Source organism: Neltuma alba, unplaced genomic scaffold, assembly GCF_004799145.2.
Source record: "Neltuma alba isolate B1F8T4 unplaced genomic scaffold, ASM479914v2 tig00010317_pilon, whole genome shotgun sequence".
Classification (NCBI taxonomy): Eukaryota; Viridiplantae; Streptophyta; class Magnoliopsida; order Fabales; family Fabaceae; genus Neltuma; species Neltuma alba.
The window spans coordinates 249,989-322,077 of record NW_021635230.1 but is presented as its reverse complement, the minus strand read 5'-3'; the positions used below and the strand labels follow the sequence as shown (position 1 = coordinate 322,077).

Here is a 72,089-nt window from a genome sequence, read left to right as displayed (position 1 = left end):
GCAAGAGGATGGGAGAAGAAATCAAGAAGTGGAGTAAGAAAGAGAGGAAAAGAATTTAAGAAATGTATTACATTATGTTGTACACTTTGCATACCAATGTATGATGTAAAAGTACCATTGATGTAATGCATCTGTTTAGAATGTTTATGGCATGAATGGAAAGGTACAAGAATGAATGGGAAAGGATAGGGCCAAGTTACACATGTCAAAAGAATAAAAAGAATTGTCTAATAAATAAAACATAGGTGTTAGAGTAGTCAACTTCCAGCTCTAGTTTGGCCTATCAAATGTATGGGTTAAGCCATGAAACTTGGCATACATATTATACACATCCCAAGCTTTAAAATGATAGGTAGATTACCTTAATTAGATGTGTACACTAAGAGATACGAATTTTTAAAGTTGGACCTATAATCTAGAATTTGAACAGTGAATAGTAACCCAAGAACCAATTACAAATTTTCAATCTACAAACTTGGTTCGTGAATTGATTGAACTGTAATGCTTCCAAATGCGTACTCTAAGGGGTTAAAGGTAGGATGTTTCATTTTGGTATCAGAGCCAGGTTGCACTGAGAGGAAAATTTCTCTCTCTAGAATTCATATCTCCTTGTGTACACATCTAATTATTCCTATGGTCAGAAAATAAGGCAACTTAAGAAAGGTAAAGTCAGGCAGGATCCCCCTTAAGGATAGAATTGAATGAAAATAGATAAGCATGTGATAGTTAATAGATATATTGGGAACGAATATGTCATGAGGGATGAAAAAGTTCTCGATGATGCCTAAAGCCTAAGGATGTTAGAGTGTGTAACCTAGGCACCCAGGCTAGTATGAAATTCGAGAAACAAATTTCCCAATAAGGAATGCAACTGTCTATAGATTTGTGTAACTCTAAGTAGAGAGGCCCCCTTTTTTATAGGGATATGGAAGTGAGGAGTGTACCCAAACAGGAATTGAATATGAGGAAAACTTGACCACGCAATAGCTCTCCGAAAGTGGATGTGATTCTCCATCGCAAGGGTTATATTATGTTCGCAAGAGCGAACCATGCCAGGCAAAGGTTACAGTGAATAGCCGAATAGAGTTGATAGAGGTATATCCTCCATCGGTGGTACGGAAAATGATGGGCTGCCAATTGCTTTGGCAGACCAATACAGTACCCACGAGGGCTAATCCTCAAATGAGAATAATGAGAAGCTGTTGAATTAAGGCGCGGAGTAAACGTGATCCTGAGGAGAGCAAAACTGGTCAAACATAATGGAAGGGTACTGTGCGGCAGAGGTATATAGCTCCTCAAGTTTAATAAAGTGATGGCTAATGACAACATAATGATATAAGCCCTCTCCCAAAGTTGTTTAAAGGTAGTAAGGACTGTAGAATCCTAAGGCAAGACAGATTGGCATTGATATGAGGATAAGGTCATGAGCTCGATAAATGAGTAAATGCTTAAGCCACCATCAGTACTTTAAATTGGCTAAGCTTAAAGACTAAGGGGACATGGAAAAATAAGTTGGCAAGAAATATTAATTGAGGTCCAAGAAGACAACTTTGGTGTCTATGAACAGTCTTGGGGAATAATCGGTTAAGTTACCAACAAAGTGGAGGCAGCCTATCACTCAATCCCGTGGTTAAAGATCTCTTAAAGATCTTAATGTGGCAAATTGATGCTGATGATGATGCTGCTGCTGCTAATATTCTAGGGTTAGAATGGATCCTGAAGAGGCTTATAATGGAGGACAGATGCTCCCAAGGTCATATTAGACCAAGCAAAAGGAATTACATGTTTAGCTGAGAGGATGATGCCTCTCAAAGAATAGAAATGAGATGATATGCTGAGTTAAGAGAGTAATACCTCTCGAGACATGGGATTAAGATGCCATGTTAGGCCGTGAGGGTGATTCCTCTTGAGGCTTGATAATAGAATGACTAGGGATGAATTTAAGGTATAAAAGCCGCTCTAATGGTTAACTAGTACCGAGAGAGTACCCTTGACTTTTTCACAGACACAATTGTTGTTAATTAGGCCTCGAGCTGTAAGTCCTGAACAGTATGCATTCAAGCAAGCTATATATGTAAGAATGTAAAAGAAAGGAGATAGGCCCTTAAGATAAAAATGAGAAAGGTAGAGTATGCTGAGAAGAACAGATAAAGGCAGTGTTAGAGGAACCTGGAATGCCATGGTTCAGGGAAAAGCCATGAAGATAGGTACATTGCTACGGCATTATTACGAGCTGCAATGATAATATGCGTAAAAGCAAAGGTCATGCTCGTATAATAACAGAAAAGTAAGAAAAGGAAAGCTATGTAACTATAGATTCCAGGATTGAAACCTGGTAATGAGGCATAATAAAAAGCTGAAAAGGAAAAAGTTGAGTATAAGTAGGGATATTCTTCTTAGTTGACCTCTCACTAAAAGTAAGAATAGTGGTTTAACATGGAAATTTCGAGGACGAGATTTCTTTTGAGAGGGGGAGAATTGTCACATCCCAAATTATAGACCTAGAAGTACCAAAATTAGCCTAAAATAGGCAGGTTACTAGACCTTTTTTGGCAGAGGTCTCAGAGATTTCCTGGAAAGACAACAGAATTCACAGGGACTAAATTGCAAAGGGAAAGTTTTCTGGGACTGAGAAAAGAGATAGAGACTCTAGTAAAGTCTCAAGGCCCAAGAATGAGAAATAGAGATGAATGTAGGCCAATAGTTATGTTAAAGGCCTCAATGAGGTGAATTTTAAGGTTAAGCCAAACTAGGGGCAAAATCGTAATTTTGTAAAGTTTTGGGCTGGTAAGGGCAAAAATGGAAATTATGCCCGAAAATCCCAGAAAAATCTCAGAAAATGGGAAATGGTAGGTTAAGCCCTGAATACCTTAGAAAAATTTTAAAAAATGGGAATAACGTTCAGAGGCCTGTATGAGGCTAAAAATGACGAAAATGCCCCTAGAAGGAATTTGTGGAATTCTCAAGGTTTTGACTGATTTAGAATATTTTTAAAAATAAATTATTTAAAGTATAAGGATGCCTCAGATAGTTAAACAAAAATGGGAGAAAAAACTCAAGGAATTATCACAGGTTTTAAAAATAATTCCGTCCCCAGAAAATGATAAGGTTGGCTTTAATAGAATTTAAAACCTATTTATGTACTATTCGGAGAAAGTCAAAGTTAAATGTCTAGAGGTTGACTTTTGACTTGAAAAAATTTAGACGAATTCCCTGTGATGAATAAATAGTATTGGTACTCAGAGGTAGATTCTTGGAGTTGTGGACCAATAGAAAGAATTCGGTCAAGATCCCTCCGAAATAAATATTATTAATTATTTTATTTTTTTATTGGAAGAACAAGAGAAGAGCATCACTCCCTATTTAGGCATGTTATATAATGCCATGTGGATTTATTAGAGGTGAGAAAATAGTGCCATAACATGTCCTAGTGGTCCCAGGAAAGTCAAGACCCTAAAAAGTACCCTATGCGGTACAGAATGGCAAGATAGGTGGAGGAATGCCCAAGGATTGTATTTTACACTAATTTTATATTAATTTTCTTCCTATTTTAATGTCTTAATGATGAAGAAAAATAGAAGAGACAAGTGTACGATTAGATGAGAAAAGAAGGTATTACGTGTACGGCTGGATGCAAGACACGTGTACGATCGAATGCAAGACACGTGTACTATCAGATTAAAAGCATGTGGATTGATGATGTAAGATGATGATGATGTAAGCATGATGTCATCATGATGAGGTAAGCATGATGTCATGGGATACTTGTCATCATAAGATTAAAAGAGAAAATGGATGGTCCAAATCAAGCCACATGTTTTTAAGATCAAAGGCCCAGATTCAGTCTTGTTTTCTATAAATACCCCCTCCCCTCCCCTCCCTTATTTTCATCCTAACCTCATGGAAACCTTGGGGAAACTCTGGAAAAATGGTTTCTAGAGAGAAAAAGAAGAGGGAGAAAAAAAGGCCAAGTGGTCATATGCAAGATCAAGCTCCAAAACAAGGTATGTTCATGGTTTTTGATGTAGTTTTCACTACCCTTGTTGTTATTGAGCTTGGTCATGGATTTTAATCATTTTTGGGAGCTTAAAACTCTAGGGGGACATGCTGCATGAAATTCTTAAGAATAGAGGAAGATGAAATTGATGTTAGAATAATGTTTAAAGGCTTGAAAGGAACAAGAATCAAGTGGTTTTATATTGAAATTGATTGAATTTCTTGATTATGTAACTTGAGTAATATTTCAACCAGAGTTGGTTCTTGGGGCTAGGATTGGATTTTGATGCTTTCAATATGTTTAAAATGAAAAATTGTGTAGGGTAAAGGTGAGAAAACAAGTTTGGAAGCATTAGAATTGAAAGTAGAATGTTAAGCCCTAAGACTCTATGTTCGACCAGATCAAGTTGGGTAGGGAGGAGTTTGATTTTGATTATTTTGAGCTTGGAAATGGATTCTACATGCAAAATTGTGTGGGAATAGTATGTGGAATTGATTTTAGAAAGGTTGGAAATCAAGCTCAAAAGTTAAAAGCTAATATAGCTCAAAGAAAACAAAGTATTGATGTTATTAATCACCATGGCTCTAATGAATGAATGGAAATAATGTGTTAGCGTATTTAAGGCCATGAGACAGCAAGGAAAATGAATGGAAAAGGTTGAGCAAGCAACCTCAATGGTTGGAAGCAAAAAGGAGCAAGTTGAAGAGCAAGAAGAAAGCTTAAGGATACAAGGTAGCGAACTTACCTTTCTTGTGTGCTTGATGTGTTTGTGTGTATGTGCTATTAATGCTATGATGTAACTAAGCTATGCTGCTGAATTATGATTACTATGTTTAGTTAAGCATACCTTGGCATTATGTTATCTGAATATGAATGAACTGGCTTACTTTCCATGGTATTTCACTATGCATGAATGATAAACTTATGTGCACAGTTCTTACTCTAATTCTCCCTTCATTCGAACATGCAACAACTAGCTTTATGGGCTCCTATTCATTCATATTCACATAACATAATGCTAAGGCATGCATAACTAAACATAGCAATCATAGTTCAGCTGCATAGCTTAATCACATCATGGCATTTATAACACATACACATATACACATCAAGCACACAAGAAAGGTAAGTTCGCTACCTCTAGGTATTTATTTTGAATTTTCTCTGATTAGGCTTTTATCAGTGTCACTGCGAGAAAATAAATTCCCTAAAATTAATTCCTGAGTTATCAAAGCCTAAAACCAATTTTATAAATTCAAATAAATATTTAGATGAATTGTCCATCAATCCTACAAATTTATTGAGGCCTCTAACTAATTAAAACAATTATTTTCCTTTATTTTCTAAATAATTTCCTAAAAAACCTCCGTTTATGGAAAATTCCATAATAATTCATTTTCACAATAATTCCATGTTTCAAGCCTCAACCAAATTTTCAAAACCTCTACTCTTCACTTTTCCCATTTTTTGGAGATTTTCTGGAATTTTTCTCAAATTTTCCCGTTTTGCCCTTCCTAGACCGATGATTATGAAAATGTTAGTCCAAATCTTTTCAGGGTTTCATATCAAAAGTTGTTTCATCTCCCCGTCTAGTTCCTACATTGACCCTCATCCCAATTTTTGATCCTTTAATTTTGTATTTTATTTAATTAAAATTAAAGAATCTGGAAGCTGTACGAATTGGGCCTTTAATTGGGTCTATTGTGGGCCCTACTAATGGTTTAGGCTGGCCCAAGATGGCCCACAGACCAAATCATTATCTCAAACCAATTAGAAACTTTATCGGTTACTATTCACTAGTAACATTACATAATTTTTCCAGACCTCCAAAAATTTATTTCTCTCCATGATAATTTACCTTTTAATATGACAATATGATCTGGAAATTTTTATAATTTTTCCAGCATGTTTCCAACATTTTCCTAAGAAAAAATCCCTGTTTAATCAATGTAAAACTTTGAGATATTGATGCTTGGACATACCTTAGTGTTTCCTTGGTATTTGTTGGATGATTTCTTGCCTAAAACTCCTCAAGAATTTCGTGTAACAAGGCTGGATGAACAGTGGCAGTTTCCCCTTATTTTTCCCAATTTTCTAACATTTTCATTGTATTTTCAAGGGGTATTTATAGACTAAAAATTCTGCCACTTCCCCCCTAATTAGCACGACCAAATGATAGATAAGGAGGTATGTTGGCAGACATCAAGTGCCTCAAACCTTCAGATCTCACTGTGTGGCATTTCTCTAGTTGCTATGAAAATATGAATTCTAGAATTGAAACTTGACAATAAGGTATAAAGAAAAGTTAAAGAGGCCAAAGTTGAGTATAAGTGGGGATATTCTCTTCAGTTGACCTCTCATTAAGGGTAACGATAGAGGTTTGACCCAGAAATTTCGAGGACAAAATTTCTTTTGAGAGGGGGAGAATTGTCATATCCCGAATTTTGGGTCTAGAAGTACCAGAATTAGCCTAAAATGGGCAGGCTACTAGACCCTTTTTGGTAGAGGTCCCAGAGATTCCCTGGAAGGACAAAGGGATTCCTAAGGACTAAATCACAAAGGAAAAGTTTTTTGGGACTAAGAAAAGAGAAAGTTAGAGACTCAGAAGAAATCTCGGGGCCCAGGAATGAGAAATAGAGATGAATGTAGGCCAATAGTTATGTTAGAGGCCTTAATGAAGTGAATTTTGAGGTTAAGCCAAACTAGGCTCTGATACCAAAATGAAACATCCTTGCTTTAACCTCTCAGAGTACACATTTGGAAGTATTACAGTTCAAGCGATTCACTAACCAAGCCCGTAGATTGAACTTTATGATTGGTTCTTGGGTTACTGTTCACTTGTTAAATTCCAGATTTTTCATCCAACTTTGAGTAGTCATAACTCTCAGCACACACATCCATTTTAAATGATCTATTACTTGTTTTAAAGCTCAGGATGTGTACTTTAATCATGCCAAATTTTATGCCTTAACTCATTCATTTGATAGGTCAAACAGAAGCTAGAAACTGACTACTCGAGGACCTATGTTTTATCCATCAAGTAATTCTTACCTAATTCTCCCTTCATTTGAACATGCAACAACTAGCTTTATGAATTCCCATTTATTCATATACTTTGAGTTGCATGCCATTACATTATACATCAAACATTACATCACATTTCTTGCTTGACATATCTACAATTAATTACATAATTAGCGATGTCAATCATTACATTGAAACGCATGTAAATTCTCCACTTTCATTGCTTCCACCTTCTTGCTCTTCTTCATGCATGCCTTCTCTTTATCATTTGACCTACTATAGTTGGTTAAGGGAGGGTGAGATTTGAGAGAATCTCAGTAGCAAACAATAACCACTCAAACATATATGGCAAGCTTGACATTCATAACATGCTTGCAACTTAACATTTCTATAACATAGTGACATGTTTGGAAATCATCATGCATTAACCATAAAACACATAGGCCTATGACACATTTCAAATATATTCACAATCACAATGCATGAGTTCATAAAACCATATAAACACAAAACATGTCATACATGTAAGCAAATACCAAGCATATAAGAACAGGGTAAAGTTTGCTATCTTGTGTCCTTAAGCTTTCTTCTCTCTCCCTTTTTGTTTTCAACAATTAAAGTTGCTTGCTCAACCACATCCAAACCTTCTCTTGAATGCCTTAAGGTCCTTGTTTTGGAGCTTGATATTGCATATGATTGCTTGGCCTTTCTTTCTCCCTCTTCTTTCTCTTTCTAAAAACCATTTGGCCAGAGCTTACCCAAGGTTTCCATGAGCTTCTAGATACCCTCCTAAGGACCTAGGTGTGGTAGGAGAAAGTACAAAGGATCCACAGCTACTCCGTAACTCACACCTTTTATCAGCTATTAGAGGACTTGGAAGTTTTTATTGCTGTCACTTTTCCTTTTTCTGCTTCTATGGTGTGACCTTAGATTATTGTATAATGTGATATGTGGTTGTGATGGGCTGTACTAGGGTGAGGACAAATATTTTACTGATTGTGCCATATGTATATATGGGAATAGAAAAGTGATATAAAGTGTAGTTTATATAAATGATGATTCTATTCGTCTTGTAGTAAAGGAGAAATGACATGATGGCAAGGACAACACAAGGAACACAAGCGAGGGAGCCAGAAAGAGAAGCTCCTATTAATTCAATTCAAGTAGTTATAGATCAGCTAAAGGAACAGTGGAAAATGATTCAAGAGATACAGGTAGCACAAGCTCACCAAGAACAGGAACGCAATGCTGTTATAGCAGCCGCAATGACTACAGCAGTAGCGTAGCTGTAGCAAGCAAGGCCAAGGATGGCCGAGGCACCACAAACAGCCCAACATCAAGAGTCAGTAGCTGAGCAGGTACAACCAGCTAGGGACCCTAATTCACTAAGAGAGTGGATTGTTCAATTTAGTAAGCAGAACCCCCCAACTTTTAAAAGGACACTAGATGTCCAACTAGCCGAGGATTGGATTACCCGGCTAGAGAAAATCTTTAATATATTGGAGAGCTCTTCCGAGAGAAAAGCCCAGATGGCCATATACAAATTGGAAGGAGAGGCGGATCGCTAGTGGAGGAATACTAAGATGATCATCTAGGCAAATGCAACCCTTATTAATTGGGAGGTATTCAAGGAACACTTCTACCTAAAGTATTTCCTACAGTCAGTGAGGGATACAAAGGAAGTGAAATTTCTAATGATGAAGTAGTGTCTGCAAGAATCATTTGATGAGTATCTAGAAAGATACGTGAGACTGTCCCGCTACTCTAGTTATCTCCAATACCATAATGATGAGCGGTGGAAGACGGAAAAGATGGTGAGGGGACTAAGGCAAGAGCTGAGGGAAAAAGTAGCCCTACAGTAACTGGATGAGTTTAACAAGGTAGTGGAAGTTTGTCGTATCACAGAGAGTACCAATTGATGTCACATCAATTACTCGAGTGACTTTTGATTTGATCGGCTGTGGCATTTGAAGTAATTTTCAATGGATTACCTTAGAGGAGCTTATAGACATTTCAAACAAATTGACGTATGGCCCAATGCACAAGAGGTGTGACACATGAATGACGAGTACTTTGTTGACACAGAGTGACATCCCTATAAAAAGAGGTGTGACACTTTTTGACTAGAGATGGATTAAACTTCGTGAATGGCAAAAGATTAGATGATATTGAATAAAGAATTGATGATGAGTTAGGTACCTGACCTAGACACAACACAGCAAGGTGATTAAATATTCATTGTGTGAAGTGATCAGTGTATGATGGTTAATACCTAACCAGAGGAATGATTGGTTAGAAGACAAAGGAAGTTAGAAAGAGTAGAGTCAGGCAAGATCCCTCTTGAAGATAGAGTTGAATGGAAATAGATGAGAATGTGATTGTTAATGGTTGCACTGGGAATTGATATATAGAAAGAGATAAGTAAGTTCCCGATGATGCCTAGAGCCTAATGATCCTTAGACATACGGTGACGTTTAGGACTAGTGAGTATTCCTTTATGTCCCTAAGGCATTAATGAGAAGTGTGACCATAGCACTCAAGCAAGTAAGGAATTTAAGAGGTGAGATTCCTATAGATGAATGCCACTGCCATAGTGATCGAATGAGTCAAGTCAAGAGGCTCCCCTAATAGGGATTTAACATGCAAGAATGTACCGGGATAGAGATTAAGTAACTGGCAGGTCTTGGCCATAGAATGTCCCTCAATTTGGGAGGTGGTTCTTTGGCTTAGGGTTGATGCCACTCTATTGAGAGGGAGCTGTTCTCTAAAAAGGAAGTAGTTCTCCGATACACGGTTGACGCCACTCTATTGGGAGTGAGCTGTTCTCTGAAGAGGAAGTGATTCTCCAATGCAAGATTGATACCGCTCTATTAGGGGCGAGTTGTTCTGTGAAAAGGGAGCAATTCTCTGACACGAGGTTGATGCCGCTCCACTGAGAGCAAGCTATTCTCTAAAAGGCAGGAACATTTATGAAGTTAAACTTACCCCAATGGGAACGAAACTGACCAAGAATAAGAAAACAATGGAAAATACTCAATGAACAGTAACCTGAGAACCAATTGCAAATTTTTAATCTACGGGCTTGTTTCCTGAATCGCTTGAACCAAAACGCTTCCAAACACGTACTAAGGGGTTAAAGGTAGGATGTTTCACAATGAATCATAATTATCATGCAATTCATGCTGTGTAAAAATGTGACATATGAACATAAAATCAACATTATTATGCAACATTTCATGTGCACATCATTTGTTATGGAAAAGAAGCAATCAATCAAGCCATTATGCCATTCCTCATAACATATTGCCAAGGCATATTCATCATAGAATTTCATATATAATCACATAATTTGCTCAATCATATCATGACAACATAAATCAAACAACACATACACATTTAAACAAGGAAGAAAGCATTCAAATTATGAGTTCAATGCTACCTCTTAGTTGCTTAATCAACTCAGCCTCTTTGGTATTATTGTGCTCCTCATTGATTTCTTGCAAAGTGCCTATCATTCCAAGCACAAACACATTCCAGTTTACTAACAATCTAAGCATAAACACTAATGCTTGACATTAAACTCAATTAAACTCCTTTTTCCTTGATTTTTGATATAATTATTTCCTCTTTGTTTCAATCAATCTCTTGGGTCATTCCTACACAATTTTTCATGTAGAATCCAAATATCAAATCACATTTAACAAAATCACATTCCTTCTCTTGCATCTTGACTTGGCTGAATAAGTAGGGCTAGGATTCCAAAATTTCTATTTTTGATTCCAATAATTTTAAACACTTTTCCTTGGTGTTTCCCTACACAAAAACACCTTTTAAACTCATTGGAATCATCAAATTACATTGAAACAATTTCTAACCCTAAGAAATCATAGTGAACAAATAGTATCTATATAAACCCTAACTTTGATTTTCTTCCAAACCTCAATTAAACATGTAGTTCCAAGCTCATATTCATGGTTTCTATCCTTCCCTGATGGTTTCTCAATCAGGCTGAAAAATCACAGCAGGACACCTTAGAGTTTGTCATGAAATTTCAATCAAAACAAACCTTAAATCTAACCAAAATCAAGTTTAGACATACTTAATGGATCCTAGCTTAAAGCTTGATAGTTTTTCTTGAATGTGGAGGGTTTTAGGTGCTGTTTGGAGGTGAGTTTTCAATTTGGCAGAATTTCCCCTCTATTTTCCAATTTTGCTGAATTTTAGGGTATTTTAGGTTGTATTTATAGAGCAAAAATTTGACTCCTCTCCCGTCCATTGTGGTGCCATTTTTTGCCATATAAGGAGCCATATGGCCCTTATCAAATGCCTCAAATTTTCATATCACGCCAAGTGTCTTTCTTCTTGATTTTTCCATTGATTTTTGGGTTTAAATTGGGCTTAAGCCTCTTCAATTGTTGGCTCATGACTTGCAGGAAGTTCTTGGGTCCTCTTGGCCTAATATGAGGCCTAAATCTGATTTAAAAAGGGAGAAGTGTAGCCCAATCACAATTATCAATTTCTATCCAAAACTCACTATTTTGGTTACTATTTTTAAAAATAGTTCTAGGCCTTAAAAAATCATTTTCCTCCATCCAAAACTCCTTTTTAATATAGGAAAGTACCTTGAAAATTTTTGAAATTTATCTCAACCTCTAACTATTTATTTTGAATTTTCTTTGAAATATGGCTTTACCAATAAGATTTTAGTAATAAATATTCTAAAATTAATTCATTCACTTTCAAGGCCTAGAATCAATTTTATAAATTCAAATAAATCCTTAAATAATTTTTTTCATATTTTTTCAGAAATTATTGAGGCCTTCATATAATTAAAATAATTATTTTTGCCCAATTTTCGCTATTTTTCCCAAAAAAACCTCTATTTTTAGGAAAGGGAAAACCATTTTGCAAGTACCTATAGTTTCATCCAATTTTTAATTTGGTACCTATATTTTTTTTCTTTTTTTAAAATCCCTTAAGTTTCTCCCGTTATAACCGTTAGTACCTACAGTTTAAAAAATACATTGACAAGCCAACGTGAGGATAGACGCTGTTAAAGCCTATAATTTTTTACGGAATCATAGCAACCTGTGTAAGGAGATCTTCGACGGAATCAGAGCGACCCAAGTGAGGAGGTCTTCGACGGAATCACAGCAATCTTCTTTTTTTTTGGGTCAAAGAAATCAAAACAATCTGGGTGAGGACTGTGGAGGTCTTCGACAAAATCAAAGCGACCTGGGTGAGGAGGTATACGACAGAATTAGAGCGACCTCTGTGAGAATATTGGCTTTTGGTGGAATGGAATGTTAAAGGGTTTAAATCATGGCTGAGGTCGATCTGGTGACGGTGATTTTTTTCCCTCATGCAGGCTTGTTATGCAATTGTTCTTCCTTAGTTCATTTTGGGTATGTATTTGGACGGTGATTTGACTTTTGATTAGTTTATTACTACAATGAGTTTTTGTGAGGTTTGTTAATTCCATAATAAGCTTTTTTTCATGCTAATTTCACCTCCACAGTCTCAAATGGGGTTCTAGAATCTCTAATTTACCAATTTTCCATTTTTAGGAATTTTTTAGAATTTTTCTAAAAATATTCTCATTTTGCCCTTCTTAGATTGATAATTTCGAAAATATTAGTACAGACCCTTTCTAGATTTTATGTCATGTATGGCTTCTTCAACCAGTCTACCTTCCCTATTTGGCCCTTAACTTAATTTTTCATCCATATTATTAGTGTTAAATTTTGTGGGATGTAACACTAATTATACCATGAATTATCTTGAGCAACTTACAGGCCTCCTCGTGAGTGAGGATGAATACTCTACCTTATGTTTGAGGCCTTGAGTTGTTGGTACCTTTCAGACACTTCCTAACAAAATGTTCGAGTCTTTTGCATTGATAAAACACGTTTTGACCCATTATGTACGGCTAATCATCGTGATTTTTATAGCAAACCGCAGACTTTTTACCTTTCTTGGTAATATTGAACCCTCCTTGTTTGTTCGCTCTCATCTGCCTCCTGCTCTGGTTAGGCCTTTTCCTCTTCTTGCTATCACTATAAGAAGTTCCTTCCTATCTAATTCTCATAGAGGATCTCTCAATCCTAAGGGTTGCCCTAGCTGAATTGTAATGATTTTGGCTACTCACAGTAATTTGGCAAGCTTCCCTGCCTTATTGAAAACTTCAATCTATCTTAGGGCTACCTTCTCTCTCAGCTCAGGTTTCAAACCCCTAATTATTTTCTTTGTGAACCACTACTCATCATTCATATGTTGGAGATAGATGGAGTATTGAGACAATTTAATGTACCTTGACAAGTACTCGTCAAAAGATTTATTCTCTGCCTGCCTCGCAGTAAGGAACTCTGGCTCTTTCTCACCCCTTACTGATCATAGGAAATACTTCAAATAAAATTTCTCGTTAAACACCTCCCTGACAATAAGGGTTTCATTAGCCTAGAGGATGATTTCAGTGTTTCTCGACCACTTATCAGCTTCCTTTTCTAACTTGTAAATAGCCATCTTAACCTTCTTTTCTAATAAACACTCTAGGACTTTAAAAAAAAAAATTTAGCTGAGTTATTCAATCCTCAACCACTTACACATCAAGGGTTCCTTCAAAAGCCGATGAATTATGCTTGCAAAAGTACATAATCCACTGTTACATATTGTCTTATTCTATTGCAAGTTGCGCCTGCTCACCTACTGGTTCTTGGGGTTGGACTGGTTAGGCTACCCTAACCACTCCTAGCTAATGCATTTGGGCTATGGCTATTGCTACTACTATTGCTATTACAGCATCCTGCTCCTATTCTTATATCCTCTGTTATTATTCATCTAACCTATTTAGTATTATTTGAATAAGATTAACAAGGGGTCATTCCTATGCTTCCCCTTCTTAAGTATTTTGTCTTGTTCTAACCATTTTTAATTACCTTCTTAACTACAAAAGGAACATAACTGGCATTTACATATAAATTTATATATCTTATTCATACTTATATATTTACAGCAGCATAGCCAAAAAGATTATTCACAGTCATAACCAGTCATCATAGTTATACAGTTATTAGGCTAGCTATTTATAACCCAAAAAAAAATAGAAAAGTAAACACATAAAAAATCTCTAGGGCATCTACTAACTGTTAAAAGTACATAGATCAATATTGTCACAAATCCCTTTTACCTTATCCTGCCAGATCCAAGTCTGTGGGAGTGTTGCAAACAAAGCCACCCCCTAGATGGTCTCGTCTGAAGTCTGATCCTCTTAGGTGACCACCTCATGTAATAGTCTAATCTGATAAAGAAAATCAAGATAGACTGCAGCATATTGATTGTCTACTCTCTTAATGTGTCACCCTAAAAGCTTGAATTCCTCTATCAGGTCCCTAAATATCTAGCATTCCTTTTTTGTAGGTGGTGGTCTCTTCTTTAAGGGTAATGTCTTTACCCTACTAGGACATGCCTTGTTAGCATGTGGTCTAAGCACTGGAAAGATACTAGGTCCTATCTCATTGTTACCTGGTTTAGGTACACGATGCCACCATAGATTTATCATGCTAGTAGTCCAAACATATAATCTACACCTGGATAATATTTTATAGGAGTGTCACACCTTCCTTTAAGAACACATTATATCTAAATAGAACCAATTGGAACCATTTCTTATGGCCTTAGGTTAGAAAAATTTAACATTTAAAATTTACTAAATTCAGGTTACTATTCATGTAACCCTAAACCAATGCCAAATTTGAAAAAGCATAACTAATTCTATAAAAATTAAAATTAGGTGGTTCTAAGTTCTATTTGAAGCTCTTAGTATTATCTTAAGAGAAACAATGCCCTATGGTATCAAGCCCTTATCAATCAATCCCAAAATTAACACAAAGTGGCACTATTTATATGGTAAATTTTCAGTTTTTCAAAAGTTATACCTAACTTTGGATAGGCATAACTTTCTATACAAAACTCCAATTTGGATGAAATACCATTTTTTTGAAGCTAAAAGATATAATCTATACGTCTACCAAATTTCAGCCAAAATCTCAATCATCTAGTTAGAATTACGTTGGTATGAAAATGAGGCATTTTTACGATTATTTTATCCCTTTTTCATGCTTTTTCTTGACTTTTCTCTTCATTTAACACCATGGGATTATTCCATTGATATGCCATATGTTTAAACATGATTCCCTAATCAAACATTCACATTCATGACAACTTAGATCATTACAATAGTCCAAGACAATTCACATAAGGTTACAAAACAATCTTCCAAGAGGCATCAAAATTACATCTATCCCAAGACAATCTCCTTGCCTTTCTCCTTGCTTGATCCAACCCCTAATTGGTTAATAATTTAAACATAAAGGAATGATATTTCATAGAAATTCTTAGTAGCAATGAATTACAATTGTCATGCTATGCAAAAAATGTGACATGTTACCATGGAACTAGAATTATCATGCACAAGCTTTCATATGCTTTTTATTGCCATGGAAAGAGAGCCATATATCATATCATTAAGCCATTCAACATTACATATTACCAAGGCATATTATACATAGAAATTCACATGTAGTCATATAGCTTGCTCAATCATATCGTGGCATCATAAAACAAGTAACACATGCACATTCAAATAAGCAAGATAGCAATCAAATTATGAATCCAATGCTACCTCTTGCTTAAGTATATATCTCAGCCTCTTAAGGTCTTTGGTGCTTCTTCTTGTTTTCTTGCATGATGCCTATCAATGCAATAAACGTATTTCACATTACTAATAATTCAAAGCATAAACACTATTACTCAATAGCATACTCATATAAACACTTTTTTCTTGATTTGTAACACTGTTACTTCCTCTTTGTTTTAATCAATCTCTTGGATGATTCCTACAAAATTTTTCATGTAAAACCCAAATATCAATTTAGATTTAACAAAATCACACTTCTTCCCCCTTAACTCAACTTGGTCAAAAAGGGTGTTTAAGGGGTCTATGATTTTTATTTTTGACTCCAATGATTTCAAACACTTTGCCATGGTATTTCTCCACACAAAATCACCTTCTAAACTCATTAGAATCATCAAATTACATTAAAAAAAATTTCTATCCTCAAGAACCAAGAGTGGTCGAGAGGTATCCTTATTAACAGAAATTAGGATTTCTTCTAAAATTCAATCCAAACATCAATCAAACATGCCATTCCAAGCTTATATTCAAGGTTTCTATCCTTTCCTAATCCTTTCTCAATGTGACCAAAAATATGGCAGCATGATAGCCTAGGATTTTGCCATAAAATCTTAGCCAAAACAACCCTTGTACATAGCCAAAATAAAGCTTGAACATACCTTAATTAATCTTTGATTGAAGCTTGGTGATTTCCCTCTTGTTTTGCACTGTTTAGGTCTTCTTTTACTTGAGTTTTTGGTGCAGCAAAGTCTCTCCTTAGTTATCTCAATTTTGGTTGAAAATGAGCTTATATGATCAGGTATTTATAGAGCTCTTTGGCCAACCAACATCCCTTCTATGTGGCCTAAAAATCTACCAACTTGAGGGCCATGTGTCCCCTCTCATAGCCTTCCATCTTTAGGTCATGTAAAGTGTCCCTTAGCATGTGATTTTTTCTTTATTTCTTGGGCTTGTTTTGGGTTTGAACTCTTCTTACATGAGGGACCATAGGCTACATGAAATTACTGTGTTTCCTTAGCCCAAAATCATTCGAAAACTGATTGGAGAGAAAGAGGAAATGTGGCCCAATCATAAATTACTAATATCAAGTCAAAATACATTATATCAGTTACTGTCTTCTACTAACTTCCAGTAATAGTTTTGGGCCTTCAAAAATTCATTTTTCTTCATCAAAAATTGTATTTTAATATAAAAAGGTTTCATGAATTTTTCTAGAATTTATTTCCACCTTTAACCTCCTATAGTGAATTTCTTTTAAAATCAGGTTTTAACGATAAAGTTTCATCCCTAATTATCCAGAATAATTCCCTTCACATCCTGAGGCCAAAGATAATTTTAAAATCCATAATAATATGTTAAATAATTTTTTTCATATTTTTTTCTAAAATTATTGAGGCCTTGGGTAGCTCCAATAATTAATTATAACAAAAAATCCCTATCTAGTCATGAAATACTAATAAATCTTAAAAATTTTGTAATCAATTATTTTCACCCCTTTTTCACCTCTGGAACCTCATATACTATTCCAAATCCTCAATGCTCTATTTTTCCTATTTTTGGGATTGACACCATTTGCTATTTGTCATACCTATATGGGATATTATGAAAATATCAATCTGAACCCTGTCTACATTTTATGTCATGAATAGCTTCATCAGTTAGTCTACTTTACCTATTGGCCCTGACTTAATTTTTCACTCCTATTGTCAAGGTTAAAATTTACAGGATGTGACAAGGAGGGACAAGATTCTCCTCTTCCTCAAACTACCAGTCTAGGTATGGCTAATTGGCCACCACCTCGTTAACTACCTCCTATGAATGACCTCCTTCACAACAGGCCATAATAATATCTTTCCCTGCAAACTTACTTCATTCCATAATGAATCAGCCAATTGACAACATATTTTCTTCAAAATCAGAGCATACAATAACATATCAAAACCTCTGCTCTGATGTAATGCCTCTCTCTTAGACCATATGTCCCATCAAAAGGAAGCAATTGGAACCGCATTTCAAAGCCACAAGTCAAGAAAATTTAAATTTTAAAGACTTTTTCTTGTGTTACTATTCATAAGTTACCCTAAACTAGTCAAATTTTGAAACTTCTAGGGCCTCAAATACTATTTTAAACCATCTATTCCATTTTTCATGATTTTTTAGGAATTTTCTAAAATTTTGGGCATAATCTTCCAATCTACCCTTTCTTGACCGGATATTTTGAAAATGACAGTCAAGTCCCTACCAGGTTTTAGTTCAAAAGTTGTTCCATCTATCTATCTACTACACTGCCTTACCCTTGGTATATTTTATATTTCCCATTTTCAAGTCTAAAATTAACAAGATGTGACAATATTGATGTATATTAACTAGCAGATATTATAAAGATATAAACCAAGTATAGCAATCTAGATAAACACACATTTTCAATTTATTATCCATTATTACTCATTTAATTCTCGCCTTATATTCTCCTTATAACTGCTAGCTTTAACCCATGGGCTGAGCCCTAAGCATGTAACTAGAGACTCTTACAAACTTTCCACAAGTGCCACCTAACTGACCAAAGTCAGTAGGGCACATGGAGGCCATGGATCCTTCCAGAAAAGGGACATGCTACCTCATTAAGTTTACAACCTAGTATCCTATTGGGTACACTGCCCTCAGGGTATACTATCAAAGACTGCTTATGATCACTCAATTCATAGCCTTACATGTTATGTCTTAATATTCAAAATTTTGGACGTTATATAAACCTACCTTTTTTGGATGCAGTGGAAAGAGAGACCTGTAGACTTAGTGTTGAGGCTAAGAAGAAAAGCAATCTAGAGTAATGCAAATGAAGGAGTCAAATCAAGAAAAGATATCTAGTGGCAAGAAACACATATATTTCCATATGAATATTACATAATATATAATTATCTAATATTATGATATTACACACATTTCTGCCGCATTCATATAAATTCTGTAATATTAACGTTTTGCTCGAACTTCAGTGGAAAAGAATTCCTTTGGAAGTAATGTCTTCTTATTAGCTCCCTTACATACACTGTCAGAGGATCAACATAAACAAACAGAAAGGTGCACACGTTATTAAACTCAACATACATTAGAGGTCTGCTTGTTATTTCTGGCACAACTAACTAATGAAGTTTCTGACTAGCAAGATGAAGGCACACACATTTTAATCATAAATATGGTTATTGCTATATTATTTTCATTATTATTGGTTCCAATTATGACATGCTATTTTTGGCCCAACTTAGGCAAAGTTAGGATAAATGAAACAGAATCTTCACCTTCATCTTTTACTACAAATCGTAGTTTTAGTAACCTGTCAGATAATATAGCATTATCGATTGTGAATATGCGAATACTCAGCCATCTTCAATATTTTTGGAGATTCTACAAGGAAAACGAAGAAAAGCAACTACCCTATAGGATATAAAAAATGTAGCTCTCAATCCAGCTAACAGATTAAAAAGTAATAGCTCTACAGGCTCATATACTCTACTTCAACGAATATCTTATTTTCTACTACTTTTTGTTAGTACTCCCTCTAATTCAAAATATAAGCTAATCTTTGTTAAAAGGCTTGGTTTTTTTTTTCATAAGATAACATTCACTTTTATCTAAGCATTTATGAGTTTTTTTTTTTCAATTTTACCCCTATATATTCTCTTTCCCCTTTGGCTCATTTATTGCATCTTTTATATATTCTCTTCATTAATAAGGGACATATTTGGAAAAATAAATATATGCCTTACATATTTATTGTTTTAAATTGATTTTAATTAATCTTTTGATAAGCGTAAATGGATAAAGGTTAGCTTATATTTCGAATTGAAGGGAGTATTAAAATTTTGATGTCGACAAATGTGTTCCTAAATCTTCAGCTTATTTGCAACTTGAGAGAAATGCTTTGAATGAAGAGTGTTTCTCGATAATGTTGTTTACTTCTTACTAAAACTATTTTGGAGACTTTTTTTACATAAGGTTATCAATAATCAGTCTTCTTGATAACCTTCTCCATTTTTGAAGCTTATTTTCCAAAGTCTCTAAAATAAAGTTCAAGTCTTTTGTTTCTTGACAAACTTGTTGAGTTTTAGTTTACTCGAGTTCAAACTCAAATTTCAGTCTTTGCATTTTTTGAGGAAAGCTTTTTTAAAAAGATTTTCTGGTCTTACTTATTTTATCGATAATGTTATCAATTTTTACCTTTTTCATTATTTTCTCGAGTATCTTGATTGATCTGTGACAAAAAGAGATTTTACTGCATCAAACTGACATATGTTATTGAGTTCACATTTTCTCAATAACTTTATCGAGTTTTTGATTAATTGAGGAATATGCTATCAAGTTCTCATTCTCTAGAATCTTTTTGAGTTTCTGGCTTTCTGAGAATCAGTTCAAGTTTTACACTTCAATCCAACAAGTTTTTTAAAATCTCAAATTAAACAAGTTCTCTCAAATCTATTCATCGATAAGATACTCAAGTTTTTGGTCTTATTGTTTAGAACTTCCTTTCGGTTATCTATAAATTTCTCAAGAAATATGTTTTAGTATTCTCTTATTCAATACAAGCTTTTAAAACTTTTCAAGAAACCATCTTTTCGCTTATGATTTTGAGTTTTAAAGTTCCCAATTCTTAACTTAATAAATATTTCCTTTTGAACCTTCTCAAGACCTTATCAATTACTTTGCTTCATGAAAACTTTATTGAGTAAGGATCATTTTTCTAACAGATTTAATCTCTTAGATAACTTAAAGATTTTATGTTTTAACTCCAAGCTATGATTGTTCTTCAATGTAAATAATGTGGTAAACTACTAATGACATACTTTGAGTGAGATTATCATAGGTTTAGAGGCTTAATAGAAAAATGATATCAGCTAAGCTAGTTTATGTCAGAAGCATTAAATGCAACTCAATCATTACAAGCTACCAACCTATCTAATCTTCTTTCTAATGGATACATAGTCGAGATCAACTATAAATATATTAAGCATTCAATGGAGCATTAATGAACAGAAACTACCACTATGCTACATTCAATTCATTCATTCATTGATTTGTTTTTTTAGTTATTCTCTTGTGCTTCAATGATGATTATTTACACTCTGTAAAAGGGCCGTATAAAAACTTTTATCATGCTCTTGGGAGAAACTCAAGATTATAGAAATATAATCTTGAGTGGGTTACATCCTTACAGAAATAAGGGGAAGCAATTGATAGATATTGATTGCTCTACTGGTACACCAAGAGCCTGTTTAATCTTGAAGATTATAGTTAAACTCTCAAAGGTGTTTTAGGGGCTAGATGTAAGTTAAATGGTTGGACTAAACCAATATAAATCGCTTGTGTCGTTGATCTCTTTATCTACTCCTTCGGTGAAATCTCTATAACTCTTATTTATTCTATTGATATTGTTTATTTTTATTTAAAAGTTTTTATATCATCCAATTCAACCCCCATCTTGAGTGAAATTACTATTCTAACACTTTCTATGAAGCAATGACTTCATTCATACATGACCCCCACAAAGGCATACAAAGCTTTGAATTTTCCAAGCATAAAATAAAACCCTTAGAAAGGCAACCTCTTAGGTGAAAAATGCTAGGAACAGAGCTCTAGTAAACATTGATGATAACATAGCTCCATCAAGAAGAAGGAAGAAAAGTAATACACAACAAAAGCATTGCATACCTTGAAAATTTTATAACTTTCATATTTTGGAATTACTTCTTATTGGTACAATTAGTAATAATCATTTCAACTTTTATGCTACCAGTTGTGACTTTACCCATAATAGCAACTTCGGATTCTCATAGAAGCAAAAATGATCATCCGAATAATAACAATGATATTTTTTTTGCCAAATAACACTACTACAAAATTAAGAATATTTGACGGTTCTTTGTGAATAACCATCAAATAAGGTTATAAAAGTATCAAATAAAGTGATTTTATTTAATTTTATATAATTACTTTTAATTATTTGTTTTTTATTGCTAATATTTATTATGATATACAATATAATCATTGAATAATGACAAGAGAATAATATCACATAAAAAAATTATATTTATAGATTTTAAAATCTAGTACATTATATATAAACATCATACAATTTGAAAGAAATCAATTACATGGGCACTCAACATTCTTTTATAATTTTTTTAATTCTAAAATAAAATTTTATTAATAAAAATTCCTAAAAATTGGTTCTTGATCAAACACCACAGTCCAAGCTTCCACACTTGGCATATGCATCCGTAGTTGTAGTATTCAAAATAAAAGTAGTGAATGTGATGCCCCCAAAGAAATTCGACTTCTGTTGCCACAAAATACCTGAAAGAAGTAAATTGGATGCATGAGAAAAGAAATATAACAATAAGTTGAATGAAATACTTGAAAAAAAAAATTATGTTCTATTGGATTTAAATTGTTCTTTTTCCAAACTTAACTATCATTTCTTCAATTTCATTATTTATTGTATTTTTGCCTAAATACATACTTGCACTATTAATAGACTAAGCAATACAATGCAGCACAAAACAACAAAATATAGTATAAAAGTAAACTGACAATGCCAAAGGAATGAGACCAAAATGCTAACATCAAGCACAACACCTAGACTACAACAAATGCTATTAGTACTAGCATGCTTCTCAATATTTGTTTGGTATTTTCAACCATAGAGAACTAATTTTCAATTGTAAGCAAAGTCTATAAGGATGTAAGGGAGATATATTATTTAGCATTATTAAATTTGCTCTTTCTTCTATTAGCCTCTGAATTTTATGCTTTAATTTTTATTGTTGATTAGAACAACTTGCATTTATAATATTATAAGGGCACATGTTAATGGTGATATTCATGAAATCGAATATGATAAATTGATGACTGATGAAGATAGAGACATGGAAGATGAGAAACATTAGGACAATTAGCTACATCATTCTTCATAGTCCATAAATACACACAAAAGACAGTAAGAGATGCATAGTGTTTTGGGGGGTCGTCTCACTTGATCACCAATATTTATACACAAAAGAAAAGTGATATCAGTAATACAACAAGTCTAATTTCAAGCATTGTGGAATCACTTCTCTGTATTTTCATAATTATTTGGAATAAGTTTTTGGAATAAGTTACAAGATTCTAAATATTATGATTGTAACAAATGAAGCAAAAAAAAATCATCACAAGAAGTCATGATCCTTACAACTCAGCAAAATCTGAAGAGTATAGTTTATAGGTGTCACTTGCAAGCAAGTTACGTTCCAGTAAAGATAATACTTCATATGAACTTCAAAAATACAATATAGCATAATGCATATTACAATGCAACCAGTCATATAAAAGAAATGCATCTTGAAATGATATTAGTAAGTTTTTATCTTGATTTCCTGCTCTTTAAACTAACAGAGCATAAGTTTGCATCCAAAAAAAGCATAGATTATGAATGATTAGGAAGCAAAGATCACAAAACATTTACTCTGAGCCTCGTTGATTATTTTATCCAAGAACTAGAACAAAAAGATCTACAGAACTGAGAGAGATACAAAGATAAAATACCATAATGTCAACGAGAACCAGTATATAATAGGAAAGTTCTAAAATCTATTGCAGACAGGACGACCAAGAACAATCCTCACAGGGACCTCCACCATTCGAGCAAGGAGAATCAAAAGCATATGGTTTTGTTTTATGTAATCATAGACTCCAAGCATAGATAATTAATATATTAAGCTAATGATCAATATATACACTAAACAAGCCCAAGCAACCAAAAAAAATTATATAAAGGATTCAATCCTAAGCATATTTAAAGATAAAAATTAAAAAACAACTGTTCAATGAGTAATAGAAACTTAATCAACAAAGTCATTTAAGAGCATAAGCAAACCTAGATCTAAAAGCTGAAATCAACAAACAAAGAAATAAAAAATAAATAAACTTACAGGCACAAGCATTGTTATGAGATGAAATCAATGCAATGGGTTGCTCTCTGCAGTAGATTGAAATCACAAGCAAAGCTCCTTCTTCTAGATCTAACAGATCTAGATCTCAAAAATTTATGTTTAAAGGAGGAAGCATAGGTTTAATAGTCAGGAGTCTTCAAATACAAACTTCTCGTTTGAAGATGACAATAGAGTGAATAGTAGCAATAAAGGAGAAGGAATGAGTAATAGAGCGGCTGGATGAGGAGGGATAAAAAGAGAAGAAGAAGGGGGTGGAAGTTGGATCTAATGGAGGAAGGAGAAGGAGGCGAAGAGAACCAAGAGCATGCTAGGGATTCACGAAAAGCTTCAACCAATCAAAATATAAAATACTGAGTACAAAATTATATTTGATGGTTGCTTATAAAAAACAATCAAGTATTCTTTATTTTACTTCATGGTTCTTAGAAAAAAAAACCATCAAATAAATTTTTAATTTTAAAAAAAATAAAAGGTAAAAGTATTATTTCATGGTTTTTGATATTTAACTGTCAAATATCTTTATAATATATTTGACGGTTGGTATAATAACTATCAAATATTTGTTTTTCTAAACTCTGCCTTATCTTATTTGATGTTTATCCCTATAACAGTTGAATATTGAGTGTCAAATATGATCTGCTTTGTAGTAGTGTAATAATTACAATATTATATATCTATCCTTTAATAATATGTTTATAATAATTTAATATATTAAACTTCTCCATAAAATTTTTTTATTAAATTGTTTATTTGTTATTTTGTTAAAGTTGTATCACGGAAAAAATATTATAAGGACATTCAGTTCATAGTTGATATTAACAATCATGATGACCTTGAAGATTATATTGTACATGGTGAAAACGTTTTAGGTTTTACTTCTAACTTTTACATTACATGTATAATGAATATTTTATCTATTGATATTATATATACATATATATTTTTTGTATATACTTATGATAGTATTATGCAAAGTGATGTTACATTGTAACATATCAAGATGCATTCGAGACAATATGTAATTCATATTCTCATAATAGTACCTCAATGCATGTTTGTATAAAGAACTTGATTACGAAGGTAACTATCATGTCACTAAACTTAAACATTGAAAATAATTTTTTTAATATAAAATATAATTTACTTAACAATACTTGCTAGGATATGTTGATAAGAGAGATCTAAAACATAGATGCAAATTCTATGGAGCTATGCCCTGGTTTAATAAAAGAGTCAAGAAAAACAATAAGAAAAGGTTGATTAATACCTTTTCAATGTGTTGTATGAAAGGAAAGATAGTATTACCACCTCTCAAGACACCTTCTCTTTTATTCCAAAGGTTATTCCTTCAAAAGGATGATCTAGAGTCAAAGAATTTCTATTCAAATATAAGGTAGTACAACATGTTCTCTTTCACATATTGTGAGGAAAGATTAATCATTCTAAAAATTTTGTTGGAGGCTCTTACTTATTCATATAATATGGGTAAAATTATCATAATATTGGGAGTTTTATTCCTAGCTGAAGGTCCACAAACATTATACTCTTAGCTATACATATTTTATACTAATAATAAAGTTTTAAATAATAGAAGTGATGTTGTCATGCACGACATGTATTTTATATAATTATTTAGTTTATAGTTTTATATTGGTAAACTTTGCCATCTTGCATTAAGATTGATAGGATATGTTTTTTTTCTCTAGTAAATACCAAAAAGAGTGAAAATTGATCCATACATTGTTGACCAACTAAAGGCACAATTAGATGAAATTAATTCATTAATGTGCTTGATCAGCACAAGGCAACATAATGGATGAACCTCTAATATCCCACTCCCTTCTAAAATAGTAACGTTAATTGCCAGTGATGTAGATATGACATTTAATGTTAGGGACATCATAGTAGAGGAGCAATTAGGAACACCTCAATGGATAAATAAACTATAACTATCATGCTATAATATTTATCTCTACAATATCATTTGTTGTTTCTTATGGTGAAAATAGTTATAGAGATGATATAGAACACAAAGAAGAAATACTTCCAATTACAAAGACAAGAAAAAAGCCAAGTATATGGGAGTTTTTCACTTACAAATTGATTTGAAGAGAGAATAAAGTATCAAATTGTTGCATGCAACATGATTACTTCAGCAATTCATTGTAGATGACTACGCCATGATTGAATCACAAAGATTTCTTTGGGTTAGAACACACTAAAAAGAACTTCAAGATAATTTATATCAAGGATTATCTAAGGCAATTTTAAGAGGTGAGAGAAATGCTTCACTCACTAGAAATCATATCATATTACTCTTATCATTTATAGGTGGAGCTAGATATCTACTACAAAATTATCAAGATGTTATGGCATTATGCAAATGGATAGGGGATCTAGATATCCTCCTAACATTCACTTATTACCTAGCATGATATGAAATTATAAGGCTTTGTCAACAAGTAAACCCTTCACATTGTCCTTATATATTATCTAGGGTCTTCAAAATAAAATTACTATCACTTATAAAGACTTTGGGTGAGAAGAAGATTTTCAAAACAATCTGTGCAGGTTAGTGATTAATGTAAAAATTATGTTATTTAAGTTGAACTATTTGATTCTTTCTTTAACATACTATATTCCTTAATTTGTTTATTTTGTTGTTAAGGTATAAAATATTGAATTCTAAAAAAGAGGGCCTTCACATGCACATATACTATTATTCTTTTAATGAAAATGACAAAATCAAGGATCTTGAAGACATTGAAAAAGTCATTTCAGTAGAAATTCCATATAAGTCTTTTTCACCACTTCTATATAGGTTAGTTAAGAAGTTTATGATTCACGGTTCATGTGGAGCTATAAAATCAAAATTACCTTTCACAGAAGATAAGAAATGTAGCAAGTATTTTCAAAGAAATTCAATGATCTTACAACAATTGATGATGATGGTTATCCTACATACAAAAAAAGAAATGATGGGAAAACTATTAAAGTCAAAGGTGTCCGTTTAGACAATCACTATGTTATTCCCTACAATCCTCAACCACTTTACATGCTCCAAGCACATATAATGTGGAAAAATGCAATCAATCTACCTCAATAAAAATGCTTATTTATTGATGGAGGCACTCATCACGTGATGATGACAGATACAATTCACTTACCAATTCCCATCATATGCATCATGCTCAAGAATTTAACAAGTGGTCAAATTTCAAATTCCATAATCTATTTCCAAATTAAAACCCATAATGATAACATAATATCATAAACTCCAAGGATTACATTTTCAAAATCCAGTCCCTCAAGACTTATTTAACTCCAGTATATTAGCATAATTCTAAGTGTATAACAAAATACTTTCCATAGTTCTGAAACAATAAAACTACTTACAAACAACATACTAACATCTATAATGTGTAAAAAGTGATTATCCCTCGTCATAGCAAGGATATAATACCGCAAGAAGTTTTTCGATGCTGAACAATCACTAATCATAAAAGGTCTACATAATCAAATAGTCACCACAAATTAGTTACAACTAATTGAGTGGTTACAACAATAATTTAATTCCTTATGATAGCTCAACTCCCCTCACAACCTCAATCTGACAAATCCAACACTTGATTTAGTGTCACTATAGCTCAGGGAACTCATCTAAATCATCAATTAACATCCAAGTACTCCAATTGATCAAAACTCTTAATTTACTACTTAAAATTCCAACCACAAAATATCCATTGTGAAATTCAAGCTCTACGATCAAATCTAGGCTGATTAAACCTCAATTGTAGCTCATATTAACATAACTCAATCATCAAACCTTAGTTTCAATCATCACGTTATCATAAATAATCAAAATCCTAATTCAAGAACCAAACCCTAGCTCAAATGTTCACAAAAATGAATTCTAACAAAAACTAAATTGATTAAACTCTTAATATAGTCCCAATAAGTCATTTGAATTCTTAAGATTTGGTGAAAATTCAGCCCATTTTGAAATTCCACTCAAACCCAAGATTTCTAAAACTTTAAATTTGAAAACAAAGAAAGATTGGTAGAAAAGAAGTTATAATCACTTACTTGGGTGTTAGGAATCTCACAAATGCTCCGTCTAGGTCAAAAATCAAAGCCCTAGCAGAGCCCAAGTCACCACCTCTCTAAAACCCTTTTATCTTTTGTGTTTATTGCGAGCAACCACTCTAATTGCTACAACCAATGACACAAACATGATGGCTTTACTTCAAAAATTCATAACTAATTTAGTAGATCTCCAAAAATTACAAATTAGGAGTTGTTTGAAATCTTGATGTCCGCTTTATATTGCAAAAGGAAGAAATAAAAAATATTATCACTTGATCCTCAAAAAGTCCAAAATCCAATGCTTCTCAAAAAGTCTGAGTGACCCAAATTCCAAAATTCGTATTTAATTCCATACGTCTTCAAAAATCATAAATTATGACTCTTTACAAATATTAAGATGCCTATTTTCCCATGCTAGGAGAATCACTCAAAAATACTATCATTTGGCCTTTGAAAATGTCCAACTTCCAAAACTACTCAAAAATTTAAAAGTAAGACTAAGAAAAGTATTTCTAAATCTATAATGAAAGCTTAAAAGGACAACCTATTTTCCCATGCTAGGAGATTTTTAGAAATGTAGATTATGATATTACGTTATTGGCACGAATGACACAACTTCTATTTGGATGAGATTCAAATCTTTAATGAAAAGAATTTTGCATAATTATAAGCTTTTCGCACAACGCATGTAGGAGTAAAAGCTAGTTATTTAAGTAGCTAGATAGAGAATGGAGCCAGAATTTAAAATTGAATTTCCAAACCCTAGAAGCATAATTTTGGAGCTTAGATTGAAGCACTACTGCAAGAAAACAAGATAACAATGTTCATTAGTTAGTTTTGATCAATGATGATAATGAAACCCTTATTAGCACCAAATCCACAAATATATCAATTTATTTTGCAATTGAATATATTTAAATTATTATATTATTAGTTATGTTATAATATAAGTTGGTGTGGGATTATAGTATAAAATAATGAAATTTGAAACTTAGCGACAAAAAAATTTTGTGGCAAGAAATTTAGCCAAGGAATTAGTAATGGAAAATAGCAAGAAAAAAAATTACATCACTAAAATTTTTGTGCCAAGAATTAGTAATAGAATTAGTGATTAAATTAGTGACAAAAAATTATGACTAAAAATTTAGTGAAAATATTACTGACGTATTAATAACAAAATTTTTTATTAATAATCTATTGATAAATTTGGCGACAGAATTTTCTTTGGTAATCCTTCAAAAATTAGTGATAGAATAATCTTTGTCACTAATTTGTCAATAATAAATTATTTTGCAGTTAATGAATCCAATTAATCTTTGTTATCTTCTATTGATGTTTTCAAAACAAAATCCAAACTAAATAGATTTTGATGCTATTTTTATTTTCACTTTCATTCTTTCCTTTCACAGCCTTGGTTCATTCTGAGGTTTGGTTGTCGATCAAAGCTTATTCAATTCCAAACCCAATGCTGGAGAAGATTATTGAGGTGAAGCGAAAGAATAGTGCAAGACTTGTGATTAGTGATGTGTTAGGACTTTGTGAAGCTTACAGTATTGTAACACCTAACTCATTGCACCAAATCGCGGTTAGGCATATTATAACACATTATTTACTGTATTGTGTAGTTAGGTTGGATGAACTTGGAACCATTGTGGAAGCATTTAGAACCTTTTTCATGAATTGTGAATATGTGCGAGAGAAATTTTAATATGATATAGGGGATATTTAATTAATGGACCCCAGATTTATGAACTATTTCATTTACTATTACGACCATATGGTAAGGAAGCTACGATGCTCTCCAATTTGGTTTCCATAAAGTTCCTTTATGAGTCATACCTGCATGGTATTTTGAAAATACCATTGATATCAGAATTATTTAGACATTCTACAATGAAATGGTTCCACGAAGAAATCCCAGAAAATATGGATCTATCTTCTGTTTTTATTTGGCTTCATTCGTTCAGCTTTTTCCTAATTTTGTTCCCCTTTTTCACCATTATTGATTGGGTGGGTTTGTGTTTATGCTCTGCCGATTGTAGCTCTCTCCTTCTGATATATGTTTGGGCACTGTGCAGAAATAAAACAAATCATTAGGGCCAAATTTCTGCTCTCTGAGTTCCTTTTATATTTCTAGATACCAACATCCGTTCCTCTTGAATGGAAGCAAATTAGTCAAAGTATTTGCTGCAGCATGCACGAACAATGTATATTAAAACAGGTAGCGCGCGCTCGCACAACTGCCACAACATTAGGGACCATACCGATCAAGAGGAGGTTTTGAGATCTGCTCTTTCTTATTCAGCAGAATAACTCGGCATTCCTCTTGGGCAGCATACAATTGCATCCAGGAGCAACTTCCATAGAATGAACTGTTGGAATATTTTTAAAATAAAAAGATGTGTTTTTGAAAATTCATGTCCTTATCTAAATTTATTAAATTAATAAATTTATATGAAGGGTTGTGTTCTTATATAAATTAATATATTTATATTAGGGGTTGTGTCTTCATATAAATTAACATATTTATATGAAGGGTTATGTAGGAGGTTGCAATACTAAAAAACCCTACATATTAGGTATCTTTTGTTTATTTCAAATATGTTAGTTCATGAATCAGCATATGGTTGTGACTTGTTATTTAATGAAGTATTATTTCAAAAGGCATATCTTCAAGGCATCATTTTATGGTGTATGTAAACCCCTCACCGTCACATCATTTAGATACAACACAAACACAAATATATTAAGATCAAACTCGATGCTTTTATCTTTGAGTGCACATAAAGATAGAGTCAAATTATCACTTTAGAAAAGCCATTGTTGTCTTTGCTTAAATCTTAGAAGTACAATACATATTCAAGGGTTTTTATTAAATCCTGAAGGAAATTTTTCAGTCAACCCAACTTGCATTCTATAAGATAAGAATAGGTAAGGGCGAATTAAGCCTCAAGAAAAGTATTGTTTACGTCTTAAAGACATCGTGCACTACTTTCTTCTCCATCTTTTCTTCTTGTTTTCTTCGGAAAACCATTCCTGCTAACATGAACTAGCTTTGACCAGACACTCGATGAATACGATGCCTTCTCTAACCTTTCTCACACTTCCTACTACTTTCGCCAAACCCAGTCTACACAACGTCCAATGCCCTAAACTTTCCCTTCTCCCCTCAACCTCAAGCTACAACCTACATCTATGTTTTCCGACGAGCGATGGGTTACAATGGATTTTTGATTTTTTTTTTTTGCAAAGGATTTTTTTTATTATATAATTTTTTTTAAAAAAATATCAATTTATAATAGTTTTTCCAGTTCAGCATCTATCTCAACTGTCCATGTCAGCAAACTTAATGATGTTAGAGTCACATAAGCAAACTTAACTGTGTTAATCATAGCTCTAAGTCCTTTTCAGACTATAGACGATATAAATTTGAGGAACCAAAAGCTCCAATTTCAAATTTCAGGGATGTAAATCAAAATGAAGACAAAGTGTGAGGACTAACAATTATATTGACCCATCTTAAATTGAAATAAATTTGAAACTTTGCTCTCACTAAATGAGATTTTAATTTGAAGGAGAGAAAAATACAAAGAACCACAATTAAGTATTAATTATAAATTCACCAAAAAAATCAATTATAAAGACACAATTAGGAAATAAACATTAATTACTCTCCAATTAAATTATTTTACGGACCAAATAATTTTTTTAAAATGTGACTCATATCTTGGACGGTGGCAGTAATATTTGGAAGAAGCTTCAATCTCCAGGAACTATTATGTTTTTTTCTTTTTCACATTCCATAGATAACCTTTCATTATTATTAGCTCGTTAGCTTGACTTTGTAATGATAATAGCGTGATTAATTTTGCAGTTGCCATCAATCATTCAGTAGAATGAATTCTAACCAAAAAAAAAAAAAAGGATTCCACATATCTTTGATATTGCGCTGAAACTTTTGCTTTTGAGAATTGAATTTAAGTTAATTCAAAGATATGATACAACTCTTTATAATTACAAAAGAGATCGCGTAACCTATCTATATGTCTTTACATTGGAATTATTCATTTGATTTCATCTTAAAAATTTAAAATTAGATGTGCGATGAAAAATGTTAATAATACTGTCACAAAGGCTGAATCGCAAGTGAAAAAGGATAAACTCAATTCTTTTTTCAATATAAAATATCGATTCTTTTCAATGGATCACTTTTTATTTCATTTTGTCCTCAATTTTCCATTTATCTACCAAAACAACAAAGTTACTTGCGACAATTTGGATTGACATTGGCAAGAATGAAGGAAAATAAATGAAATAAGCTTTTAATCTTCATCGCCTTCTTTTATTTGAATTTTAATCCACACACATATTCTTTCTGCCTCTGTCTGATTTTTCTGGATTCAAACGTATACCAGAAAAAAAAAATTACATATAGATCTAACTGAAGGAAGCTAAGGTTGGCCAAAATTAAAAAAAAAAAAAACTGAAGGAAGCTAAGACATCAAAATTAAGTACTGTTACCTCCTCTTTAATTGTTTCAGCAATTCCTCAATATATATATATATATATAAAAGCCAAGCATGCAGTTCACCATTTTTTGGAGACAATTACCAAAGTGCCTCAAACTTATGCAAGAGAAACTTTCATCGCCAAACAAAAGTTACCAGGTAAACGGCATAGAAGAAGGTAAAAATAGGGAAAAAGGAAAACCAAAGAAGCCAAAACAAAGAAGGTTCTGGACTCATGAAGAAAGGAAAACCAATGATAGCAGAAAGAAGGAGCAAAACCATAAGTACAGATGCCACAAGTTTGTTGTTGGCGCAACAATTATTGTTGCTGTCCATTTTCGTTTGAGTAAAGTTTCTGCTTCCTTTGGGACTCGCCATGACCAAATCTTCGTGGTTTTATAGATAGGACTGGTTGATGCTGAAGAACGGTAATGTTCTTGACCATTCAATTTGAGGGTATAAATTCAAATTTTCATTAATTAATTGTATTTATCCAGCAGAGCTTTTAATTCCCATTTAAATCTTTGATTCTGTGTATCTTCTTTTTTGTAAATTGTGTAAACATTTTAAACTTATTAAAGTATTAGGATTCTCTAACATTTAATAGGTGAGTGCATGTCCATCTTAGAATTATTAGAGAGATGGAGAATTGCCCAAATAATTAATTTTTTTTAAAAAAAATTCAGCACTATATATATACCTCCTTATTATCTCATCGTATATAGCTGACTAAAAGTTCTATAAATTTGGAAAACTGGAGGAAAGAGTGTACCGGACTCAATGAATCTCATCCAATCTCTCTTTTTCTTTATGCGATGATTTACAAAACAAAATTGAGAAATGAATACTCATTCATGTCTCTCTTTGTCGTACATGCAGCATCACGCAGTACATGTACTGTCATATAAAATTCATTAACTGCATTAAATGACTTCTTCGAAAAGTTCTCACTACCACATGAAAATGATTTTATTATGCTATTCTACATCAGTAAGTTTAAGAAAGCAACATAGCAAAGGCGAAAAAAAAAAAACACGATGACAATTTTATGTATAAAATTATGAATATTGGGTTAAATATGTCAGTTGATTAAAATTTGATTTAGAATATGAGGCTTAATATGTCATTTAAATAAAAAATGACATAGCAAGTATTTATATCGGTTATGAAGACAACCAATGTAGATTCTTTGATTTATTGCGTCATTTAGAAATAAATGTTACTTGATCCGGTTCAAAATATAAGTATCAAATAATTAACTTACACAACTTTTTTAAGTTAGTTAAAATTATGTAAAGAGTATAAATATGTAAAAAAAAAAATTATAACTTATTTTTCTAAAGCACCCATATTTGTGGAGAGTGTAAGTAGGAGAGAAGAGATCAAAGAGAATGATTGAAAAAATAGATAAGAGAGGTCTATAATTAATTAGGGATAAAATGAAAAAATGTATTAAATGATTAGACAAATTCAAATTGTAGCTTATAAAATAATATTAAAAAAAAAACAAACCCCTTTAAAGTTTTGATACTTATATTTTAAACCGGTTCAGGAAGTATAATAATATAGGTTTTGTAGCATAGTATATCTTTTGTCTTTTAGAGGAAAGAAATGTAGAATGGCATTTTAAATCACCTCTTATCCATGAAAATGCCCCTATATCTTTTAATGGGGAAAATTTCATTTAACGGCCACTGTAGCCAATTAATATCAATCAATCCCTGAAATAGTTGAAAACTTCAATCAACCCTCTTGGAACAAAATAAAATTAAAATTAAAGGATATAAAATTAAAATACTACCCCTCCTTTTTATTTTTTTAAAAAATAAATATTAATGGTTGTCAGAGTTCCTGTACTAGAGGTTAAAGGTCTTACTGCCGGAGCTCAGGTGGCTGGAGGGCGGAGGTTGGAGCCACGGTGGTAGGAGGGTTTTTTTTTGTTTTTTTTTTAAATAAGGCAGTTAAGGGGGTTAGAATCCATGACCCTTTGGCACAACAAAAGTACTATGACTACCAAACCAACCAACCAACCCATTTAATCATATAATGCAAAGAAAAATATATATAACAAAACAAATGCAAGTGTCCAAGTGTAAATAAACAAGTGAATGGCAATTTACAAGTGAAATTTAGCAATTCAAACAAAAATTTGGCGATTTACAAGTAACATAATAGAATTCACAACCCTAAATACAAGTGTTTAGGTATGAATAAGCAAGTAAAATTTAAAGATTTACAACAAAAATTCATATATTTATAACCTAAATTTGGAAATTCACAAAAAAATATAAAAAAATTTATAATCCCAAATGTAAATGTTTGAGTGTGAATGAACAAGTGAAATCTAGTAATTTACAACAAAAATTTAGTGATTTACAACTCAAATTCAGATATTCACAGGAAACATAAACATTACAAAACTTATAAGAAAATTTACAATCTCAAAAGTTTTGCTAATTAAGGCACTGGAGCTTCTATGCTTCACTGCTTCCAGTGACATTAAGTGAAGACCGACATTTTCTTAGTTTTGCTAATTAAGGCTTAGTCAAATAAAAAGGAATATGTAATGTCGTATTAGAATTAATTACATATTGCCTGTATTTAATTTCTGTTTCTTCATAATGCTAATGATCTCAAGTTAGCTCTTTTACCCAGTTTGTGTTCATTAGATACATTGTAATGTAATTATATTATAATTTTTCACAACGAATGAGATATGAAAATATGATTTGCAATATGAATAATGTTACGTGGACAACATATTGTCAATAATACATGTACAGTCTTTGTTTCTTTTGGCTCCACACACACACATATTGACGCCTTTGATAATTAACTCATAATTTCTATGTATTTAAGAGATCATAATGAATAAACTCACAAGTTAAAAAGAAATAAATCTATATATTTGAAGCACAATTAAAATTAATGCATAATGCATCTAAGGAGCATAATGGAATTCATAACCCAAATGAAGCCTCCCTGATTATAAACTCCAATGCCTTAATTAGCAAAACTTTTGAGGTTGGGAATTATTTATAAGTTTTGTAATGTTTATGTTTTCCATGAATCTCTGAATTGGATTTGTAAATCGCTAAATTTTTGTTATAAATTGTTAAATTTCACTTGTTCATTCACACTGAAATACTTACATTTGGGGTTGCGAATTCCCTTAAGTTTCTTATGAATCAGTGAATTTGGGTCATAAATCTATGAATTTTTATTATAAATCTTCAAATTTCACTTATTCATTTACACATAAACAGTTGTATTTGGGGTTGTAAATTTCATTATGTTACTTGTAAATCGTTGAATTTTTGTTGTGAATTGCTGAATTTCACTTGTTCATTTATACTTGGACACTTATATTTGTTTTGTATATATATATATATATATTGCATTATATGATTAAATGACTTGATTGGCTTAATAGTCATATTACTTTTGGTGTACCAAGAGGTTATGGGTTAAACCCCCGCCACCTTATTTTTTTAAAAAATCCTCTCGCCCAAAAAAAAGGAGGGGTAGTATTATAATTTTATCCTTAAATTTTAATTTTATTTTAGTTCAAGGGGTTGACTGATGTTTTCAGATGTTTTGGGGTTGACTAACATCCTCTTGGCTACCTTGTGACAAAACTAGCGACTTAAAAAAATTTCATCATTAATCTGTCAGTAAATTTAGTGATAAAATTTTTTTCAGTAATCTATCAGAAATTAGTGACAAAATAATTTTCTATTGATAATAAACTTTTTTTTCTTTTTTCTTTTCTTTTTAAGTCGCTACAACGCAGTAGCGGAGAATTGAACAATAGAGGATGGAAGGGACGAGGGAGACCGGCACTGGGGTTTAAAATTTCAGATGTTCTTTTTTTTTTTTTTTTTTTCTTTTAACCAGCAAAATTCCAGTTGTTCTGGAAGCTCCTCTACTTGCTCACGAAGTCCACGGGAGCGTGTTATGTTTATTTAGTTATTATTATGAGGTTAATTTATTTTGGTTTTAATCCCTCAAATTTTAAATCATAAATTTTGATTTCTTAAATTTCTTTTTCATTTAAAACATTACTTCCTAAAATCCAATAAAAACTTCCATCATTTTACCATTTGAAGGGCCAAAACCAATAATTTGAAATTAAAAAAAAACCAAAATGAGTGCAAATTTGACCCTTATCATTATTGTTATTTTGTCACTTTTCTTTTAATAAGATATTCTTTACAAATTATGAGTATATACAGGGAAATTAATTCGCATAATCACGAAAACGGTAAGAATCAAATAAAAAATTTATAAAAATCACAATAAAAATAAGAGAAAATTATACGGATATTTATATATTAACTTTTTTTTGCTCTAACTAGAGAAATTAATTCGAGGGGGAAAAATGAGAAATCACAATTGGGCGCCAAGGTTTCTTGAGGAGTGTTTTTTCACGCGGGAGCTCTCTCACTATGTTTACGTTTGCATTCTGTTTTGGTCAAAGCGTTCATAGGCTCTTTCCCTGTGAAGTTTCAGTTTCGGCTTGGGAAAGCAAGAAACTCGCCACCAATGCGTGGCAACTCACGTGACTGATGTTCCAACCCACGCCTGTCGGTCGCCTGAGCATCCCCATCGCGCTTGAAGTCTCCCTTTACCGGGTACTTCCGGTTTCCTCGTTCACATCGCCCACATCGACACGTTATCCCTGCAATTTTCAGCACTATAAATAACAGACACTTGCCAAGTAACTCCAACGCCTAACATTCTCTCTCTCTCTCTCTAATTCCTCAGATATCCCTCTCCTCCTCTTCGCCCATTCCTCTTTTTCTTCTTCTTCGCGTATCTCCAATGGAATCTGGAGGTTTCCATGGCTATCGCAAGCTCCCTAACACTTCTTCTCCAGGTAAAATCTCTAATGCCTCAGTCATTAGGTTTGCTTCTATGGCGAAGTCGGTCCCAATCCTGTTTATTCTCACTTCAAGGTCTTGCCCTTCTGGATTTGACCGTTTCTTGCATGCAGGATTTCTCATGAAATATATATAGAGGGACAGAGAGAATCTCTATGATCTCATAGTTTTTCTCTCTCATGCATGCAAAATGATTTGTGTTTCCAACTTTCAGTAAATTCATACGCATACACATTGTTCTTTCCTTTTTGTTCGATCTTTCTTCGACATTTTCTCTGGCATATTCCAGATCCGATCATTTTGTTTGATTTTCTTTTTCTAATATGAATGTGTCAATAAGTGTTTGTGTGCTTGTTTGTTTCTGTGTTTGCCTCAAGCTATATTTTTTCTGCATTATCCAATAACAGTAAAGTGAAATTGATATGGAAGAAGAAGATGAAGACATAAAATGGCTGTGTAGTGTAGAAATGAACAAGTGGCACGCATGCATGCATGTAAGATTATGACTTGAGACTTTAGAGTAATAAACAAGTGGCGTTCATGCATTATGTTCAATATACATATATATAAATATATATATACTCCCTCCAGTTCAAAATACCAGCTAAATTTTTTCAAATATTCTCTTATTAATGAAGAGAATAAGTAAAAAAAAATGTAATAAATGAATCAAAGAGGAAAGAGAATATAGGAGGTAAAATTGAAAAAAAAACTCATTAAATGCGTAAACATAAGTAAATGTTATCTTATAAAAAAATTAAACCTTTTTAATAAAGTTTAGCTTATATTTTGAATCAGAAGGAGTATATTTGTGCCTGTACTCGAGAGATTTTCTGTTAAATATAATATAAATGGAAAATTATTACCCCTGTAATAAGTGAACAGAAAGTTGCCAATAAATGGGTTATAACAGATAAAGTTGACTGACATTTTGAGTTTTGTTGACTTTTTTTGCGCGTTTCTATGAATTTCTCTGTCTCTCTCCTCTCATTGCATTTTTCCCTTTGCTTTTCTTTATTACAATATCCATCGTCTATTGCATTATCTAAATTTACTTTTTATCTTTGTTCCTTAATTAAATTCAGTCATGGGATTCTAAATGAAAGAAAATTGTATGGAGATATTGATTTTATAGCCATTATGAAAGTTTAATTTGTTGCATTTCAATTCAAATTTTTTGTGTAGGTAAAAAGTGATAAGAGATCTTAATGATTGTGCTGAGAGAAAATAATGCTGCGTGCGCTTATTTTTCTGGGTCTCTTTTTATTTTTTGTAAAATGAATTGAAGGCGAGATTGTAGAAATTATTATTTTGTCTTTCTAATATAAGACTCAATTGATTAAGTATTTTAGAGAGATTACTTAACATATGCTACAATTAAATAATTTAGTAATTTTCTTAACCTTTCCAAATTAGTTAACTGGATCTTATATTAAAAACAAAAGTTATTATAATTTTGTTTGAAGTCATCTCATTCATCAAATGAATTGTGTTCAGCATGATATGAATCTCATTTAATTCCACTCAAGAAAATGAATAGTAGTATTCAAACATAACTGACAGATAGGTCCCATTTAAAATTAGAGAAATGACATGTGTGGGTACCGTGTATTATAAATTACAAATATATCTTTTAAATATTTTTATTATTTTTTGTTATATTAAGATGAAAATATCTTGCAGCTTTATTTATTCTTCACTCTCACCACCACCACCTAAGGTAGCATATATCTTCTAAAAGTATTTTGAAAATTTAATAACTACTGAGAATTTATTTATTAGCATTTTAAATCAATATATCCCGCTAAGTTTGAGTTTTCATTTTGCTGAACGAAATATTGATTATATTATTTTTACAAATAACTTTTATGGGTAAAAAAGTAGAATTAGGACCACTTTTTTTAAAATACATTTCAAGGTGAAAAGAAAGAAATGCGTCTCAGTCTCTCAGACAGATTATTGTCTCTGATTGTTCACAAGATTATTCGCTGTCATTCTCACACTTATATGTGTCTGTCTATTCTCGAAGTTTAGGTACGGTTTGGTACTGAGAGTAGGGGTGTTTGACATGTAGAGAAGAAGAAGGAATTTTTTTTTTTAATGAGATCTATTTAAAAAATAAAAAGTGGGATTTTAAAATTTTAATAAAAAAATAATATAATAGAGTAATAAAAATTAATTAAAAGTTTTTAATATCATTTTTTTAATTTTTTAAATTGAGTTTACTAAAATTTTTCCTCCTTTCTCATCCATTTTCTCCGGACCCTTACTCATACACAAAATTCAACTCGTGTTTGTATCAACCTTTTGTCTTCAAAACATGCCTTGGGATGTGCAAAACGCGAGTTACAGGTGTGATTGAAGATGGAAGTTCGTTTGGATTAACTTTCAAAGTTGCATTTTCATCTGGCTTCTGAAAGAAAAGCTCATTATCGTAGAAGCCAATTTTTTTAGCTTGCAACATTAGGTTGCATCCCCTTCTCCCAACTTTTTTCCTCTTTCCTTTTCCACGTTCCCAATTTTTGTCCTCATTCTCAACTTTTGTGGCTTCCCTATCATAGCCTTTGTCTTGATTCTATTATTTTAATATTTGCATTATATTTATTTATTTCATTTATAATCACACTGTTTATTTTATTATGTTATTTATTTTATATATTTTTAGTAAAATAATTATTAATTTTTACTAATAAAAATTATTTTTTTATGATTTTATCTTAAGTAAAAACAATTAATTAAGGTTCTTTATTACTTAATTTCTTTAATAATACATTAATTATTTTTATTTTTGTAATTTCAGTTTTAATTTTTTTAAAAAACTTATCAGATTATATAATATATATTATAAACTCATATTTTTCAATTCATTTTACATCTAAACTGGTTTTTTTATCAATTACCTAAGTAAGTTTTAACTTCTCAAATTGACTTCTTTATAAAAGTCAATTCAACTATAAATTACATTACACTAAGTATTGGATATTACCCTAACTTATGTTTGCAAAAATCAGTTAGAATAAAAATCAATTTTGTCATCACTAAACAAAACGCACTCTTAATTATAGATGTTGAATATGTATCAAATTATATAATAGATCAAAATTTACAATATTGAGTTAAACTTAATCATGTTACTCTAATATATGAAGAGTGATGTTAAGAACAATTGTGAGAGAAGAAAAATAATCTTCCTGCATACCTCATGTATAGAACTTTTTTTTCCACCGCAAAAGTACTTGGAATAATGACGGTGGGATGGAATATGATTATTATCATCCACAAATCAAATTCTTTCGGTGTTGATCATTTGGATCTTTTGGATTTTTTTTAATCTTTTTTCCGTATGGTCTCATGAAAGTAAACAAAACCACTTAATGTGGCGCGGCAACTTAAAGCCACTACCTTCTGGTCCATATACATTCACACGAACATTCACATCAGAGAAAGGAGTTATATGTTGTTCAGAGTAGCTTGGATTAAGAAAATTCAAATTTTATACTCCTCCCTTTTAAACGTAGAACTCATGTTATAATATAAATTATACTACAAAATAAATTTTACATTATTTTTCATTTGTTTTAATATAACTGCAATATATTGAAGTATATACATGGTGGCTTCATATCATTTGTTAATTAATGCCATGACATAGGGTTGAAGCTATCTTCGTCGGCGTCATTACCGGAGACGATGAACAATAACAACAACAACAACCACTCATCGTCCTCTTCCACCGCCGTAGACGACAGTGAATGCATCGTGAGGGAGCAAGACAGGTTCATGCCGATCGCCAACGTCATCAGAATCATGCGCAAGATCCTCCCTCCACACGCCAAGATCTCCGACGACGCCAAGGAGACCATCCAGGAATGCGTGTCGGAGTACATAAGCTTCATCACCGGCGAGGCCAACGAGCGGTGCCAGAGGGAGCAGCGGAAGACGATCACCGCCGAGGACGTGCTGTGGGCCATGAGCAAGCTTGGTTTCGATGACTACATTGAGCCCCTCACCATGTACCTTCATCGGTACCGCGAGATGGAGGGTGACCGGGCCTCCATGCGTGGCGAGCCGCTTGGCAAGCGGACGGTGGAGCCACCATATGGGGCACCAGGGTTAGGTGCTTTTGTGCCGCCGTTTCACATGGGGCATCCCAATGGCTACTTTGGAACCATGGGAGGGTACATGAGAGAGCATGGGCAGAATAATAACGGAGGAGGAGGGTCTTCCTCGCAAGCTGAACCAAATGGTCAATACAAGTGAAGGTAGGAGGAGGATTATCGAGAGATATATAAATATATATATATATATATATATATATTTCGATTTGCATCTGCAACAATGATAATGGGGACGGTGGCGGTGACTCTGACGGTTATAGTTGGCCGATACAGTTGAAGGAAAATTCTAGAAGACTGATTGGGATTAGGCTTATGTAGGGGAAGAGAGCCTGCATCTTCTTTTTTATCTTTATCTTTTTTTTATTTGTAATTTTCTTTTTGGCTTGGGTTTGGATTTTCTGATCTAATTAATGCGTTAATGTCTTTATGATTTAGTTTTGGCTATATATTTTAGGAAAAATGGCAAATAAAGGTCCCTTATATGTGAAATTATGATTTGGGACTTTTAATTTGAAAAATAGCAAATAAAGACCGGTTCCATATTGCAAATATGAAAACTTACTTAAATGCCTGAAATGTCCCTCAGTTAAGTTATGAATTGGTCTACTAAAGTTGTCATTCGGTAAAGTGAAGTTGTAATTTCCCATAGTTAACTTGTCATTTGGCATAGCTTTAGTCAAGTTGTGATTTGGTCTACTGAAGTTGTTATTCGCTAAAATAAACTTATCATTTCCTATAGTCAACTTATCACTTGGTTGAGGAGCATTTCAGACATTTCACCAAGGTTTCATATTTGCAATATGGAACTGAGTCTGTATTTGCCATTTTCCAAATTAAGGATCCCAAATCGTAATTTCACATATTAGGAGGTCTTTATTTGCTATTTTCTCCATATCTTACAGGATATTTCTTTTCTTTGTTATCTGATGATGTTAAAAACGTTAAAAAAAAAAAGCAGCAGATGATAATCAATTAGTTCACAGGCCAACGAGGACCGAACTCGCGACCTTTTGCTTACGGAGCAAACGAACCACCACTATAGCAAGTGTTAGATTTTTGGGCTTGGATCCGCCCTTGATGGGCCGGATTATTTGACCCGGTATAAAGAGAATATATCAGTCAAATATCCAAGCGATATCATGATATGTTTGACTTGGTCAAACATCCTGAATCATATCCAATCGGTTACGATATAAATCTAATTAATTTATATTAAATTAATTAATTTATATTGTATAGATTAAATATATATTAAGTATATATATTTAGAATTAATTAAGATTGATTCTGGATTTGAATTCAAAATATCATGATATTATGAGATAAGGATATATTATATCTTATCTCAGATTTTATCTGATGGGCTCAGTGGATATTTTTATGCTACCCAAAATATCCCTGACAAAAGCTATAAATAGAGGCTTCCCCCCATCAGTTCAAATCACTCCAGTAGTAGAGCTTTCCTACTATCTCTCTCTCTCTTAATTTTCTTTCTTGCAAAAGTGGTGCTCTGCTGTGCACTTAAAAGCTCAGACTTTTATAGTCTAGCTTAAGCGTGAGCTAAGGAGATCCGACCGACCCGACCCGAGATCCGACCCGGTATGTTTTCGATCCATTCTCCAATTTTTCTTACATTGGCATCAGAGCCGAGATGTTCTTGAGGCTCTCAATATATGTGTGCATATATATATTACACGCTCATTTTTTCCGCTGCACCGTGAATATGCCGTATGCCATTCGAACTGAATATGCTTGTGTTTTAAACTCAAATACACACTCCGTTTATATAAGTGAAGTTCGAAAACATTACTTGTTACTCCGTAAGATTTAAAAACGTGATCGAAGTCTATTTTCTGGAGCTTCCAACGTCGGCCGTTCGAACCTTGTTTTTGGGTCTTTAAAATTGATGTTTTTTAAAGAAAATAAACCCATAGAGTTGTAGAGCACGAAAATACGAGTCCATAGACACCTAAAATGCATAAAACGGAGCTCGGAGGAGGAAGATACGGCGGTTCGAAAATGGCGGGTCGCGACGGACCCGCCGGAGCTCCAGCCGGATCTGGGGCGACCCGGCTGGAGGTCAGGGACGACCTGACCAGCCCAAAACGGCGTCGTTTTGGGCTGGCCAGGACGCAGCGTTTCACTTTAAGTGAAACGCTGCGTTTCGGGTCCGTGGACCCGGATCCCCCTGGAAGTCGGGTCGGTAGACCGACCCGACCGACATTTAAAAAAAAAATTTTTTTAAAAAAAAATAATAAAAATAATTTTTTTTTGAAATTTTAAAAAAAAAAATATTTTTTTTCTGAAAATTTTTTTGGACGCGCCATGTGGGCGCGTGGGGTCCACCTAGGGACCCTTTGGTCATAAAAAGCACATATATAGACTCCTTGAGACGTGAGGAATCAGATAGGACAGGTCAGGTGACGGCGAGAGGCCGGAAAGGCGGCGCGTGTATGACACGCGCCGGTCCCGAGAGTGGGCGAACCTAGCTCTTTAAAAAAAAAAAAAAAATTTTGCTTGTTGGGGCGCGTGAGGGCGCGTGAGGGACTATTTTTGAGCCCTGTTTGACCTGAAATATTTCTAAAATCATGAGCTATGAATTAATATATTATGTGCTGTTTTTTTATGACTTTTTGGGTATGAAAAATAGCAAATAAATGTTTTGAATATTTATTTTTATATTTTTCTTAACTTGTTCTTTTTGGGTTTAGGAAATGGCCAACTCAAACTCAAATTCTAACTCCTCTTTTGGAAAATATCCAACTTATTCTCCACTTTCTGATGCTCCGAAATCTTCAAATAATTATGCTGCCGAAAGTACAAATAAAAGAAAAGCGCCTCAATCACAAGTAAACTCTAATGTACCTGAGGGGAGCAGTGGTAAAAGGAAATGTGTTCCTGACCAACAAGAGGAAGAAGTCTGCAGACCCAAGGACATAAATTTAATAGAAAAGATAGCAGAAAAGCATGCTGATGAATACAAGCATCAAAAGTGCCTATTTTCAAAATTGAATTATTATGCTAAACAAATTGTCAATGAGCAAGACGCACTCTTTTTCTCAAATATTGCAATCCATACAGAGAGGAACTGGCAAGGAGGGGACACATATTTAGTGAAGCATTTTTAAACAATGTCTCTGTAGATGCTGGAAAGGTGTTAAAGAGAGTTTGAGAGAACCAATGATAAAATATATCATGAACGAATGAGTTTTTGTTCACATTTGGATTTCTTTTCATTTAATGTTTACTCTTGAGACTTCATTTTTGGAATTATCCAATTTTTTGTAAACATTCATGCTTCAATAAATAAAGTTTTTTTTATTTTCAAATGCTTTATTTGAGTGGGAGTTTCATGAGGAAAACTCCAAATTGGGGATATGTTCAAGGAAAGTCAAAGGTAAGAAAGGTAAGAGACTAACCAGGAGTAATGGGATGGGAGCCAACCTAGTTGTCTCCTGATCATGAAAATGGTGAGACTCTTACCCAGGCGACCTATGACCTACTTGAACAAAAGTGTGTATATTGCATACCATACTAAAATGCATTGTTGTCTATGTGATAGCACGATGTCTCAAAGAGGAATCAAGTCCATTATAGCTGACCTCGTAGGAGGTGACAAGCTGAACGGAGACAATTACAGCATGTGGCGTCGTAAGATATCGTATGTCCTCGAAGAACAAGAAGTCACTGATGTGTTGACTACTTTTCTTCCAGAGCCTGAGGCAAATGCATCGCGAAGGGACCAGGACGGCTACGCGGCCTGGAAAAGAAGGGACACTATCGCCAGAATAACCATGCTAAGTGCCATGACTGACGATGTGTTGGTGCAATTCGAAACACACCCTTCAGCCTCTGCCATGTGGGCAGCACTGAAATCCGAATTTGACGGTACCTCTGCTGCGAGGCTTAGGAGACTCACCGTCAAACTTGATAATTTCAAGCTGGGTCCTAACACTCCCATAAGGCATCACCTAAGGGCAATGCAGAACTTAATCAGGGAGCTTAAGGAAGCCGGAGGCGCTTTATCTGATGAGCAACAGATTCAAGCTGTCATGAGATCTCTCCCAGCAAGTTGGGATACCATGAAGCACACCATTACTCATAATGAGAGTATAAAAACCTTTGCTGATGTAGCTCGCCACCTCCAACTGGAGGATGATCGGATGGAAACTGTGAAGCCTGTCAGTAAGGCATATTTAACTGAAGGAAAGGGAGGGACAACCTCCCAAAACCAGTCCAAGAGAAGCAAAGGCTCTCAAAATAAGAAAGGCGGCCCTAAAGTGAAGAAGGGAAAGAGTTCCTTCAAGAAAGGCAAGAAACCTGCAAAGAAGCGGAACATAGCAACCATCAAATGCTATGCTTGCCAACAAAAGGGACATTATGCCAAGGACTGCCCTGAGCAGAAAAAGGTATTGGATTCAGATTCAATACATTTCTCTTATGTTTCTAGCACTGCGTTTATTGCTGAAACTAATCCTGTTTGGGTTATAGACTCAGGGGCCACAGACCACGTGAGCAAGGATCGTGGGAACTTCACAGAATTTCGTCGGTTACCAGCAAGAAGCAGATGGCTTTATGTTGGGAACAACGCGAGAGTAGAAGTCAAAGGGATCGGTACTTGTGAGCTGACCCTGCATGGAGGAAAGACCCTAGTCCTGCAAAATGTCCTCTACGCTCCGGAAATCCGACGAAATCTTGTGTCTGTTATTTCCTTAGTTAGATTTCATTTCAATGTCTTTTTTCATGATTTCACAGTAGACATTTCGTATGGGACCAATTTTTCAGTTTCTGGTTATGTTTCGGATGGTTTCTTTGTTTTAGAAAATTTCAATGATAATTTTTCTAGTTCTTGCTATGCGCTTTCTTCCGATGTCAATTACGATATATGGCACGCTAGATTAGGACATATTGGTCAAGAACGCATGACCAAACTAGCAAAAGAGGGTTTGCTAGGAAACGTGTCCAAAAAGGAAATGTCTCTGTGTGAACATTGCCTTGCTGGCAAGAGTACAAGGAAGCCTTTCGGAAAGGCAACCAGGGCTAACCACCTCTTGAATTGGTACACTCTGATATTTGCGGACCAATGAGTGTTAGGGCACGTCACGGAGCATGGTATTTTATTACCTTCATCGATGATTCTTCCCGATATGGCTATACTTACCTGATTTCCCACAAATCTGAGGCATTAGAGTGCTTTAGAAAATATCTCAATCTAGTGGAAAATCAGCTAGGTTCAAGAATCAAAGCCTTAAGAACTGACCGAGGCCGAGAATACCTCTCTGATCAGTTCAAGGAGCTCTGTGAAGAAAGGGGCATTGTTAGGCAACTAACAATCCCTGGCACTCCTCAACAGAACGGAGTTGCTGAAAGGAGAAATAGAACTCTCCTCGATATGGTTAGATCAATGATGGCACAAGCTGAGCTTCCAACCTCATATTGGGGAGATGCTCTTTTAACCGCCACATTCATACTTAACCGAGTGCCTTCTAAATCAGTCACAACAACCCCTTATGAATCATGGACAAACCGCAAACCGGATCTAAGCATCCTAAGACCATGGGGGTCAGCGGCCTATATTCGTGATTCTTCCCATAAATATGACAAGCTAGAACCAAGGGGCAAAAAGTGTATCTTCATAAGATACTCTGAGAACTCTAAGGGGTATGTCTTCATTGGTGAAAATGATGACGGCTCAGTGACTGAGATAGAGTCAAGGGACGCAACATTCATAGAAACCGAATATCCTAGCAGAGGGAGTATTGATCGAACAAGCCGTCTTTATGAGGATGATGGCAATGAGGTACAACAAAGTGTTCCTCAGTCTACTGATCCGAGTGGGAGGGTTGAACCATTTTCACAACAAGGTTTAACCCAGTCACAGGAAGTAAGTCCTGCAACAACCCCACTTAGGAGAAGTAACAGAGACAAAACTCCTAAGAGACGCTTCTCAATTGAAGGAGCAACCTTCATCGTTAGTCCAGAACACGATGAAGAAGACCCCGTAAGTGTTAAAGAAGCACTAACAGGACCTGCTAAGGAAAAATGGCAGAAGGCCTTACAAGAGGAAATGGATTCCATGGAATCCAACCAAGTATGGGAATTAGTTGATCTACCACCTGGCCGAAAGGCAATTGGGAGCAAGTGGGTTCTCAAGTACAAACGTAAGGCTGATGGATCAATTGATAAACCCAAAGCAAGGTTAGTTGCCAAAGGGTATACACAACGGGAAGGAGTGGATTACGCAGACACCTTCTCACCTGTTGTACGTTTCAACTCGATACGACTGATACTGGCTTTAGTAGCAAGTTTAGACTTAGAGTTACATCAGATGGATGTAAAAACCGCCTTCTTGAATGGAGAACTAGATGAGGAAATCTATATGGAACAGCCTGAGGGCTTCATACAGAAAGGGAACGAACAAAAGGTTTGTAAACTCTTGAGATCCATTTATGGACTCAAGCAATCATCTAGGCAGTGGTACTTAAGGTTCCACAAAGCTATAAGCTCCTATGACTTTGAAATGATCGAGGAAGATCACTGTGTTTATATCAAGCGGTTTGGAGACAACTTTGTCATTCTATCCCTCTATGTTGATGACATACTACTGGCTGGTACCAATCTAAACTAATAAAGATGATCAAAGAGTGGTTATCCTTGAACTTCGAGATGAAAGACATGGGCGAAGCAGAATATATCTTAGGCGTTAAGATAAGAAGAGATCGTTCTAGAAAATTGCTGTCATTGTCACAAAAGGCATACATAGCAAAGATTCTTGAGCGTTTCAATATGAGAGACTGCAAGCCTATGGATACCCCTGTGGTTAAGGGACATAACCTAAGTGAGGAAATGCGCCCTACAAAACAATGCGATATAGAACGCATGAAGAGAGTCCCATACTCAAGTGCCGTTGGCAGCCTAATGTACGCCATGTTGTGTACCAGGCCAGACATATGCTTCGCAGTCGGACTTGTGAGTCGATTCCAATCCAATCCAGGAGTCAAACACTGGGAAGCTGTAAAGAGGATTATGAGATATCTAAAAGGAACCATGGACTATGAGCTATGCTATCAAGGAAATGGCCTTCGTGCGGAGGGTTATTCCGATGCTGATTGGGCAGGAGACCTGGACGAGCGACACTCGACGTCAGGCTATGCTTTCCTACTGAATAACGGAGCAATCTCCTGGAGCAGCAAGAAACAAACGTGTGTGTCTCTTTCATCCATGGAAGCAGAATATGTAGCCTGTTCTGCAGCTGTCCAAGAAGCTGTGTGGCTCAAAAGATTCTTAGTACGATTGGGAATCCATGGTGGGAGTGAGGGACCAACTCTGATTCACTGCGATAGTCAAGCAGCAATCGCCTATGCAAAGGACCCTAAGTACCACAATCGTACTAAGCATATAGACATAAAGTATCACTTTGTAAGGGATATGATCGCTAAGAAACAAGTGACAGTTCAATACTTGTCCACTCATAAGATGTTGGCAGATCCCCTAACCAAGCCTATAGCTAGAGATCCTTTCGTTAAGCATGTAAAGGCCTTGGGCATGCGTAGAGCATGATGTATTGAACTCCTTTTTCTTTTTGATCCTTTTTGTTCAAATACGCAGGCACAAGGCATGTTGTACTGAACCTTTTCCTCTTACTTAGTAATTCAATGCATTTTATCCAGTTCAAAGAAATTTTTCTTGTATATTTGTGTATTTATACATGCATAGGCACAAGGTATGCAATACAATTATGTCGTACAGGTCACAAGGTTGGCTCACTCACACGAGCAACCGCCTCGCTATGTTCTCATGGGATATAGAAGGTTTGACAGCAGATGATCACCATGAGATGGTAGAGAAGAATCACTGCACAAATGTCACCTCAGCTAGACTGAGATGAGACCCATAAAAGTTTGGGCCGAATCATGGATAATGTGTCATCCATGAGACCTGTAGCCAGACAAGGAACTCTTTACTAGTGAGACGTCATATATAGTTGTGATGAAAGAGCTCCTGGTTCAAATGTTGGAGTACATTTGGAACTTAAGTCTGTACGGTGCTATTAAAACCAAAAGCGACATACTCCACTTAGTGGATTGAGCACCGTAACATGCAATTCATACTGCATGAGCTCACTCAAATCCGCAACAAGGGACGTAGATGGAAGATCCCTGATCCATTACGATGTGAGTCCCAGAAAGGAAATAAACCTTTCATAATGCCCTTAAGACTTAGACAACATCACAAGGTTTTGGTTTAGTGGCAGCTACTCTAGCCTAAACCCCATGGTCAAGAATGATACGATCTAACGGGTCAAGACTGAGAAAGCGACTATGCCAAATCTAAATGATGAATAGTCAGAAGGAAGGTTTATCCTGAAATACACATCTACGTTGGTGTCTGTGACATGTCCCTTGCAGGTTGAACAGAACAACTAAGCAAGTGTGGATACCATACGTATGAAAAAGGCAATCTGAGTAAACAAAACAACTCGAGAGGGATTAGATATGCCACAAGTAAAGTGTATGGATAAAACTAGGGCATTTGAGGCAACAAGCATACAATTTGCAGGTATACCAAGGGTGTTCTTGTGTGCTGGTCCTGCATAAAGGATTCCTAGTGCACAGGCGCCCGAATCGATGACGTCATGCCCACGCGGTCACGGCAGACACCTAGTATGAAGCAATGAAAGATTTAGCTATCGCACGATGGACAGCCCATCAAGTGCGAGTGGGAGATGTTAGATTTTTGGGCTTGGATCCGCCCTTGATGGGCCGGATTATTTGACCCGGTATAAAGAGAATATATCAGTCAAATATCCAAGCGATATCATGATATGTTTGACTTGGTCAAACATCCTGAATCATATCCAATCGGTTACGATATAAATCTAATTAATTTATATTAAATTAATTAATTTATATTGTATAGATTAAATATATATTAAGTATATATATTTAGAATTAATTAAGATTGATTCTGGATTTGAATTCAAAATATCATGATATTATGAGATAAGGATATATTATATCTTATCTCAGATTTTATCTGATGGGCTCAGTGGATATTTTTATGCTACCCAAAATATCCCTGACAAAAGCTATAAATAGAGGCTTCCCCCCATCAGTTCAAATCACTCCAGTAGTAGAGCTTTCCTACTATCTCTCTCTCTCTTAATTTTCTTTCTTGCAAAAGTGGTGCTCTGCTGTGCACTTAAAAGCTCAGACTTTTATAGTCTAGCTTAAGCGTGAGCTAAGGAGATCCGACCGACCCGACCCGAGATCTGACCCGGTATGTTTTCGATCCATTCTCCGATTTTTCTTACAGCAAGGAAGCAGCACATTTCAAGTTTTTGTCTTTTCTATAAAATGTTACTCTTTCTATTCTAAATATAAGACGCATTTTGTAGTATAAATTATACTAGAAAATGAATCTTATATTCAGAACCAAAGGAGTATATTTTTAACCAAAATATCATCGTATAGCTCAGCAAACACTACTACAAAAAACACAATAATTAACAGTTATTTTTACTCATACTTGATTGTTAAAAACCATCAAATATGCTTGTGTCATATATTTAGATGGAAAATATTTGATGGTTATTAACGGTCAAATATTTTGGATAATATTTGACAGCTCTAAATGTAAAACTGTCAAGTATTGACGACCTATTCTACGGTTAATGGCTTTAATTACTCGATAGTTGCTTATGCAATGGTTTAGTATTCTTAAAATACTTGATAGTTACTTAAACAATCGTCAAGTATTGTTTAAATACTTGATATTTTTAAACCAATAACTGTCAAGTATTTTTAGAATTTTTTTTAATAGTGATGTTGCTTTTCTAGCAGCCCCCTGTATTATGAAATTTTATACAAAGCAGTATTATTCGACAAACAGAACCAGCATTCAAACCAATATACAACAATCAATAATTTAGTCATATGAATCTAATTAACCACTAGACAAAAATTCAAATTAAATACATCTTAATAACAAACCAAATGTTATATAATATGTGGTCTTAAGCCAAATCAAAATTTTGGACAAGTATAATAAACAAAAGCAAAAGCCCAACCAAAACCAAAATTAGCTAATTGCCAAAAACCATAACAAAATTGTTCAATACCATAACCAACAGCATAATATCAAAACCAAAGTAGTCTTCTACTTCACTATCTATTTTGTGCCTACTGACGGCATAAAGCCATTACCAACTCTTCAATGATTTCTTCCATCTAAGCAGATGAATGCATCATGCAATATATGTTAGCAAAGTACTGTATACAAAAGCAAATTGAAGTTAGATATAAATGCATAGCTACAATAAGTATAATTCTAAAATATATATTGAACTTTAACAAATGCATATTACCTTCATAGGGATTGTGCTCGAGTTGTGCATAATGATCTCCTTCATGAATTTGATTACACAATACCCACAATCAGAGCTTTTGTTTGGCTAATATGGGCACTATAAAGAATGGGGAAGGAAAATATATTATCCAATTATATAAATAAACCATATTTAGTTTAACAGTAAATAATGGTGATGAATACATTCACTTTCTTCCACGCAAACACCGAGTCAAATTGATCATTTTTGACCAGGGGCAAGATAAGGTTTCATCTATGCAGTATAGTCACAAAACTCTGAGAAGACAATAAAATTGAATATTAATGATTGTGAAAAATTATATAGAAGCAAGAAATTAAATTAAATATGAATAAAACATATAAATGTTATTTATTAAACAATGAAACTATAAGCGGTCGATTGGTCAGATCCTCATGAAGAGAATTAAGATGCCAAATCCTTGGCTTCAAAGGATTGACCACAATTAGCATTCAGTATCCCATAAGTATAATAAAGACAATTAGAACAATTACAAAATATTTAAAAATAAAAGATCAAATTTAAGCAAGTTCAGTATACTACCCTTGACAGTAAGGCACCAAAAACAAAGTATCCCTATTGTTTACTGCCTTTGAAATGAAGATATCCGACAAATATTTAGATAAATCTTTCTTCATATTAGGGTTGTGGCTAGCAAAAATGTGAGGGTTGATGATCTTAAACTTGTCATCGAGGCCACTGGGGATTATAAAATTCTTGTAAAGGTACCAAAATCAACTAACAAACAGATCAATAGAATAAATGTGCTTGTGTCAAAATTAGATGATCCACAGCTTTCACTATACTCTCGACTACTATTACTCGCATCTCTTGGCTCTCCGTGCTTTGTCCAGCACTTATAGCTTTGGTAGATTCCATTGGTAATTAAGTAGCTCTCACAAACATATGGTGAAACCTACTTTAGAAGACAACATTTAAGACAAGGGTAAATAATCCTACTGCGATCATTGGTGTGCTCAACCACAAACTTAATAAAATCTTCTACTCCATCCTAATATTCTTTTGATAGATGATTGGCAGACATCCATTCCTTGTCCATGGTCCTTAACTAAGATGAATCATTTAGAGGAAAATATGATCAGCGACTCAAAGATATTGTGAAAATTAAACAAAAATAGGAGGTTAATGCATGAAACACTATTGATCACATTTATCCCTCTTTAATTTTACTTGCTAACAACTAGTAATTCTAGTTGTTAACAACTAGTAATTCAACAAAAATTCACTTTGACTTCAATTTGAAAAAAATTCTAATACTACTAATGTTCCATTCTATTTGTTAAAAACTTGGCAGCATAAGGGCATAAAATTGAACATTTCCCGAGCTTTAAGCCCTCTATTTGACTTCAAGTAAAGTATTAAATGGCAAACTAGCAGTAAGATAATTTCAATAACAACATCCGAATTAACTAACATTCAATAATTTGGAAAAAACATAAAACATGGGGACTTCAAGTCAATTTTAATTACAAAAGCAAAGAATCTATGACAAAATAAGAAAACATATGACCCAAATGACTTCTTTTTTACACTAATCATTATTAAATCCTCACATATGGCGGGCAAGACAATTTTAATCTAACTAGCTATACTTTTAACTACTAACAAATAGCAAATCCTCTACAAAACCCACATTAAGCTCCCACAAACTAGAAATAAGCAACACTTTCAAATAAAACAGAAATCAAAAGACTTAAATACAGAACAATAATCCCATTCAATCCATAAACCAACAACTCATGCGAGTTAAAAAAACTCACTTTTGAACGAACATAATTTTTTTTCCAATTCATTATCCTACAATCACGAAATGAAAACTAGAAGCAGCAGAGTAGCAAAGCATAAATGCAACTTAGCTTTGGAAAGGAAATGCTAATAGATCAACTTGAAGCAATAAAATCCACAAGTTGTACGAGGAAAAATGCAACAAGGCAGAAGGAACCACAAAATCAGATTAGGTGTAGTATCCTAGATAGGATTTAAAAATAATAATAGAGTCAACTTTCCATCAATTTTTGGTGGAAAGTTAAAGGTTGAAAGTTGGAAGTGGAGACATGGAAAGGAAGCATGGAAACATGAGGCATTTGGATTAGAAAGAAGACTTTAAGGGGAGGAATGAAGACTTTAGGGGAGGAGGATTTAATGACAGAAGAAAAAATGGGAGAGAGTGGTTGGAGAAATGAAGAATAAAAGAGAGAGGGGATGTAGAAGATGATGCGTATGCGGAGAGAAAGAGAGAGAACAAGGACGAGAGAGAACAAGAGTGAAGAAGAGAAGATTTAAGGGTAATACAAGCTTTAGGGATCATCTAGATACACAAATATATATCTTTTTATCAAACTTTTTTCATGATTTTTTTTCCTATACATTTTAAGCTTCCTATTGACAGTATTACTGTAATAATTAGAGAAAATTTTGAGACTTATATATGATATAAATATAGAGTTTTGGTAAAAGATGATCATAGAAATTTAGAGGTAAATGAGTTGTTAATTTTAATCAATTAGATTTGTCCATTTGTTGGGTTTTAGTGCTTAAATTAATTTTTTCTAGTTGAAAAATCTGTTACATATGATTTCTATTATATTTTTACCGATTAAATTTAAGTTGAATAATTTATTTACATTGTTTGACACATTATTGAGTTTTTAATTAGTTTAGTTTTATTTATTGGATGACTGAAGGTTTTAAAATAATTATTTTAGCTAAAAATCTTATTATTTATGGAAATATATATATCTGGTATTTATACCATTAACATTTTAATTAGATTAGTTATTTATAAATATTTGAGGTATTATTAAATTTTTGGTGGTTTGATTTTGGGATTTACACTTCAAATGAGATTTTTAGAATTTAAAATATAATAATTTCATATTTGAAAATTTTGGAAAATTCTTTTTATTAAAGTAAATAATTTAGAGGATGTAAATGAATATTTTAGCCTGTTAGAAAAATTTATAAATTATTTCTAAAATACTTAATTTTGGGTTATGAAAGTTATGGGAATTTAGAATAAAAATTAAATTAAATTAGAAATTTAAATAATATATAGAAGCTTAGTTAATTAATTAATTAGCTTATCTTAGTATGTGGCTATATTAATTGTGTAGATTAATTATTGGTTGAGTAAAGAATTAACCTTGTGGTAATCCTTTTTATTACTTTAGCGAGAGGTAACCACTCTCCACTTGTTATATGTGTTAATATATTATTTGTAAGTATTTTTCTATTTTTAAATAATATTTGTTATATGGAATTCGATTAGATATATTATATCTTTTGAGTTATGAAAATTGTCTTTTGGGATTTTTGAAATTGTGATTGAGAAGTTTGGAAAAGATATATGATTTATATCTTATGGATTATACTAAGAAAAATTTGAGACATTTTTTGTTATATTGTGAATGGTTGGTTGTTATTTGGATTTTGGATTGAATGCTATCCTACCACGTGGTAAGGTCGCTATTGGTGCACATTGGTTAGCTTCCTTCATCCCCTATAGTGAGGGATAAGCCTTTATGGCTTCTTATTCATCCCCCAAAGTGAGGGATAGACCTATATGTCTGAATGATCCCCCATGGTGAGGAATAGACTTATATGGCTTATGTGTTGGCACCCATAGTGAGGGTTTGGATGATTGAAATTATATTTTTATGGATATATCTATATTCCTCGAGAATTAATAACTGTCCCACTTGACACCTCACGAGCACGTGTTGGTATGTATGATGAGTTGGAAAGTTAGTTACTGAGGCGTTTGTCTCACTTCGTGGTTTTTACTATCTTTAGGTGATAGTTCAGGTGGGGCCCATCAGGGAAGGCTTCGGAGGCATAGTGTGATGTTATACCTCTTATAGCCTCCTGACTTTTGTTCTATGTGCTGGTTTGTTATATATTGCCACATTGGGCTTATTTGCTCTAATGTTGTAAACTAATACTTTTAATTACTACTGCCTGGTATGATGGGGTCACTAGAAGGCTAGAGACACCTCAGACTCTGCATGTGAGGCTCTTTTGAAAGTATTGACTTTTGACTAATGGGCTCCATAGCTTATATTAAAAATAATTTGTCTTCGTATGTTGGAAAGTATAAGTTTGGTTTGGGCTAATGGTTTAGTGATATTTCTGGACTTTGAAAGTCCAAAGCCTAAGTTAACGATCAATATTGCTCGTATTATAAGTTTATTTCTTTTAACCATGATAGCGATTTTAAAATTTTAAGGTTTCTTCTTTTCTATCATGGTTAATCTTTCAAATAAATTATTTGATTTAATCTAAATGGGTTTTAAAAGAATGATCGTCACAATTTAGTATCAGAGCTAAAGATTTTATGAACTGGGTTGTATTATATTGGATTTAGTGGGAATATATATTAATCTCACGTAACCTTCCCTGTTACTTTGTGTCTGTGCTTGACCTTACTTTGTGTTTCTTTTTGTGGGTTCCGTCCTTAGGTGGGGAGGATGATATGGACGCGATCCCAACAAACTGATCGAGGTGGGGATGAATCCACAAACCCACCTAATCAACCACAAAATCCTCTGTAGTTTAACCAAGAGACCTTACTGCAGTAGCTAAGGGAAGTGGTAGTTACGGTGGTAGATGAGAAGGTAAGAAAGATAGAGGAAATTTTGAGAATCAAGAAAGCTATGGAAGAGTTTGAAGAGAGTGGGCTTCCTAAGCTGACTGTGGGTAATTCTGGAACCTGCAAGGGTTTTGTTGAAGGAACCAGAGAAGAGACTGTGAACCTTAAGAGTGTATAGAAGGACATAGAGCAGCATCACTCAAAGACTTTTAATGGGGGTATGGATCCTGATAAAGCTGAGGCTTAGATCAATGATATGGAGACAATATTCAAAGCTTATGGCTGTAATACCTATTAGAAGGTACAAGCGGCAGTGGTCTTATTGAGGGACCGAGCTAATAGGTGGTGGAGGAGCGTAAGCGGCATAGATGACTTGGGGATTACTTGGAACAAATTTAAGCAGATGTTCTTTGATCACTACTTTCCCCCAACCATGAGACAAGAAAAAGAAACAGCTTTTTATGCTTTTTGACAGGAGAACATGCATGAGGATGAGTTTATTGCTAAGTATATTGACCTCTCCAAGCATGTTACCCACTTACAACAGAAAGATAACCCAGAGTGGATAGCTCGACAATTAATAGAATGAGCGAGGCCAGAATTGAAGCAGCAAATAGCCTTATATGAGTTTAAGAGTTTTGAGGATGCTTGCACAAAACTCAGGATAACAGCCCGTAGAACCCGAGAGGTAGAGGAGGAGAGCCGGTGCCAAGATAACCAGGGCAGGTTCTCTAGTTTTGTGAGGCTAATGGGAGGAATCAATAAAAAGAATGGCTACAGTTATGGGAGCATGGGTAGCTCAAGCAGAGTTAAGAACCAGAATCATAAAAACTCAGCTCGTGAAGGCTTTATGCAGAGGAGACAGGCTTAAGGGAACCGTATGGGAGGAGATCAGAGTGTCCACCGTGAGCCTACCAGATTCTCACCAAGTGTTAGTGGTCCTTGCATGAGATATGGGAGAAATCACCCAAGACAGTGTTAGAAATGCTATAGGTGCCATAAGTTTGGACACCTAGCTCGTAATTGTCTAGAGGCATAGTATCAACTCAGTTTCAGATCCATGGTTCTAGGGAGAGTCTTTGCTTTGACTAGAGAGGAGGCCGATACGTCTCCTAATTTGATTAGAGGTAATGTTTCTCTTTAAGGACATATTACACTTGTGTTGTTTGATTATGGTGCCACTCATTCTTTTATTGCTGCGAAATATGCTCAGAAGTTTAAATTTCCAAATGCATGATTTGTCTTACTTATTGAAAGTGTCAACTCCAGCGAGGGCCACTGTGTTAACCGCACAGGCTTGTTTAAGTCTCATGCTTAAATTTGAGAATAGTGAGTCTGTGATTGATTGATTCGAAGGGTATTGACATGATTATTGGCATGGATTGATTATCAGCAAATAATGCCATTTTGCATTACAAAAGAAAGATGGTAACTCTTCCTTTGTGCACTACGATAGTTGAGGCTATTAATGGTCTTTTGTGGTTGTCTACTGCTCAAGCAACTAAGTATATTCAGAAGGGTTGTCAAGTCTGCGCTGTTTTCTTTTCTGTTAGTACGGATAAAGAAGTTGGTATAGAGCAAATCGAGATCGTAAAGGAGTTTCCTAAAGTATTTCCCGTGGAAGTGTCCGGTTTACCCTCTGAGAGCGAAGTTGAGTTCTCTATTGAGTTAGTGCCAGGGACAGCTCTAATTTCTAAAGCACCATACAGAATGTCACCTTCTGAATTGGCAGAGTTAAAAAAGCAAGTCGAAGAGTTACTTAAAAACGGATTTATTAGACCAAGTGTCTCACCATGGGGATCACCAGTACTATTTGTGAGGAAGAAGAATGGGAGCCTGAGATTGTGTATAGATTACAGGCAGTTAAACAAAGTAACTATTAAGAACAAATATCCTTTGCCTAGGATTGATGACTTGCTAGATCAACTAATGGGGTCAGCGGTGTTTTCCAAGATTGACTTATGGTCTGGATATCATCAATTAAGAGTCAGAGCGGAGAAGTCATCCCAAAGATAGCATTTCGTACCAGATATGGGCACTATGATTTTCTAGTGATGCCTTTCAGTTTGACAAATGCTCCATCAGTGTTCATAGACTATATGTAACATCCAAACTTTTAGACTTAGAAGTACCAGAAATAGCCTGAATTGGATAGGCTACTAGAATCCTTTGAGCAGAAGTCCCAAAGATGAGAAAGGAAGTCAAAGTAGTTTCAGGGACTAAACTGCAAAGTAAAAGTTTTTCAGGGGCTTTAGTATAATCAAGGTCAGAGACTCCAGTAAAGTCTCAAAGGCCTAGAGAGAGAAAAGAGACTAGATATAGGCCAAAGGTTGAGTTAGAAGCCTCAAAGAGAGGATTATATGAAATTAAGTCCAACCAGGGACTAAACTGTAAATTCCGAAAGTTATGACCAATAGGGATAAAAATGGAAGAGTACACAGAGAATTCCAAGAAGATCCCAAAAAAATGGAAAATAATAATCTAAGGCTCTTCTGTGAAGAGAAAAGACGAAAATACCCCTGAGGCAACTTCAATGGAATTTATGAGGTTATTACTGGTAAAAAGTATACCATTTGAGGTAATTATTTAAAATAGCAAGAGACCTCAAAAATATATAAAAAAAATGAGATTAAATGGTTGGAAGGTTGTACTAATTTATAAAATTAGTCCCACAACCAAAAGGCCAGTAGAGTGGCTTTAATAAATTAAAGAGCCGGTTTTGCCGATAAAAGGGTATTTTAGTAAATGAATTTTATACAAGGCTTAAAGGAAGTGTTATGGCCTAAGAAAATTCATAGATACTCTTTAGAATTAAAGGGAATTTATGGATCTAATAAAAAATAATTACAGAGGCCAGAGCACTGTAATTATAGAAAAGAAGTTAAACCCAGAGTAAAAGTGCACCGATAAAGTGTTAATCAGAGTCTTGCACTTTACTTGGCCCACAAGTCGCCACTTGTCAAGCCTTTAATGGATGGTAATTAAAGCTTTCCAAGTGTTAAGCTACCAATGGAGAGAATCTTGACTTTGGAATTTAATTACATTATGATTTAAGTTAATTAAGAGAGATGATTAAGATTAAGTATGCTTATGACACTTGGCATAACATTAATGATGGTTGGTGGGATATTTTGTACACATTAAGGAGCTCATCTCTCCCCTAAATCAGATGGGAATTTCGTCCAAGGCAAAGAGGAGAGGAAAAGAGAGGGTTTTGGAAGGAGAACCAAGGAAAGCTATCAACTTTGGTCATCAATCAAGGATTCAAGGTGAGATCTTGGTTCTAGATGTGTTCTTGTCTTGTTTTCCTTCTCTTTTAAGGTTGAAAATCATAGTTTCCCTTCTCTTTTGATGCTAGACGAAACATATATATTGTAGAGGAGGAAGTTTTGATGTTATATCTAGCTAAAACACATGGATTAAAGGTTGTTTCAAGTGGATCTATGTGAAAATTGGAAGAATTACATGCTGATTTGATGCCTATTTCAAATTAGTTACTGTTCATATCTGGTTCTAAAATTTAGCATGCTTAAAGTACACCCTGTGAGCTTTAAATCCATGTGTAGAAAACTTCATTTGGATATGTGTACGATTTATGGTGATTTTTCAAAGTTAGGGTTTGAAATCTGGAAACAGTGTTGAACTTTTGGGAGAGTGTCGAGTTCCGTACAATTCCGGTACTATTCAGCATAGAATTGGTTCTTGAAACTATTTTTCCTTTAAATTTAACTTAAGATGCTTTTAGTGAGACTTAGAAACACTCAATTTGGATTTTTTTAGATTTAATTATGAATTTTCAAAGTTGAACAAAAAATTCTGGAGATTCTGTGTGAACAGTACTCGCGAACCAAAATTTCCAGATTTGATCTTCTTGAATCTAAGGCCATCTAAAGTGGTTCTAATTGACAAGAAATGGATCATAAGGATGGGAAATGATGAGATTTATGTTAGAAAAGCTAGAAAGAAAACTCTAAGACTAAGAGAAAGGGTTGAGGTTCAAGAGAGCTAGCTTTGAACTTTATGTAATCTAGTGGTCCTAATAGATTGTATGATCATTATGACTATGTTTAGGACTTTTGGAACATCCAAGAGGATGTTTGATGATGTTGACCGAAAGCTAACATGGTTGGAAAGTCAAGGGAGTCAAAGGAAAAGTAAGAGGAAGGCTTGAAGTGCAAGGTAGTGAACTTACCTATTGTCATTGCTTAATGTGGTATGCTTGTGTGTTGCCGTGTACATGTTATTGAATGTTATTGTGACATGTTTTAGCTGCTGTAATTGCTATTCATGATGAGTAGATTATGTCTCCATGGCCATGCATCAAGAAGTTAGCTTTGAGCATGCTAGTATGTCACTAATTAACAAGAGAATAAACAAGTTACGTGTAGTGCATGAGCATCCATTTAGCATGATTAATATGGTATTGTTTGCTACTGAGATTCTCCTGAATCTCACCCCTCCCTAACCAACCATTTAGGTCAATCAATGATGGGCACTAATGGCATGAGAAGCAAGGAGAAGAAGTGGAGAATTATTGATGCTAATGGTTGATACTAATATTCAATGTATAATTCTCCTATGTTATAATTATGTTATGAATGCCATGTATTTAATTATAAAGCTTATGGCATGTATAGGAATGTATGAACATTAAAGGGAAAAAGTAAGCCCATGTTAGGTATACCAAAGAAATAAAAAGAATTAAAGTAAAGAGATGTTAAGGGATAAAACGTAGGTCATGGAGCAGTTAGTTTCAAACTTCAGTTTGACCTATCATATGAATGAGTTAAGCTACGAAATTTGGTATACTTATAGTGCACATCCCAATCTTCAAAATGAGTGGTGAATTACCTCATTTGGATGTGTATACGAAGAGATATGAATTTTCAAAGTTAAGGCGTCGAATCTGGAGAGTCCAGATTTTACCAAACAAATAGTAATCTTAATCTAATAAACTGTACGAAATTGGACAAGAATAAGTCCAATTGAGTATTTTTCCCTTAAATATCATTGAAAGAGTTTTCCGTAGAATTTTGGAACACCTCCATACGATTTTTCTAGAATTAGTTATGATTTTTCAAAGTTGGACCTGTATTCTGAAAACTGAACAGTGAACAGTAATTTCCCGAAAATTAACGTCCAAATTGAAATTTTTAAGTGTAAGACCATTCAACATGGTTTGGAATGGTTCTAAATGAATGCTAAGATACTATATAAGTAAGGTGTGACACTATATGAATAGGATCTTTAGGCCATACTTGGACAAGTTCATTGTGGTGTTTATAGATGATATCCTAATATACTCTAAGAATGAGGAAGAACACCGAGAACATCTTTACATTGCATTGCGAATATTGAGGGATCTTCAGTTGTATGCTAAGTTAAGCAAGTGTAAGTTTTGGCTTAGAGAAACTAAGTTCTTAGGCCATGTAGTATCTACCGAGGGAGTAGTTGTTGATGCTAGTAAGGTTGATGTTGTATTGAAATGGGAATCACCAAAATCTATGACGGAGCTGAGAAGTTTCATGGTCTTAGCTGGCTATTACTGAAGATTCATCAAGAGATTTTCTCAGATCGCGATGCCTCTAACTAAGTTGACTAAGAAAGACCAGCCATTTATCTGGGACAAAAGGTGTGAGGCAGCTTTTCAAGAATTGAAGGCTAAGCTGACCACGGCTCCAATGTTGACTATTCCGGATCCTAGTAAACTGTATACCCTTTACACCGATACTTCACTTAAGGGTTTGGGGTGTGTCCTGATGCAGGAAGGTAAAGTGGTTGCCTATGCATCTAGACAATTAAGGCCGCATGAGGAGAATTATCCTACATATGACCTGGAATTAGCAGCGGTGGTTTTTGCATTGAAGATCTGGAAGCATTACTTATATGGATCACAATTTGAAGTCTTCAACGATCACAAGAGCTTGAAGGTTTTAAAATAATTATTTTAGCTAAAAATTTTATTATTTATGAGTATATATATCTGATAGTTATACCATGAAAATTTCAATTAGATTAGTTATTTATAAATATTTGAGGTATTATTAAATTTTTGGTGGTTTGATTTTAAGATTTAAACTTCAAATGAGATTTTTACAATTTAAAATATAATAATTCCATATTTGAAAATTTTGGAAAATTCTTTTTATCAAAGTAAATAATCTAGAGGATGTAAATGAACATTTTAGCTTGTTAGAAAAATTTATAAATTATTTCTAAAATACTTAATTTTGGGTTATGAGAATTATGAGAATTTAGAATAAAAATTAAATTAAATTAGAAATTTAAATAATATATAGAAGCTTAATTAATTAATTAATTAGCTTATATTAATATGTGGTTATATTAATTGTGTAGATTAATTATTAGTTGAGCAAAGGATTGACCTTGTGGTAATCCTTTTTATTGCTTTGACGAGAGGTAACCACTTTCCACTTGTTATATGTGCTAATATGTTGTTTGTAAGTATTTTGCTATTTTTGAATAATATTTGTTATTTGGAATTTGAGTAGATATATTATATCTTTTGAGCTATGAAAATTGTCTTGTGAGATTTTTGGAATTCTGATTGAGAAGGTTGGAAAAGATATATGATTTATATCTTATGGATTATATTGAGAAAAGATTGAGACATTTTTCATTATATTGTGAATGGTTGGTTGTTATTTGGATTTTGGATTAAACGCTATCCTACCACGTGGTAAGGCCGCTATTGGTGCACATTGGTTAGCTTCCTTCATCCCCGATAGTGAGGGATAAGCCTTTATGGCTGCTTATTTGTCCCCTAAAGTGACGGATAGGTCTATATGTCTGACTGATCTCCCACAGTGAGGGATAGACTTATCTGGCTTTTGTGTTGGCCCCCATAGTGAGTATTTGGATGATTGAAATTATATTTTTATGGATATATCTATATTCCTCGAGAATTAATAACTGTCCCACTTGACACCTCATGAGCACGTGTTAGTATATATAATGAGTTGGAAAGTTGGTTACTGAGGCGTTTGTCTTACCCCATGGTTTTTACTATCTTCAGGTGATAGTTCAGGTGGGGTCTATCAGGGAAGGTTTCGGAGGCATAGTGTGCTATTATAGCTTGTATAGGTTCCTGACTTTTGTTCTATGTGTTGGTTTGTTATATATTGCCACATAATGCTCATCTACTTTAATGTTGTAAACTAATAGTTTTAATTACTACTACCTGGTATGATAGGGTCACTAGAAGGCTAGAGACACCTCAGACTTTGCATGTGACACTCTTTTGAAAATGTTGACTTTTGACTAATGGGCTCCATAGCTTATATTAAAAATAATGTGTTAGTTCGTATGTTAGAAAGTATAAGTTTGGTTTGGGCTAACGGTTGAATGATATTTCTGGACTTTGGAAGTCTAAGGCCCAAGTTAAAGATCGATGTTGCTTATATTATAAGTTTATTTCTTTTAACCATGATAGCGATTTTAAAATTTTAAGGTTTCTTCTTTTTTATCACGGTTAATCTTTCAAATAAATTATTTGATTTAATTTAAATGGGTTTTAAAAGAACGATCGTCACATTAGGGATTTTAAAGAAAAACACAACCAACCTAAAGCAATAAAATCTAGAGAATATGTTGCAAACAAAACGTGATAACGCTCACCGATTGTAAAAGAGAAGAAACGGACCACAAAACACGATGATGATGGAGAAGGAACAACAAAAACAACAGGGAAAGATCAAAAATAACATGGGAATGGCATATTAGAGTGTTGGGAGATCTGGGTAGAGCATGCAAAAGAGAAGGATGCTTGAAATTTTAAACAGAGTCCAAGTGAAAAGAAATAGATTAGGGATTTTAAAACACAATGCTTGACGGGTTTTTCCATAAACCGTCAGGTATTTATTTCAAATACTTGATGGCTATATTGAAAAACCGTCAATTATTACAAAACTTGATGGTTTTCAAAGAAACTGTCAAACATTTGAAAGAAATACTTGATGGTTTCTTTTAAAATTGTCAAGTATTCTAAAGAAATAATTGATGGTTTCTTATAAAACCGTCAAGTTTTGTTCAGGCAAATTATGCCTCACCTTTTTTAACAGTTTTTATTATAACCGTCAAGTATTTGTAATTCTGTAGTAGTAAAATGAAAGAGAGAAAAAATTATATCTAAATATAAAAGATAATTTGTAATACAAAAGTTATACAGTGACAAATAGACCATTATGTCCCTATTAATTAAAAGTCAAGATTCTATAAGCATAATTTATAATAAATATTTTTTGGGCAAAAAAGTATACTAAATATTTATTAATAATCAACATTGAAAAATAATTCGTCGTTGTTAGAATCAGCTATATATGTCACCCAAGTCTTCCTAATTTAGATCCAATCACTACACAGTACTTTCGTCACTAACCAAACTTCCTTACATAAAGTAAGTTTGCTTATTTGTATGCTTTGATGGATAATTTTAGGATGCTTTTTGTTCCATTTAATTTGATCAATATTTTCGATTCAACTTCTATGGTTGTAATCGCAATAATATGTAAGAAAAATTGTAGCAATCATAAACAGGTAAAAAGAAAACACACACACACTAGTTTGATACATGGGGACATTAACACAATTTTCTTTTATGGCATAATAAATTAAGTAATCAAATTTCTAGAGCTATCTTTATATACAATTCGACCAGCAGATCAAGCATTTTTCAATAACTTTAGGCATGGATTAATTTTAAAATTCTACACATGAACAAAATTAATCGGATGGATAAAGGCTGAAGCTAGAGAAAAACATGATTGAGAAGGGTGGTTTTTTTTTTTGACCAAATGATTGAGAAGGTTGTGACTTCTTTAAATGTTAAAAATTTTAACCCTGATAAAATACATCTACTCCACTCCATTTAGCTTTTGGAGGAGAGGAACAGAAAGAATTTGGGGAGAATTTAATAAAGCCCCACAAAATACACATAATTTTTAATAAATGATAAAATATTTTTAAATTTCTGTAAGGTATTTAAGAATAAAAATAAAAGTATATTTTGATGTGAGACGACTAAAATGCCTTTGCTTTATTTTTTTAAGAGGCAACCATTTTTAGCTGCCAAAGAATATTTTTCAAATAAGATAGTCAAGGGGGCACTCTAAAAGAAAAAACAAATGAAAAATTATTCTATCACTACTTTCTAACAATTATTAATAGAAATTTCATCATTAAATTTACTTCAAAATTAGGAACAGATTAGTTATAGAATTTCATCCTGAATTCCGTTGCTGTTTTATTGCTAAATTTTTAGTGACAGAATTATCAAAAAAAAAAAAATTTCTTCACTAATTTCTATCACAAAATTTTTAGCAACAAAAAAATTCGAGTGCTAATTTCTATCGTGTTGCTTGCCAAATAGTTTTTCTTCTCTAATTATATTCCATTTGCTAATTTTTTAAATTCTGTTATTTTAAATTATGATCGTACAAGAATTTATACAATAATATAATTAATAATATATTGATTGAAATATATTTTTGATTACAAAATAAATTGATATATTTATGTGGTTGGTGTTAACTAGGACATTATTATCATTAATCTCATCATTAAACACTTTTTAAAATAGAAAAATGAATTCTTTGAGAAACTTGTTCTGTGGTTCATTGAAATCAATTCATCTCAAGCCTTAATAATAACTAGACAATATGTTGAAAGTTGTTTACAACATAAAAACCCAATAGCGACAAATGAAATTAAATATACGCACCCCTCTAATGTTATGATTATTGATCAAGATAATGTTGTGCTGAATTTTGAATTTCAATGATCAATTAATGAAATTTGAAATTTGATTTTGTTATATAGAATAATTAGACTATATAACAGTTAATTTTTTTAATAAAAAAGAATATTAACAACTTATCAAAATTAATATAAGACAAGATAGAAACCCATAATCGAAAAATGGACTCGTATGTACTCACATTCTTTATGATCATTAACCAAAAAAAAGATTTTAATTTATTAATCATTCAAATAAAATTAAAAATGAGACTGAATCAAAATAATTATTAATAACTCATGATATGAAATAATTGTATTTTTATTATAATATTTTCAAGCTAATTTGATTTTGGATAATAGAAGAATTAGATTATTTATTATAATCTCTTCAAACCATTTAATTTCAATTAAAAATAAGTATATTTTATTACAAAAGCTAATTTTGTAAATAAAATATAGATGATTTTCGTCAAATGTATAAAAAAGCAAATAGAAAATACAATATTGTCATATCCTACCAATTTTAACCCTGGAAAGGTGAATAATAAATTAGACAGATGTCAAGTAATAAAGTAGACTCAGAAGCAAGAAAAAATTTTGAATTGAGATCCGACTCTTGTCCGGACTGATATTTTTGAAATTATTAGTCTAGGAAGGGTAAAACAAAAAAATTAGAGAAAAATATCAGAAAATTCTTGAAAAATTGTAAAAACATAAATTAGAGATTTTAAAATCTCATTTGAGTCCTTGGAGGTGGAAATGACATGAAAATAATTTATTAAATAATTTTCTGTAAACAGAGGTTTTTCAGAAAAAATAATAAAAAATTAGTCCAAAACAATTATTTTAAATATGTAGAGGCTTCAATAATTTGGGAAAAAAATAAAAAATTTATTTTTGGATTTATTTGAGTTTATAAAATTATTTCCAGGACCTGTAAGTGAGAGGATTAATTTTAGAATATTTATTACCGAAATCTTATCAGTAAAGCCTGATTTTGGAGAAAATTCAATATAAATAGTTAAAGGTTGAAATAAATTTTAAGAAAATTCAGGGGACTTTCCTATATTAAAATATGATTTTTGATATGAATAAATTAATTTTTTGAGGTCCATAAATATTATTAGAAATTAGACAAGAAATTTAGACGATACGGTAAAATCGGGTGGAAAAATTTTTGAAGATAAAAGATGAAATTCCTTCCTTCTTTCTCTAGCCCATTGGACTTGATTTTGGACTAGGAATAAACAATAATTTTGTGGCCCAAGTGGTGCACATGGTTACGGAATAAAATAATGTAAAATATCACATGATTTTATCCAAAACATTATCTCTTAAGGGACACTTGTACACTTCCATATTTCTACAGCATCTTAAGGTGTCCACATGTCCCAAAAACTCTAGATTTTTAAGGGACACTTGGAAAGAAGAGGAGGCCAAGTTGAAGTCTATAAGTACCCCCCTCTTACACCAAAATTTTGGTTATTTTGGCACATTAAAGGAGGAGGTTTTGTTGCTGAAAAGGTTGGGTTTTGGGAGCCAAGAATACGTAGATTTATACCAAAAATTATCAAGAAAAAATCAAGGATTAATCAAGACATGTTCAAGTTTTAATTTGGCTATGTTTCTAGCTTGTTTCAAGTAGAATCGGATGACAAAATTCCAAGGTTTCATGCTGCCAAAATTTCGGTTGATATGAGAAAACATTAGGGAAGGATAGAAACCATGATTTAGAGCTTGGAATAACTTGCTTGGTTGGTGTTTGGATTGATTTTTGAAAGAAACTTCGAGTTCCCTAAATTCTATAATAATTCAGCCACTCCATGTTCATGGGGTTAGAGATTGTTTCAGTTTAATTTAATGATTCTAATGAGTTTAGAATGTGTTTTTTTGTGGGAATATGGCAAGAAAAAGTGTTTGAAGGAATTGGAATTAAAAAATAAAAACTCTAACACTAAACTACCTTCAATTTGGCCATTTCTTGTTTTTTATGTTACAGATTGTTTCAATATGATTTGATGATTCTAATGAGTTTAAAAGGTGTCTTTGTGTAGAGAAATACCAAGAAAAAGTGTTTAAAATAATTAGAATGAAAAATAGAAATTTTGGATTCCTAAAGCATACTGCTCAGCCAACTCAAGTTGAAAGGGAATGAGTGTGATTTTGATAAAACCAAGCTAATAATTAGATTCTACATGAAAAAATTGTGTACGAATGACCCAAGAGATTGATTGAAACAAAGATGAAAATTGAAGTCAAAAAGTCAAAGAAAAGAGGGTTATAGAGTTATATTGATACTTACACTACTAGAAAAAAGACATTTAACGTCACCAAACAACAGCGGTTAAGAAGAAAAATGCCGTGAAAAAAAAAGCAGTGGCATTTTTGTAAATAATTGGCCTGACGATTGATTTTCCGCGGCGGTTATTAAGAAAACCGTTGTGGCCACGATAGGGTTCAATATTACTCAATTTCATAGTTTTGTATCAATGCGCTGTGGTCCCCCTCTGTCCACCACCAACGAACTTTCATTACAGGCCATTCCCCAACCTTCCCCACTATTTAAAGTCTTCCATTTAGCTTGTAGTGTCTTGCCGCTACCCACCGCTGTTTGAACGCTCAACTTCACGCCTTTGAATCGTCTCTACTGAGTGAGTATCCTCTTCTTTCAATCTTTTCAATTTTTCTTAGTTGTTTTGGATGTTTTGACCATAAAAATCTGTTGCATTTCAAACTGGTTTGTTAGTTTTATATTATGGTTGGCTTGCATTGTTGATTTTGCGTTTTCTATGTGCTTGAGGTGTTGATTGGTGGCATTTGGTATGAGAAAACCTTAATTCCTTCCTATATACAGTATTAGAAACATATTTAAATGTTTGAAGTTGATTAGCTTTGAAGTTTTTTATTTTTTTATAATTTTTTGATATTTCTTTCGAATTTTTGGTAATTTTTTTGTAATAAATTTGATAATTTAGTAATAAATAATCTATTTAGTGTTTTGTGAATTTTTTCTGTTATGAATTTTGATTGATGATAAAGTGTTGTTTAAAATTTCATTACAAATGTATATCATTTGTGTTCCCGTTTTGGATTCAGAAATTTTAGCTCTAAGAATCTTTATTCATTGAATTGGTTTGAAATTGAATTCTTATTTTTGTTTTATTTGTTATATTTTTTCAAATTTATTCTGTCTTTAATTTGTTTATTACATTGTTAAGTTAATTTAGTTGATTGATTGATTTGTTTATTTTTTAAATAATTTGGGATTTGTTACGGGAAAAATTAGAATGGAAGACCTAAAGGGAATAATATTTTTACAAAAATTTACTTCTTTAAGTATATGTATGTTTTAATTTATTTTTACAAAAAGCTAAATTTTATATACAAATATATTTTTATTTTTTTCTATAACTTTAAATTAGAAACAAGTGTTTGAAAAGAAATTATATTAAGTTAATTTAATGTTTTTATAAAAGTTTATGCATATTGAAATATGTCATGAAGAATAGTTTTAATTTTGATTAAAATATTTTTTGTTTAACTATTTTACAAAACTTATATATGCTTATTTGATTTTATATTTTTATCAACATTTTCACTCATTCACTATATATACCAATTTTTAAGAAATTATTTAATCTAATTTTTAAAAGTAATTATATATTTCATTTTTATATTATAATATATTTAATGTATTTTGTGGTCCTTTTAAACAATACAATTTTTTAGATTCTTTATAATAAATATAACTTTTTCTTGGTCCTTCACTCTAATTTTCCCGTTGTTATATATTTAAGGAGAAATTCTGTCAAATTTTTTATTTTTAAAAAAAGAGACATTTCTTTTAATGTGTAATTAAGTATTAGTCAATTTTAATTTATTGACTAACATTTAATTATTTTATTATTTTAATATTTGCATTAAGGAGTTAGAATTGAGTTTGATAGCTATGTCTATTGACTCTGTAGAATAATAGATCGTAGTTGAATGAAAGCTAAGAGAACTAAGCATAGATTTAGACTATAGAAAAACTCCCCGATTAAGTCATTGAGCTCAATTTTCGTTGTAACATCCAAACTTTTAGGCTTAGAAGTACCAGAAATAGCCTGAATTAGATAGGCTACTAGACCACTTTTTATGAGAAGTCCCAAAGATGAGAAAGAAAGTCAAAGTAGTTTTAGGGGCTAAACTGTAAAGCAAAAGTTTTCAAGGGCTCAAGTAAAATCAAGATAGAGACTCCAGTAAAGTCTCGAAGGCCCAGAGAGAGAAAAGAGGCTAGATATAGGCCAAATGATAAGTTAGAAATCTCAAAGAAAGGATTATATGAAGCTAAGTCCAAGCAGGACTAATCCGTAAATTCAGAAAGTTATGACTAACAGGGTAAAAATGGAAGATTATACATAGAATTCCAAGAAAATCCCAAAAAATGGGAAATAATATTCTAAGGCTCTTCTATGAAGAGAAAAAACGAAAATACCCCTAAGGCAGCTTAAATGAAATTTATAAGGTTATGGCTGGTAAAAAGTACATGGTTTGAGGTAATTATTTGAAATAGCAAGAGACCTCAAAAATGTATACAAAAATGATATTAAATGGTTGAAAGGTTGTACTAATTTATAAAATTAGTCTTGCAACCAATAGGCCAGTGGAGTGGCTTTAATAAATAAAAAACTGGTTATGCCGGTAAAAGGTCATCTTAGTAAATGAATTTTTATGCAAGGCTTAAGGAAGTGTTATGGCCTAAAATAATTTATAGATACTCTATAGAATTAAAGAGAATTTATAGAGCAGACAGAAGAATTTTCTGAGCTCTGGAAGGCCATAAAGAAAGTCGGAGAAACGTGGGCCAAGTAAATTCGGAGAAAACTTAGGAAACAAGTTTGATCCAACAGCTAGGATCTAATCTCCCTTCTCCTTCACTACATTTGTGACACTTGGCATCTTCTAGAAGGATGAGGTAAGGATAATGCAAGAAGATGATGCAATGATGATGTAAAAGTCAACTTGAAATTCCAAGATTGCCTTTACCCTTTTTGTTAGCTACCAAGGGCATTTTGGTCCATTCAAGCCAAAATTTTGACAATAAATACCCCACCTTGGAAGAGCATTTTGGCAACCATTTGTAGAGGAAAAACTCTACCAAAATTTAGAGAGAAAAACGTAGGGGTGAAGGCTAAAAAGAAGAAACAAAATTCAAGCTTTAAGATCAAGGTATGTAATGGTTATAGCACCTGATTTGATGCCTATTTAGAATAAGTTACTCTTTGTAGCTGATTCTGAAATTTGGCATGATTAAATTACACTCTGTAAGCTTTAAATCCATGGGTAGAACACTTCATTTGGACATGTGTACGATTTATGGTGATTTTTCAAAGTTAGGGTTTGAAATCTAGAAACAGTGTTTCACCTTTGGAAGAGTGTCGAGTTCCGTACAATTCTGGTACTGTTCAGCATAGAATTAGTTCTTGAAACTATTTTTCCTTTAAATTCAACTTAAGGAGATTTTAGTGAAACTTGGAACCACTCAATTTTGATTTTTCTAAAATTAATTATGAATTTTCAAAATTGAGTAAAAATTCTGGAATTTCTACGTGAACAGTACCCGCGAAGCAAAATTTTCAGATTTGATCTTCTTGAATCTAAGGCCATCTAAAGTGGTCCTAATTGACAACAAATGGATCTTAAGGATGGGAAATGATAAGATTTATGTTAGAAAAGCTAGAAAGAAAACCCTAAAGTAAGAGAAAGGGTTGAGGTTCAAGAGAGCTAGTCTTGAACTTTATGTAATCTAGTGTTCCCTCAGCTTAATGTGCAACCCCTTTCTCATGTCTCGAGAGGCATCATCCTCTCAATTTAGTATCTTTCCTTGAGGCTTGGTCTACCACAACCTTACGAGCCAGTATGCTCCTTCATAAGCCTCTTCAAGATCTACTATGATCCTGCAATATTACCATTACCAACTTGCCATGTTAAGATCTTTAGAAGATCGCAATCAATACAGTGCACCTATGCAGAGCCAGAACCTTTGCTCTGATACCAAA

The 72,089-nt window shown here is 33.3% G+C and overlaps 1 protein-coding gene across 1 annotated transcript; it reads left to right on the top strand.

Annotated features, from left to right (window-relative positions):
• The first annotated feature begins 37,119 nt into the window (after positions 1 to 37,119).
• Positions 37,120 to 41,438, top strand: LOC114755675 (nuclear transcription factor Y subunit B-6). The gene is made up of 2 exons (XM_028944543.1): positions 37,120 to 37,174; positions 40,831 to 41,438. The coding sequence occupies exons 1-2, from the start codon at positions 37,120 to 37,122 to the stop codon at positions 41,436 to 41,438; spliced, it is 663 nt and encodes a 220-aa protein (XP_028800376.1).
• Positions 41,439 to 72,089: the final 30,651 nt, after the last annotated feature.

Bases quoted from the DNA above. Each gene is read 5' to 3' on its own strand.
- LOC114755675 (XM_028944543.1), top strand. From the start codon at position 37,120: ATGGAATCTGGAGGTTTCCATGGCTATCGCAAGCTCCCTAACACTTCT. The intron at 37,175-40,830 runs GTAAAATCTCTA...GCCATGACATAG, and splicing joins CCCTAACACTTCTTCTCCAG to GGTTGAAGCTATCTTCGTCG.